Source organism: Sciurus vulgaris, assembly GCF_902686455.1.
Source record: "Sciurus vulgaris genome assembly, chromosome: 4".
NCBI classification, from domain to species: domain Eukaryota; kingdom Metazoa; phylum Chordata; class Mammalia; order Rodentia; family Sciuridae; genus Sciurus; species Sciurus vulgaris.
The window spans coordinates 57,827,837-57,899,925 of NC_136464.1; the positions used below are offsets into that span (position 1 = coordinate 57,827,837).

General features: G+C 38.0%; 2 protein-coding genes, 1 long non-coding RNA gene and 1 pseudogene across 7 annotated transcripts in view; all 4 read right to left on the reverse strand.

Moving 5' to 3' along the window:
• Positions 1-11,497: 11,497 nt before the first annotated feature.
• On the reverse strand, positions 11,498-43,112 carry SUPV3L1 (Suv3 like RNA helicase). The gene is made up of 15 exons (XM_079135776.1): positions 40,869-43,112; positions 33,300-33,377; positions 32,649-32,756; positions 30,420-30,534; positions 29,064-29,232; positions 27,096-27,207; positions 25,172-25,249; positions 23,501-23,592; positions 22,110-22,290; positions 21,460-21,553; positions 19,949-20,168; positions 18,532-18,612; positions 18,002-18,178; positions 13,242-13,390; positions 11,498-12,598 (listed from the first exon to the last, which is right to left on the reverse strand). Exons 1-15 carry the CDS (start codon positions 41,134-41,136, stop codon positions 12,163-12,165), a joined length of 2,358 nt encoding a protein of 785 aa, XP_078991902.1. The 5' UTR covers positions 41,137-43,112; the 3' UTR covers positions 11,498-12,162.
• LOC306658634 (ribose-phosphate pyrophosphokinase 1-like) lies at positions 33,385-36,429 on the reverse strand (annotated as a pseudogene). Its single transcript has one exon. The product of its transcript is annotated as a ribose-phosphate pyrophosphokinase 1-like (transcript).
• A 3,507-nt stretch (positions 43,113-46,619) lies between the features above and the next one.
• VPS26A (VPS26 retromer complex component A) overlaps positions 46,620-72,089 on the reverse strand; it is a 35,843-nt gene continuing 10,373 nt past the window's right edge. For 2 of the 4 annotated variants that reach the window (XM_079135808.1, XM_079135807.1), the window contains exons 3-9: positions 60,365-60,440; positions 59,014-59,170; positions 57,788-57,952; positions 55,779-55,885; positions 51,911-51,979; positions 50,083-50,225; positions 46,620-48,348 (exon numbers count right to left, since the gene is read on the reverse strand). In XM_079135808.1, the coding sequence (XP_078991934.1) occupies positions 48,235-48,348; positions 50,083-50,225; positions 51,911-51,979; positions 55,779-55,885; positions 57,788-57,952; positions 59,014-59,170; positions 60,365-60,440 (831 nt within the window). In that variant the 3' untranslated portion in view covers positions 46,620-48,234. Of the gene's footprint in view, positions 48,349-50,082; positions 50,226-51,910; positions 51,980-55,778; positions 55,886-57,787; positions 57,953-59,013; positions 59,171-60,364; positions 60,441-64,620; positions 64,648-72,089 lie in introns of those variants that run through there. The other 2 variants (XM_079135809.1, XM_079135810.1) reach the window with 2 other exon arrangements.
• LOC306658656 overlaps positions 69,794-72,089 on the reverse strand; it is a 4,432-nt gene continuing 2,136 nt past the window's right edge. The window contains exons 1-2 of the long non-coding RNA XR_013763114.1: positions 70,447-72,089; positions 69,794-70,222 (exon numbers count right to left, since the gene is read on the reverse strand). The exon at positions 70,447-72,089 is cut by the window's right edge and continues 2,136 nt beyond it. This is a non-coding gene — a long non-coding RNA (uncharacterized lncRNA). The remainder of the gene's footprint in view (positions 70,223-70,446) is intronic.

The following is a 72,089-nucleotide window of genomic DNA, read 5'->3' on the forward strand; positions in this document are numbered from 1 at the left end:
GTCCCAAATATTAATCAAGCGCTTTGTAAAATCAGTGGGTGACCAGATGTTAACACATCTGGATGCTCTAATGTTTCTTGCCCCTATGTGGCACCTGCTCTTCCATTCAAGGGCCTCTGGATAAAATGTGCTGCCCAGCCTGCTTACCAGCCTCGGCTTTGTCTGCTTTACTACTACACAATCTTATTAACCAAAGCAATGAGTGAATGATGACCCGATCAGGGGACCTTCAACAGCTGCCTCTCCTGAAGCCACCGCCGACTCTCCAATCAGCACTCTCTACCTGACATCACACAGATGAGCCGCAGGGAGTCTGGCCTAAGCTGGCAAAGCAGGGGCTGCTTCATTAAAACGACTCCAGATACTTTTTTCAGATTGGCATGACAGTTTCCGCTGTGTCTTTAAGTCTATTTACTCCTCAAACTATGACTTTTAAGCCCTCTATTTAGTATACAAGCAAACAAAGGTTAACTTTCAGTTCCCAAAGCCTCTCAGTTCCCCAAACTCAGTAGACATGGTATTCTGAAATAGGCTGGTAATGTAATGCCCTTCTCCATGCTGCCACAGATACCATCTGGGGCAGGTCACCTGCCCGTGAATGATGACATTCCTTGTCTTTTTTACCCCATTTAAAAAGTAACCTCTGCAGTGCCTGCGGCACCTGCTATCATTTATTTATTCAACTCAGGGATAAGAGGTCACAATGTCCAATAGGCAAAAGGAAACAGAACCGTAACCCAAGGTCTTTGGAATCTCCTGGTTGCCTGTGTGAGTCAGATAGGCAGACTTTGGAATTTTCACCAAGGAAATGACACCAGAGGATTTTTGTCTGTCACATCATTCCATTTTTAAGCATATTAGCATTTACATTCCGGGTCTGGGTTAGATGACTAAACCAGGAAGTTTCATGCTTATTAAAGATCATGTGCCTTTGGAGTCATCTAGCCAGACCTCCTCATTTTATAGAATCAACATTCCTTAATATTGTAAAGGCCATGTATGCTAAGCCCATGGCTAATATCATTCTAAATGGTGAAAAACTGAAAGCATTCCCCCTAAAAACTGGAACAAGGCAGGGATGCCCTCTTTCACCACTTCTATTCAACATCGTTCTTGAGACTCTGGCCAGAGCAATTAGACAAACCAAAGAAATTAAAGGGATACGAATTGGAAAAGAAGAACTCAAACTATCCCTGTTCGCTGATGACATGATTATATATTTAGAGGAACCTGGAAATTCCACCAGAAAACTCTTAGAACTCATAAGTGATTTCAGTAAAGTAGCAGGTTACAAGATCAATGCCCATAAATCCAACGCATTTTTATACATAAGTGATGAATCTTCAGAAAGAGAAATTAGGAAAACTACCCCATTCACAATAGCCTCGAAAAAAATAAAATACTTGGGAATCAATCTCACAAAAGAGGTGAAAGACCTCTACAATGAGAACTATACAACACTAAAGAAAGAAATTAAAGAACACCTTAGAAGATGGAAAGATCTTCCATGTTCTTGGATAGGAAGAATTAATATTGTCAAAATGGCCATACTACCTAAAGTGCTATACAAATTCAATGCAATTCCAATTAAAATCCCAATGACGTACCTTACAGAAATAGAGCAGGCAATTATGAAATTCATCTGGAAGAATAAGAAACCCAGAATAGCTAAAGCAATCCTTAGCAGGAAGAGTGAAACAGGGGGTATTGCAATACCAGATCTTCAACTCTACTACAAAGCAATAGTAACAAAAACGGCATGGTATTGGTACCAAAATAGAAAGGTAGATCAATGGTACAGAATAGAGGACACGGACACAAACCCAAATAAATACAATTTTCTCATACTAGACAAAGGGGCCAAAAATATGCAATGGAGAAAAGATAGCCTCTTCAACAAATGGTGCTGGGAGAATTGGAAATCCATATGCAACAGAATGAAACTAAACCCATATCTCTCACCATGCACGAAACTAAACTCAAAATGGATTAAGGACCTCGGAATCAGACCAGAGACCCTGCAGATTATAGAAGAAAAAGTAGGTCCAAATCTTCACCTTGTTGGTCTAGGACCAGACTTCCTTAACAGGACTCCCATAGCACAAGAAATAAAAGCTAGAATCAACCACTGGGATAGATTCAAACTAAAAAGCTTTCTCTCAGCAAAGGAAACTATCAACAATGCGAAGAAAGAGCCTACAGAGTGGGAGAATATCTTTGCCAATCATACTTCAGATAGAGCACTAATCTCCAGAATCTATAAAGAACTCAAAAAACTCTACTCCAAGAATTCAAACAGTCCAGTCAACAAATGGGCTAAGGAAATGAATAGACACTTCACAGAAGAAGATCTACAAGCAATCAACAAACATATGGAAAAATGTTCAACATCTCTAGTAATAAGAGAAATGCAAATCAAAACCACCCTAAGATTCCATCTCACCCCAATTAGAATGGCGATTATCAAGAATACGAGCAACAACAGGTGTTGGCGAGGATGTGGGGAGAAAGGTACACTCATACATTGCTGGTGGGGCTGCAAATTAGTGCAGCCACTATGGAAAGCAGTGTGGAGATTCCTTAGAAAACTTGGAATGGAACCACCATTTGACCCAGCTATCCCACTCCTTGGCCTATACCCAAAGGACTTAAAATCTGCATACTACAGAAATACAGCCACATCAATGTTCATAGCTGCTCAATTCACAATAGCCAGACTGTGGAACCAACCTAGATGCCCTTCAATTGATGAGTGGATAAAGAAACTGTGGTATATATATACTATGGAACATTACTCAGCCATAAAGAATGATAAAATTATGACATTTGCAGGCAAATGGATGAAATTGGAGAATATCATGCTAAGTGAGATAAGCCAATCTCAAAAAGCCAAAGGACGAATGATATCGCTAATAAGTGGAGGTTGACACATAATGGGGGGGAGGGAAGGGTTAGAGTTAGGGTTAGGGAGGGGGGCAAGTATGGAGGAAGGAACTACTGTATAGAGGGTAAAGAGGGGTGGGAGGGGTGGGGGGAAGGGAAAAAATAACAGAATGAATCAAACAACATTGCTCTATGTAAATTTATGATTACACAAATGGTATGCCTTTACGCCATGTACAAACAGAGAAACAACATGTATCCCATTTGTTTACAATAAAAAAAAAAAAAAAAAAGAAATTCTTGTTGGATTGAAAAAAAAAAAAAAGACAAAATGATTAGGTCACTTTACCATTCCTCATCTGATTATTCCAATCTAACCCTTGGAATGTTTCACCCTTTTAAAAACTATGTAGTTATTCAATAGTATCTAGGCATAAGTCTTATAAAATCTTAGATTTTGCTTAAGAATAGACATGTGTGCCAGGTGCAGTGGCACATTCCTGAATCCCAGAGACTTGGGAGGCTGAAGTAAGGAAGATTGCAAGTTCGAGGCCAGCCTCAACAACTTAGTAAGACTCTGAGCAACTTAGTGAGACCCTGTCTCAAAATACAAAATTAAAAAAGGGTGGGGGGTGGCTGGAGTTACAGCTCAGTGGTACAGCACTTGCCTAGCACATGTGAGGAACTGGGTTTGATCCTCAGCGCCACATAAAATTAAATAAAATAAAGGTGCCGTGTCAATCTACAACTAAAAAAATATTTTTAAAAAAGGGCTGGGGATGTAACTCAGTGATAAAGCACACCTGGGTTAGATCCCTAATACCAAATAATAATAATAATATATGAAGGTTGTCACTGACAAGTGACATTTTAGTTCAAACATGATACTCATCTGACCCAAATCTTCCCCATAAGGTGGGAAATTAATCTTGTACAGATCTCTATTTCCACAGAGCCCTACTTTAATCCACATGGATGTTTACTATTTTGATCAATAAAAGGTGGGGTGAGAAGTAGTATGATTTGGGCCAGGCACGGTGGTCCACGCCTATAATCCCAGCAGCTCTGGAGGCTGAGGCAGGAGATCAAGAGTTCAAAGCCAGCCTCAGCAACTGTGAGGCATTAAGCAACTCAGTGAGACCCTGTCTCTAAAAAAAATACAAAATAGGGCTGGGGATGTGGCTCAGTGGTCATGCCCCTGAGTCCCTGTTACCAAAAAAAAAGGTAGCATGATTCTCTTTCATACAAAGGCATGCACGTATACAGTGAATGTGAATAATAAGCATATATGGGTGTAACACTACCTTTCTCCTCATTTTACTGACCACAATATATTAATTGAAAAGAAAAAGCGGAACTTTAATTTCTAAGTTTTGTTACCTTTTGGAGAACCTAAAGATGGGCACAAACATACTCAAATGTTATTTATCCATTTGTTTCCATGATTAAAAGACAGTGATCTATTAATCTTACAACTTCATATGAATCAATAATAACTAATAAAATTTTCAATTAAAAGTACAGTGGTCAAACCAGGACATCATCACATGCCTGGAGAAACCTTAAGGCTAAGCACTTAAACTCATGTGCATTAATGATGTGGTTTATATATGCTGTGAACGACAGAAGAGGAGTGAAATGACTTACCAGGTTAACTCATAAAAGCTACAACACTAAATCAAGGTGCAATCTTAATTCAAGTTGGAGTTTTCTAATCTACGCCTGACATTAGCTTAATACAACAAGTATATATATTGTATACATATATATTTCTTTTGCACCAGAAAAATTTGACAAATGTTGTTGACCTGGTCAATCCAAGAAGCTTAAGACAGTCCCTGCTTTCAAGGGACTTACAATATTGTTAAAGAGAACAGGAAATTAATGGTGCAATGTACACCATGTAAGTAGGTTTCAAATAAATTCTACAGATCTGGGAACCATTGGTAAAAACATTTTATTTAAAACATAATAGAGTCTGTCTGTCTCTACACACACACACACACACACGTATACACACGTACATCTCATTGGTAAACATTTGTATATAAATATATGTGACATTTATTCATAAATACATTATATTAAAAGCATGTAACATATACACACACATAATAAACACTCAAATTCAGCCCAATTTTCTGGCCAGGCCCAAAGATAATAATCTGCTTTTCTTAACTAAGCTTGTAAGAGGACCAGAAGTTCAATAAAATTTACCTATCCAACCAGGCACGGTGGTGCACACCCGTAATCCCAATGGCTCAGGAGGCTGAGGCAGGAGGATCATGAGTTCAAAGCCAGCCTAAGCAACTTAGCGAGGCCCTAAGCAACTCAGTGAGAATGTATCTCTAAATTAAAAACAAAAAGGGCTGGGGATGTGGCTCAGTGGTTAAGTGCCCCTGAGTTCATTTCCCAGTACTTCCCCTACCAAAATTTACCTGTTCATTCAGCAGGCACCTCTAAGGTGTTAACCAGGTACTGTACGATATTAATTCCAGCAGCCACTATCATTCTCCTGATTTACGAATAGAGAAGCAAAGGCCCAGACACTGGCCCTGGCGCCTGGTGGACTAGAGATCTGAATGCAGGCATCTGGCTCTGGAGTCCACACTTAACTGCTGTGCTGCACTGGCTGTCACTAACCTGGAGGCAAAGCACCGGGGAGACAGGGGACTTAGGCTGGAAAACTGACCCAAAGCCCCAGTAGCACAGTGGAAAGTGCCTGGGCCCTGGGTCACCTCAACTCTGCTTTCCCTGAAGGTGAAGAGCAAGTTCATCTCCGTAAAGAGATCATGGCCACCTCATTGGTCACTGTGTGAATGAAGATAATTTACTGATATCATCCAAGGGAAGGCAGGTGGCCCACGCTAAACGCATCTCCTGAATCTAAGCCTTCACCAGGCTAGTGACCCTTCTTAAATTCCATATTTCATCTCATCCCATTTGGTCAGTTGGGTTAAGAAAAAGCGTGCAGTCCTTTCAGTCCATCCAGTAAAAGACAACTGTAAACCACTAGAAGGCACCGTAAGTTTTCCATAATTCCCACAAGTTTCATTTACAGGAATTATAGGAGCAGTTAGGAATTTTTTTCAAATTATACTCCTGTTACTTAAGCAAATAGATCTTGAGTTGTGCCCTGTGTTCTTAGTGGCAAGCCCGAATTTAAGTTGTTCAAAACATAAATCAGCCTGACCTGCTGGTATTCTACTTGCTACAAAAGAGTAAGAGTGAGTGAGAACAAATGTCCACAAAAAGAAAATCAATGTAAAAACTTCCAAACTCTGCCAGTGGTTACAGTTACTATGGTGTCTCCATGGGAGCAACCACAAATGAAACAGAAATGTTAACCTCAGCAAGTTTCAAAAGAATGCTAACTGATCTTTTTCTTAGGTTTGTGGCTAACCTAGGGAAGACAGGGAATGTTCATGAAGAAATGATGACAGACCTATTTTTTTAAACCACAACTGTACATTAATAGCCATATTTTCAAAACACATATTTAGAAAGATAAGCCAGACAAGGAAATGTAATTCACATGGCTTTTAATATTTCTCAGAATAATTTCAATCTCAACTGCATAAAATAACCAGCTTCCGAAATTGTACAAAACTTTTGGCTAAACATAGTATCAACTCAAGAGGACACAAAAATGAAAGGAAATAACTGGGTGCAGTAGTGCATGCCTGTAATTTCAGCAGCTCAGGAGGCTGAGGCAGGAGGATTGCAAGTTCAAGACCAGCCTCCAACGTAGCAAGCAAGGACCTGTCTCAAAAGGGCTTGGTGATGTGGCTCAGTGGTTGAGCACTCCTGGGTTCAATCCACAGTACCATTAAAAAAAAAAAAAAGGAGGGAACTAGTGGTCAATAAGAGGTCATTAACATAATTTTGGACATAGAAAAGTAATAGCTTCACAGAGGAGACATTGAAACCTAAGTGCTTGCACAGGGTGATTCTGCTAAGTGAGCTAATGACATTTGTAAAATTCTAGAAATACTCAGATTGGAGATCCAGCTGCTTCAGAAAAACAGGAGGCAAGACACAGGAGCTGAAAACAATGTTTAGAAATCTACATTAAAAAAAAAAACAGGCCCCGGTGTGCCCCTCCATCCCACCCCACGCCTTCAGGAATCAGGGCTTTCACTCTCGGCAGAGATGGAACCTAACATCCCTTGCACTTGAGACCACCAGGCACCATGCAAAGTGGGGGTGAGGCACAAGACCGAAAAACGGGGCAACTAGTGAAACCCTCCAGCTGCACACGAGGACCCCAACCCAACCTTTCCTGTCCAGCCTGGACCAGCAGACATCTACCCAAGGAGGCTCCTTTCCTCCCTCCCAGGAGGAAACGAGGAGCCTCACATTTCCTCTGGTAAAACTAAATGACCTCAGAGGAAACATTTAAAAGCCACGCATGTTGAAAAGGCCAAACCTGAGACAACAAACAGAGCAGTACTTGTCGGGGATTTGGAGAGAATCATCGAATAAGTGAAACACAGAGGAGTGCTTAGGACACTGTTGTTTTACCATAAGGTGAATACATGACACAACACTCTTGTCAAGACCCATAGAATTTCACAGCGGGGATGAACTTGGGGCTGGGGTTGTGGCTCAGTGGTGAGGCACTGGGTGCTGTGGTGCATGCCTGTAATTCCAGCGGCTTGGAGGATGAGGCAGGAGGATTGCAAGTCCAAGGCCGGCCTTAGCAAATTAACCAGGCCCTAAGCAACTCAGGGATACCCTGTCTCTAAATAAAATATTAAAAAGGGCTGGGGATGTGGCTCAGTGGTTTAGTGCCCCTGGTTTCAATCCCAGTACCTCCCCCCCCCAAAAAAAAAAAAAATTTCTCAGGGCTAGGGATGTAGTTTAGTTGCCAGAGCATCTGCCTAGCATACACCAGGCCTTTGATTCAATTCCCAGCATCTTAAAAAAAAATGAGGTCAGGGATGCAACAATGTGACAAAAGACTCTAACTGTATTATAAATGTATAAAATAGTCTCACTGAAGGGGAAGACACCTAAGTAACTTTGGAAATAGGGGAAGTTGCCAAGATGAATGCCCTAGAGGTAGGGTGGCACTCTGGCTGATACAGATATTTCCACAAGAGTGTGGCTTAGCAGTTCTGAAACTACTACCCATGCGTACTGGAATTGAACAATTAAGTAAATGGATGGTAGATGGTAGGAGGAAGGTTTCTCACTATTGAAGTGAGAGGTTTCAGTCAAGCAAGGGAGAAGGCTAGACCCATTCATATACTGCAAGTCAGCAAAACTCATGTTTAGCTTACTGCAGCTATAGGTGTATTTATGTTATATAAACACTTACACACCCACGTCTATACATAGGTTAGCAGGCACACATGCATTGCCTAGCTTTGTCATCTGGGAGGCTTTAGAAGCAATGATATCATTAGCAAAGAACACACTTAGTGACCAGATTTTTTTTTTTTTGGCAGTCCTTGAGATTGAACCCAGGGGAACTTACCAATGAGCCACATCTCCAACCACTTTTTATTTTTTGTTTTAAGACAGAGTCTTGCCAAGTTGCCCAGGCTGACCTCGAACTTGACATCCTCCTGCCTCAGCCTCCTAAGCCACTGGGATGATTGGCATGCATCACCATGCCCAGTCAAAAATACCTTCTTAAATTCAGTCTTCAAAGAAAGTCCCATTCTATTTCAATTTCTTTTTTTTTTTTTTTTTGTTTTAATCCTGGAACATTTTTCTTTTTTACCCAAAAAGATAATTACTGTTTTTTGTCTATGAAACTGCCCCATTAACTTAAATGACAAACATTTATAGATAGCAGTGGTCATGCAGAAACATGTTTATATTGTCTCTTAGAACACTACAACTTTTCATTATAGCCTAATAGGCTTGTTTGAAGTTGGACACACAGAGAATGAATCACTGCATTATAATTACAGACTCCTGGTTCCAAGTGTAAGAGACTTTGATGGTTTGTGATGATGGTATTGTACATCTACGATTCACAGGAAGCCATTTTTCAAAGATCCAGTGTCACTGTGTAAACTTTCACTCTTTCACAGACATAATGGACAAAGTACAGCCACTGGTTATTAATCCTAGCCAGTGATGTATAACCACATTTTCACTAAATTCCTTGGGTCCGTAGGGACAGAACAGGGGAACGTCTAAGCCTCAGTCCACACCTCCCATTGACTGATGTTCAGCCAAACCCACAATAATCCAAGAAGGGCTTTCAAAACCTACTAGAAAACTGCATAGGATTTATAAAAAAAAAAAAAAAAAAAAAAAAAAAAAAAAAAAGCTGTTTTGGAAAAGGCAGGAATGACTACAGTGAAATGTACACCTTGAACTTATCCAAAAAGCCCACCATAAAGATAAGGGACAAGTCAAATTTTTGCACAAACGAAATAGAAGATCAGGATTTTTTTTATGGTGTCAATTTTAGGCATACTTCATAAATTTACCCAGGGCTACTCTAATTATCTACTCTTACATTCTTCATTTTCTTCCTGTGATGTCATGTTTTTTGTTTGGTCTCCTCTGCTTATCCACAGTGCCCTTCTGCCCCAGAAAAGAAGGGCGAGGTAAAAGGGCAGATCATCACTGTTCATAAACATTCTTTAGCTAGACGTTCAAGCAGCCCTTCCCTGACAGCATTTTTTAAATGCAAACATTTAACTTGCCCAAGTCTGTAAGAGCCTTGCCTAAGCGTCTTCTCCCATTTGCCAACTCTGGCTGTCATCTGGAGAAAAGTGGAGAATTAACAACACTCCAAGTGATTGACGTACCTCATCACCTAAATTTCTTGAGACCACCTGCGTGATCACCAGCCATGGTGTAAGTCACAGGGGAAAGCAAACTTCCAGAAGCAAGAGTTGTGCAAATGCAAAATATCGAAAGGAATGTGTCTTTCCAAGCATTTCATTACTCTACCCACAGGCGAGGGAGAAATGGTCAGCACCACCTGTTCAGCCTTTATTCTCATGAAGGTGAAGGTCAGAATGAAGACTGTCATCTCATTTAAATGAAATATTGTCGATTCTTAACTACTGAGGTCAAAGCCAAGAGCAGTGACTACCCTGGCAAATCTGCCTCTGCTCCCTGGCCCAATTTGAGCCAAATCAGGTTTAATCCCTTCTCTGAAGTCAGCCTCAATCCAGCAGTTGCTCAAATTAGTTCAGTTCTCAAAATGACCTCAGGTTCACTTCACTTCACAGCCCGAATCTTCAGCTTTATAAAACACTTCCTGTGCGCCAGGCCCTGTACTAAACAGCACATCAGCACATTTTCAGGCACCAAGGATGAACCCAGGGATGCTTAACCACTGAACCACATCCCCAGTTCTTTGTTTTTTTACAGACAGTCTCCATAAACTGGTTAGGGCTTCACTAAGTTGTTGAGGCTGGCTTTGAACTTGACATCATCACATTTAACCACCCAACTCTAAGAAGCTCTAGGGTCCACTTTCTTCAGATGTAGAGACGAAGTTCCATGAGGCAAGGTCACAAAGCTGGAAGCAGTGGGAAGTGCAGAATCACATCTGTCCTACTCAAAGCTGATGACCTTCAACTTCTTTCAGCTGTGTGTTAAACCAGGGTTAAAAACTTTGATGGACATCCTTATGTTTTTGTTTTATAAATCCCATTTTAATAGCTACTGTGTACTGTTGTGTGTTCAGGTGTCTTTACAGTGTAAGCATTAAATAATTCCTCCTTTCATCCTTAAAACTCCCAAACTGTAAACACCTACACAGAATTATGACGTAACTGAACCTACATCAACATGTCTACAACCAAATCACTGCATGTTACTGCCATATAAAGTGTACCATGTTTTATCACATACCATGTATAGTGACTGTGCAGTATTCAGAACTCCGTGATCTTTGATCATAGTTTTTTTCTTCATGATGACATAGTAGCGTTTATTTACAACATTTAGTAAATGAATGAGTCATTTTGTATATGAAGGAAGGGAATCCTTCATAAACTGCAGATTTTCATTTTGAATTTTAAAACTCAGATATGGGCCAGGGTTGTGGCTCAGTGGTAGAGTACTTGCCTAGCATGTGTGAGGCACTGGGTTGGATCTTTAGCACCCCATAAAAATGAATAACTAAAATAAAGGTATTGTGTCCATCTACAAATATATATATATATATATAAAATATATATGAATATATTATAATATATATGAATATAAATGTATGTATATGTGTGTGTATATAAAAACTCACCTACTAGTGTCAACTCATGGTCTCAAATATGTAATTCTTAAAAATGATGTTAAATTATACTTTTAATTATAATTGAATAGCAGTTAAATTGATTTTCTAGCTTGGTGTCAGCTTCTAAGGATAATACTTGGACACCATGATTAAATGTGTGTTTAGAGCTGATGGTAAGTTTGTTACTCTGGGAGTACTGCCCTAGAGATATTCTTTTTGTGCTTATATTTCCAGGTACCCAAACTGCCAAGGATATTTTAACGTAAGAATGAGGGTGGTAAGGGGAAACACATGCGACCAAGAGATTAACCTCTGATGCAGTGGTTCTCAGCTTTTTCCCAAAAGAAATCTATTTTTTCCTAATAGCATTGCTAATAAATTTTAATAGAAAAAAAAAAAAAAAAGGAAATAAAACCCTTGATGGACAAATTGAGGCCACTAGGCATCAGCCTGGCCTTTGACAGGGGTCACCACCCTGTCTAAAACACCACCACCAGTACTTATCACTCTTCCTTGTTATACTGCTTCATAACATTTTCTCTCTACCATTGTATCCATTCGTTTCACAAAGGCTGCTTCCACTATAGTCCACACTATGATTCCACAGTCAACCAGACAGACAGAAGTCCCTGCCCTCAGGGGGCTGACAGTATTTGTTAACTTTTTTCTGTCTTCCTTCCACATTCCCAGCTCCTACAGCACCCTCCGTACATATGACAGACAATAATGTCTACCAAAGAATCCCATCCATGACATCCCCAGCAACAGCTCACAAAGGGGTCAAACAATTCACTTGATTTGGTCCCACACAAAGTTCTTTATGGTGCAGTGACTCAGTGCTATCCTGCAAATGGCCATTATATAAGAGTTAAATAAAATCTCTAAGACATTTCCAAATTTTTGAAACACTGAAAGGAAAAGCAGTCATCTTTAAGAGTTCATTTTTCTATGCCAAAGAAAACAGAACAAGATAGCCATAATGCTACAGCAAGCAGTAAATGCTCATTCAAGCAAACTGAACTTAAAATAGATTTTTATTTGGAAAAAAAAAAAAAAAAAAAAAACTAATCAGAATTGTGTTCCTTCTTCTTTCTTCTTGTCCCTTTTGAGTAAGTCCCAGACTCTGTTCTCTCTCTGTGGTGTTCAGTCTGTTGTGTCAACCACTCTTTTTCAAGCTGCTTCAACATGTCTGGAGTGAGGAGTCCTTGCTGCACCAATCTGGAAGCAAGGGAAATCTCCCCATTGCTGGTGCCAGGCGGCTCAGCAGCTTTACTCCCTGTAGTTTTGGTGCCACGCACCCTTCTAGCTTGGCTCTTTAAGGTTCCTGACAAACGTGACTGGCTCCCTGCTAATGAGCTCTCCAAATTCAACAGCTTATGTGTCTCGGAAATTTTGATCAGTTTGGTGATGTTGTGAACACCATCTTGTATAATGCCATCCAGTTCTTTCTGTAGGTCTCGAATAAGGCTGGCATCTGGAAACATATCCATGAATCGGTAGCTAGGAAAAGGACATGATATATTATAGCAACAGCTCTGGACTAATCTCTCAATGGCATACCTATGTTAATTCCAAATGTTTTCTTTTTGCAAACTGTCCAGTGTCTTTGTTCAACTTTCACTTCTTCCCCAACACATCTGAGGAACATGTCATGCCGAGGGAGGGTTGGCAAGCTATCTCAACTGATCCTGACATGCTCTCCTATAGAGCCATGCCCCTCCTTTGAGAAGCCCTGTCCTCTCGAGCAGGGATTATCAGTTCTCAAAAGTCAGTGTACAAGCAAACCACCTGGCGATCTTGTTAAAATGCAGAATCTGATTAAGTCTGGGATGGCGCTGAAAGTTTTTATTTCTAACAGCTCCCACGTGACACCTTCACTTGTGATCCAAGGACCACTCTTTGAGTAGCATGGGTCTAGTGAGAAGTCACTTGGCTGTCTTCATGATAACCATGAAAACTTTTTTTGGAAGAAGTATAAGCCAGGGTCAAATGCTTTTATTGAAAGTAAACATAATAGAGAGCTCCTTGCAAGTATGTGCCTAGTTTGAAAGAGCAAAACAAACAAACAACCCATCACTCATAAAACCTTTGATTTGCCCTATTACTTAGAAAACAAGAGCACAAAAAGGAAAAAGTCTGGTACCTTAGCCACAGGTAAAGATCCAAGACATCATGGACAGCCTCAAGATCCATAAGGTCTTTAATATTCTTAGGTGGATGTAGAGGCCATTTGATGTATCGGCGTAACCATGCAAAAGTTAGAGGCTCATTCCTGCTATACTGCCTGGCAAACTGAGAGAAAAAGAGAAGAGTTTGGTAAAACAATTAGAATTCCCTGAAGTCTATGATTAGGAAAAAAAAAAAAAAAAAAAGGTAAAAAGCACACCAAAATTGACCTATGGTTGTGTTTCAATAGACAGGCTGGTTTCTTTCCTCCTTGATACTTTTTAAAATTTTTAAAAAACACCTAATACATACATACACACACGCACATGCACACACACACACACACACACACACACACACGTACACAAAAGAAAACTGAAGTTCTTTTGGAAAAAATCACTTACTCTTTTATAAAGATATTTTTGTTAAAAAAAAAAAAGGATGACTTTCTTATTTTTCCAAAGCTAGGGCAATAATATTTGCATCACAAGTTATACAAAGGGGCCAGGTGCAGTGGTGCACACCATAATCCCAGAGGCCTGGGAGGTCAAGGGAAGAGGATCACAGGTTCAAAGCCAGCCTCAGAAACTTAGAGTTGCAAGTAAGATTCTGTCTCAAAATAAAAAATAAGCGGGCACAGTGGTGCACACTTGTAATCCCAGCAGTTTAGGAGACTGGGCAGGAGGATCTCAAGTTCACAACCAGACTCAGCAACTTAGTGAGGCCCTAAGAAACTTAGTGAGACCTTGTCTCAAAATCAAATACAAAAAATAGGCTGGAGATGTGGCTCAGTGGTTAGTATCTTTGGGTTTAATCCTCAGTACCAAAAAGAGAAAAAAAGCTTATTCAAATGGGCTGGGAATGTAGTGGTAAAGCACTTGCCTAGCATGCATGAGACTGGATTCAGTCCCCAGCACCACCACCAAAAAAAAAAAAAAAAAAAAAAAAAAGAGTTGTACAAGACTAACTTCCCAGGACTTAAGTCTCTTAATTCTTATTTATGAATATTTGATGTTCTGAGCTACTGGTAAGTAGTTCATGAAGACTCCTATTTCAACCTCATCATGTAATAGTCCCATAAACTCAAATAGGAGCTTAATTTTCTCTACCTTATCAGTGTCCTCCCTTAACATAAAGAAACTGTTTGAGATGGTTTGATGCAAAGCTGCTCACAACTCCACCTTGACACTGCCTCAAAGTACCTGTGTGGCCTTGGCCAGGTCACTAGTCGACGCTTCAGCAACTTCATTAGTAACATGAGACCACCATACCCCTAGCCTGGGACCACAATATAGTTGAGGAATGAGTTTGGAAAAATCAGCTGTGCTCCAGAAAACACCAGGAATTATTCACGTCACCTTTACCACACAAGAGAGGAGCACAACTGCATAATAAGATCCCACATGCAAGAGTTTAAACCCGCTGGCATGATGGAGCATGCCTGTTAACCCAGCAGCTGGGGAGGCTGAGGCAGGAAAGATCACAAATTCAAGGCCAGTCTCAGCAACTTAGTGAAGCCCTAAGCAACTTAGCAGAAACCCTGTCTCAAAATAAAAAATAAAAAAGGCTGGGGGTGTGGATCAGTGGTTAAGCACCTCTGGGTCCAATCCCTGGTACCAAAAAACAAAAAAGAAGATTTTAAACTCTATGGCTTCAAGTCAAAACTGATTTCAAATACTTCATTTCCTAATTAAGTCAAATTATCTCTCAATGTTTAACCTAAGCAAGGTCAATACTTTAGAGAGGCAGACCCTTTTGGCTAAAGAATACTTTTAATTTTGTTAAATTTAATCTAGTGCATTCTGCCAATTTTAATAAATGCCAAGTCAGACAGCCATGAAGATGGAAATGTGACCATGCTAACCTGTCGGGACACAACAAGCAGGGCTTCTCAAGTTCTCTTATAAAGGCAGTGACTTTAATATAAAGGCAATGACCTTAGTAACTGGCCACAAACAACTAGTCGAAGTCCAAGTTAAGGGGCTCCTGGAGAGGGCAGGAGAGCAATCTATCCATTCAGATACTCCCACCTGCAGCTGGCCCTGAAGAGCTGAGGGAGAACAGTTTCAAAACACATCCTGAGGGCCTGAGAGGCCATCCTTGGGATTGAGCCCGGTACAGTTCAGTGACGGTGGAGATCAAGAACAAAGGGAAAACCTCTAGATTCACAGTATATCTTTAAACAGAAAACATAAACAACTGTTGACCTGCACTGCTCCAGAGATTCCTTACTCCTTAGCAAAGAGCTCCTGTTCTGTTAGAGTAGCAGCTTAAGGGCAGTGCAAACAAGCCTGAGGCCACGGAACCCAGCTCCGTTCAGGTCAGCTTCCACGGTTTCAGACTGTTCTCTAACCCCTGACCTTGTGCTAACTATCCCCCAAATGCCAGCTCCAAGAAAAACATTTTCTAGGTAAACTCCCAGACATGGAAGATCTCTAAGACATATTGTTAAGGAAAAAAGAAAACATGCAATTTGCAGAATAACTCACTATGTCAACATTTATGGGAAAACACACCCACAGGACAAAACCAGAATTCCTATGTGTACATGCATGCAGGCAAATGCCACGAAAAAGGTCTGCAGAGACACACAAATTCATCATGGCAGGTACTTCAGAGGACCGAGAGTGGGGAGGCAGCCAAATTCACCCATCTGCAATGTTTTCATGTACCAAGAGAAAATTAATTATGCATTATATATATAATTTAAAATATAAATTTACACCTGGGCATAGTGGCACACACCTGTAATCCCAGTGGCCTGGAAGACTAAGGCAGGAGGACCTTGAGTTTAAAGCCAGCCTCAGCGACTTAGTGAGGATCTAAGCAACTCAGTGAGACCCTGCTCTAAATAAAATACAAAAATGGGCTATGGAGTTCTGTCAAGGCCGGTCATTCATTCCATCGCTGCTCTGCTGTGTGCTGCAGCTGACAATGCAGATCTTTGTGAAAACCTCAACTGGCAAGACCATCACCCTGGAGGTGGAGCCCAGTGACACCACTGAGAATGTCAAGGCAAAGATCCAAGAAAGGAAGGCACTCCCCGCAACTTTACCAGCAGAGGTTGATCTTTGTCAGCAAACAGCTGGAAGACAGGCGCACCCTGTCGGACTACAACATTCAGAAGAAGTCCACTCTGCACTTGCTGCGCTTGAGGGGAGATGTCTAAGTCCCCCTTTCTTTTAAGCTTTTGAGAAGTTTTACTGTACTTTTCTTTTAATAAAGTTCTTGCATCCCCCCACAAAAAAGGGCTGGGGATGTGGCTCAGTGGTTAAGTTCCCTGGGTTTAATTCCTGGTACCAAAAAGAAAAAGAATGAAATAACATATATATATACACACACATACATATATATATATGTTTGTGTAAATATATGTATAGATATATACATATATTATTAAATGTATTAAATATATTTAATATATACATATATTAAATATATTATATATTCATACATAAAATATACAATTATATAAATATATAATTATAAATTATATATTATAATTTATATATTATATATTATAATGTTCATATATTATAATTTATGTAATTATATATTATATAATTTAATATAATATGATCTATATATTTAATATAAATCATATAATTTATATAATTATATATTATAGTTATATATTATATAATTTTATATATAATTTATAAATATATATGAATTATATTTATATATGTATATATATTTATATATAAAAATTACAATATATAAATTATATATATTATGATTATATATGTAATTATAAATTATATAAATGTATAATTATATATATTAATTATACATATATTAAATATATATTTGTGTAAATATATGTAATATATACATATATGTGTGTGTGTGTATATATATATATATATAAACTTAGATATAGATTTGGTTAAAATAAGAGCTAGTGTGCATAAACTAAGAGCTAGAATATGAGGCCTAGAGATGGATGGCAACGATGGGTCTTCAGAGGAGGAGGCCTCTGTAGGGCTGGGGTGGGAGAGCTCACCACACAGAGGCAACAGGGCATGCCAGAGCACAGAGGGGAGAGAACAGCTCAGTTTATCCCATTCTCCTGCCTGCCCCTGCCCTCCAGAGTCCTGTGCTCCTCAGAAGCCAGAGATTCACGTCCCTATGCAAATGGGTTAGAAGAAAGGGGGCTGGCCTAGGCCCCATACTCACACAAGACAGCAGCCCCGGCAGTGCCTCACAGTTGCAAAAACTGAACACTATTACCACTGCTGCAATCCTTCTCCCTTTCAAACAGTATAAGCCGACAACAACAAGGAAAAGGTTCACCATCAGGCACAGGGCAATCCCTCAAAATATGTTTAAATTATTTGTTTTAGCTTCTTCACAGTGGCTACCGTATAAACCCAAATATAAGACAAGGGCTCCTTCCTCCCTTAAAAATTATCTGTAAAAGCCAGGCATAGTGGTGCCCACCTGTAATCCTGGCATTTTGGGAGGCTAAGGCAGGAGGATGACAAGTTTGAGACCACCCTGGGCAACTTAGTGAGAATGGTCTTAAAATAAAAAGCAAATAAATAACAAGGGCTGAGAATATAGCTCAGTGGTAGAACACCCCTGGGTTCAAAAAGTCAAGGATATTTAAGTTTTTAGGAAGTTTCTTATATTACATGGTACTCTCCCAAGTTTTTAATTTTGAATAACAAACAACTATTTGGAGAAAAAGGTGTCCAATTGAAACAAGTCAAAGTAGCAGAGATAAAGGCTCACCTGTAACAGTGAGGAGCACACAAAGGGTTGCTTCTTGCTGATAGGGGCTGTGCAGAACACATATCTCACTCGGAGACTTAATGGGATGTGCTGGATCAACTCTGCAGAAAACTTAAAATCATCCATATTGCAGACAAAATACTGCCCATCAACTTGTGAGAAGTCTACAAAAATATCCTGGGGGAGAAAAGATATATGAAGTTACTGGACTGCATCAGTGGGCAGGAATAAAGTTTACAAAAGACAATATCTTTAATCCATAAAAGACTTCCAGAAAGGCCTGCTTTATTCACTGCTTCCTGAATCTAAGAGATTTCCCCCACAGCCTTCCCAACCTGAAACACTCAGACAGAAAATTCCTCAAGACAAACTCCCATAGGATTTTGAAAGAAAGTTTTCATCTACAAGATAAGTTACAAGGAGAGCAACTTTACAAAGGCAGACTATCCATCCAGGTCCATGAGGTGGACCAGGAATTGTCTGGCATACCACCATTTTCAGATAAAACTTAAAAGTGAGCTTCTACTTACGATGAGATTAGAAAGTGTTGTATCAGGGAGGTGGTACGCAAACATTTCAATCTGCTCAGCAGTGGGATGAAGACCTGCTGCCTTTAGGAAAAGTAAAAAAAAAAAAAAAAAAAAAAAAATGACTGTAAGCTGATTCTTTCTTTTTTTTTTTTTTTTTGAAAGGATAAGTTTGCTTATTTCAAAATAAAGTCCTATATTCAGGAGTTGCCAAAGGAGTTAAATGCCAAGAATTTAAAATAGAAAAACAAAACAAAAAACCATCATCATCTTACCACTTATTAACAATTAGAAAAACTAATGAGATGATCTAGTAAAAATAACAGATAATGCTCATTAAGCAAACAGTCTTGTGCTCATATTTTAGTCATATTTCTAAAACCTGTTATGAGTTGATGAAGTACCCAAAATGCTTTCCAGGATGAAAATTTTCTAGGTCTCAATTCTCTCCACTGAATAAAAGCAAACAAGAAAAACTCAGCTGACTTAACCAGGGCAATAAAAGTGATATACACACATACAAGAGAAAACTTCTAAACAGGAGGCCAGTTATCTCTTTAATTATATATATTACAGTATCAAGAAATGCCCAAAATAAGCATAAGGAATGAAGAAAGCGAGACAGAAAGAAAATGGAAAGGAGAAGAAAGGAAGCAAGACAGACAGGTCCTAAGGGAGAGAGGAAGAGTTGGAATATAAGAAATAAGGTAGCCCAGAGGGAAATCAGGGTGTGTCAAACTTTAACTGCACTGGAAGCCCCCATAAACACAACCACACTCCTTGCAAAAACTACAGAAGTGGTTTCAACCACAACTTTCCTCCAGGAGTTTTGTCTTGCATTAATTCCCCTTTATCTAGTGTTACTAACAAATGAAATTAGCCACGTGTAAGTGAATTTTCCAGGCAACTTTAATTTTTAAGTTAATTTGTTTAAAATGAGTACACTTCTTATTTAATACCTACATTCACCAAAATTTAACACTGTCCTTACTGGTTTGAAATTGTGTTGCTCAGGGCTGTTACTGATCTGCACTTAAAGAGTTTCTTCTGTAACCAAACTTCTGGTGCTTTTCAGTCCACTGACAGAGACAGCTGACAGCTCTATGTGGCCACCTGAAGCAACTTTGCCCCTTCTTCCCCACCTGCTGCTATCTTGCTAGGAAGAACTAAAGGAAAATCAGGCCAACTAAACTTGCTCAATCTGGATTTTCCACTTGCACAGCATTCTCTGACCAAGGGGTCTCTACGCCTCTTCATAACAATAAAGAAGGACTTTCTTTATTGGTTTTTCTTTATGTGGTTTTCAAGACACAAAATTGTCTTTGGCTTATTTCTGCTTCCAGGCAAGAGTATGGATGTGGGTGAGGGAAGGTACGACTGAACTCCCCAAGGAAGGACTAATTCATGTATTATACCTTACCTTTATGGGATCCACCGGCCTATTCAAAATCTCCTTTAATAAACCAAGGTCTTCCCGATTCATCGTTGTAACCTCTCCTTCTTTGTACTGTGAGCTGAATCTACCTGCTCTGCCTGCAATCTGCAAGGCTTGAGAGGTGGTGATTGGTTCTATTTCTTTCTCTCCCTTCTCATTGATACTGGGCTTTAAAAGGGAGTAAAAAATGATTCTCCTTATGCTCCTGAAACAGAAATAAAAGTGATCCCACAGAATGCATAAACATGTCCCTGTTATTTGGGTCATCCCAGAAATGCTTGCTCTGAATCTAATTTAGGCATATTTGTTATTTTGCTGCCATTTAAAAAAACAAAGAAGATAGGTGTGGTGGTGCTCACCAGAAATCCCAGTTACTCAGTAGGCTGAGGCAGGAGGGTCACAAGTTTGAGGCCAGTGGGGGCAACTTAGTGAGACTCCGTTTCCAAATGAAAAATAAAAAACACTGGGTTTGGAGCTTAGTGATAGAGCAGCCCTGGGCTCAATCCCCAGTACCACACACACACAAATGAAGTAGAATTTTTATTAATAAAAATAAATAAACAAAGAAAAAAAAAGTGTGTTGGTAGGGCTGGGGTTGCAGCTCAGTGGTAGAGCACTTGCTTAGCATGTGAGGCGCTGGGTTGGATCCTCAGCACCACATAAAAATAAATAAACAAAATAAAGGTATCGTGTCCATCTATAACTACAAATTATTTTTTTAAGTTTATTGGTAATTCTTTTTCTTCCTTTAATTTCTTCAATAGTAACTGACAAAAAGAATGGTAATTCTTTTCTTTAAATAGTATGTTCTAACTCAAAATCATCAAACTGTACATTTACAACGGGTGAATTTTATGGTCTGTAAATTATACCTTAATAAAACATAGAAAATGACTTTCTTACAAATAACCCATACAAAGCGTTCTCATATTGCTTTAAAAAGTAAGCTATACCAGGTGTAGTGGTATGTGCCTGTAGTTCCAGCTACTCAGGAGGCTGAGGCAGGAGGATCCCTAAGGCCCAAGAAGAGTTTAAGGCCAGTCTGGGCAACACAGCAAGATTTCATCTCAAAAAAAGAAAAAGAAGAGCCACTAGTAAGAGCTATTAATACTTCTTTGATTCTTAAAGGTATATAGGTGCCTTCATTATCTATGGCTGAATATTGTGGCTTAACATTGTTATCACGAGAGAGAATGGCCAGCCCCATAGGCATAACAGGCACTTGGATGTCTGCTGGCCAAGAAACTGAAAATAAAGTGAGGTAATGACAGGTTAGCAGAGTAGGGGGCAGCACTCCAAAGTCCTAGTGCTATATGATATTTTCTTCTTATTCCTTCAATAGATAAAAGCAAGATAAAGCTCAAATCCACACTGTAATGCCCATTCTCCTAAAGCAAAGTATTTGATCATTCACATCAACTAAAACATTGAAACAAACCCCAAAACTATCATCTAACCCACTGAATATCCATGCTTATTAAAAACAAATTACTTACAAATTAAGTCCCATGCCAATTGCATCTGTAGCAACCAGGATTTTGCATGGATCATTGGGATCATTAAACTTTTTTGCTTGAGCAAGTTTGGTCCCTACAACAGGAATAGTTTATGTTAAATCAGCACTCTCAATCTTTACTACCTCATGCTAAGCATATCTTAGAAACCCTTGTCCCTGCTCTTTCCATTTTAATGGATAAAACTTATTGTTTCAAAATTTCCTTCTTTATATTCTCAAAGAGTCACTTATCCTTTACCTCCACTCCTTTAAGAGGCCCCTCAGCAGCAACGCAGTTCCCCAGCTCACTAATCTTATCATTCTGAGGACGCTTAATAGATTTCAGGACAATTCAAAGGGAATTACCACGTCCATATTTTAAGATATTTTGTAAGGAAACCATAAACCCAAAGTTTAAAATATAGGCTATGATAACAGCAGCAAATTACTACAAGAGTTACAAATAATTCAAGTATTCCTATTCCCCACCAGGTTAACTAGAAAAAATATTTATTCTATATGATCTATAATAAATTACCAATAAACCAAATGGCTTACTTTCAATATTTTTACTGTTTTCTATACATAGTTTAACATATTTGGCAAAAATAGGAGATTTTATATTCTAGCATAATGAAAGTCAATAATTACCAGGTGGAAGACTGCCATATATAACAGCCGATTCCAAGCCCCGAATTTCAATCTGTCGACTCACAGAATAAATATCATTCTTGCTAAAACAGACAACACAGTCCCCAGGCCGAAGGTTATCTAAAGATTCCAGTGCATGATCCAGCACAGAAATGGGGGTAAGCCTCTTATAGTTTCGAACCTACAACAAAAACATGTAGTGGTAAAGTAACACACCCAACACAACTTCCTCTAATAACTGAAAAGCTTGCAAAGCAATCACAGTAGCTAAAAACTGATAAGTACCAACATTTTTCAAGGGAAACACAGGAAAAGATTCACTCTGACATTTAAGTGTTACCCTCAGTTCTCACTGGCCTTTCTTTTCTTTTTTTTTTTTTTTTTAATGTTTTAGTTGTAGGTGGACACAATCCCTTTATTTATTTATTTTTATGTGATGCTGAGGATGGAACCCAGTGCCTCACACGTGCTAGGCAAGAGCTCTACCACTGAACCACAACCCCAGCCCCCTCTCATTGGCATTTCTAAATTAATAAAATATCATACAGTATTCCCTACACTTTCAAAGCACTTTCACATATATTGATTTTCATGGTAATGCAGCAACTTCAGAAGGGTTAACTGTTATTTCCATTTCATGAATGAGTAAAATAGAGCCCAATAAATGACTGGGTCAGAGCTTTTTCCAATTCTAACCTATGATTTGCCTCCAAATGCAAAGCTAAAAACAGCAAAGCTCAGATAGAATCCAGAATTTCTTCCACCACATTCCAGAACCTCTCCCTGAAAACTGAGTATAAAAGTAAAACAATGGTCAACTAAAAATATTTCCTCGTCTTATTATCTTATTATAGAACCCTGGTAAGGAAAAAGGACAGTAGGACTTAGAGGAAACCAGTTACCTCCTACTCTAGGAATCTGCAAAAGAGACACAACTGGTGTCTGACAGTCAGATGAATACTGAAGACCCTAATATGTGACATACATGATTTTGTATGAGTTTTAGGGGGTCTCACACTCAAAACCCTGATTTACTTAATTCTAAGCTGACCTGCTCAAATCCCAAAGAATTTTGTGAAGATAAAGAATCAGCCAGGCCGGGGATGTAGCTCAGTGATAAGAGTGTGTGCCTAGCATATACAAGGCCTTGAGTTTTATCTCCAGCACTGGAAAAAAAAAAAAAAAAAAGAATGCCCCTTAGACTTAGGATGCTGTAACGGCTACTCTGTCAGGACTTCATACTTCACACCATGAGGTTCAACCCGATATATATGAGCTGGTCAACTACAAAAAAATGAAGCTTTCTCTTTGATTACATTGCCTAGGGTCTAAAGCTACAGCATAGCTACTCTGAGCTACCTGCTGTGCCACTTGAGAATGAAGCATAGTACCTCCACTTCCTCCCCAGTTGTGTACATAAGCTCAGTGACGAGATCGATAGCAGCAGATTCTCCACATAAATGGATTTCTTCAGCACACAGTCCTGTAAATGCACAATGGGATTTTTTTTTTTTTAAAGATATAATTAAATATGTAACATTTGCAAAACAAAGATCATCTCTGTTTTTCTAAATCTCGAAGTTCTTAAACTGCTCTGGCCAAGATTTCAAGTCTATCAGGGTGAAGTCAGTCAGGACTAGAACATGGTATCCTGATGCTTAGGGCTCAGTATTAGTCCTGTGCTTGTATTTTTCAAATTAGGCTCCAAGGTATCACTGAGGTACTTCAGAGGTTAGGAACTGGAGGGCAAAAGAAAGTCCAAGCTCCTTACCCCTGGCCAGATCCACTTCCATCTGTTTTATTATAGGCTTAACACATCAGTATTATTTGAAGAAAGAGTTCAATTATTTGTTTTTAAATCTGAATATACAACTTACTGATCAAAAATTTACTTGGGGGGAAGGGGCTAGGGAAAAACAGAGGTATTTTGGATTAGGTAGAGGTGAATGAAGAGAAAGTATGGAGGTAGGAAGGATAGAATGAATTGACATTATTACCCTATGTGCATGATTGATCACACAACCAGTGTGATTCTACGTCATTTACAACCAGAAGAATGATAAGTTATGCTCCATTTACGTATGATGTATCAAAATGCATTCTACTATCATGTATAACTATTATAGAATTTAAAAAAGCAAAAAAAAAAAAAAATTTACTGCAATATCAAGCAATAGAATATCATTCATGTCCATGGACCTTAAGAACTCCATACTTAAAGGACCATATCCTAAACAAATAAATAAATAAAAAGTCACAGCCGCAAGATTTTTACTGCAGAATTATTACTAATAGGGGGAAATGTTTAACTTTGCCAGGCATGGTGGTGAACACCTATAATCCCAGCAACTTGGGAAGTTGAGGCAGGAGGATCACAAGTTCAAAGCTAGCCTCAGCAACTTATCAAGGCCACAAACAACTTAGAGAAACCTTGTCTCAAAAAAAATAATAATAATACAATAAAATGGTCTGGGGATGTGGCTCAGTTGTTAAAGTACCTCTGGATTCAATATCTGGTAGCCGCCCCACCCCTGCAGAAGTTCAACTTTAAATTATAAATTCTGGTACTGCTCTTCAATGGAGGAGAGGCAGTTACATTAACAATATGAAAAAATGTCTATGAAATAACAACTGAAAAAAAGCAAAATACAAAATTAAATGTTCTTAAAACACCACATACAGAAGAAAAAAGATTGGCACGACACACACCAAAACCAAAATGTTTGGTCGTCATTGTGTAAATGTGGGGCGCTACAGATTGAACCCAGGACGCTGTGCATGCTAGGCAAATACTCCTCCACTGAGCTACATCCGCAATCAAAAGACTTAAACATTTTGACTTTAATTACATGGTTATACCTATTTTGTAACAGTAAAAGTAGATTTCCCATTATTGAAATAGTATTTCAAAAATCAAAAACCCACACTGCACTGACTTTTATAGCTGACTTTTGTCAAAAAAAAAAAAAAAAAGGGAATCTAGCCGACTACTGGGCAATGTCAAGCTACACAAATAGTGCAGAGGTCCTAAGTCCCTGTTTGATAGCACCAAGACCACCAACCTAGAAGTGCTCTGGTCCAGGCCCATCCTCTGGCTGGATCTCGAATCATCTGAATTTCATCAATTACGGCCACTTCATCTTAAAACAAAAAAGTTATATGAGCAATGCAATCTACTTAAATAGTATTATAAACAAATTCCAACACCAAAATTCAATCTTTCATCACTATCACCACCACCATTATCCTTCACTATGGTTCTCTTGGGCAGGCTTGTTCTAAGGGTTTTGTAATTGTATCTCATTTAATTCTCACAACAACTCTAGGAGGTTAAGTATTACCATTATCTCCACTTGACAGGAGAGTTAACTGAGGACCAAAGAAGTTACTTGCCCAAGGTGAGACAGTAAGTGAAATTCAAACTCAGATTATCTAACTCTGAAGAGGATACTCTTAACCACTTGAATGCACACCCCTATATTAAGCAGTTCCATTTATCCTATCTTCAGCAACCTCAGAGACTGCCTGGAGAATTTGCCTAAAAAGAATCACCATGGGCTGGGGTCGTGTCTCAGTGGTAGAGCACTTGCCTAGCACATGTGGGTTTGATCCTCAGCACCACATAAAAAATTAAATAAAAAAAATAGATTTACGTGTCCATCTACAACTAAAAAAAAGCCCCAGCACATTGCTGGGCATAGCAGTGCACGCCTATAATCCCAGAGGTTCAGGAGGCTAAGGCAGGAAGATCTCATGTTCAGCCAGCCTCAGCAATTTAGCAAGGCCCTAAGCAATTCAGCAAGACCCTATCTCAAAATAAAATATAAAAAATGGCCATGGATGCCACTTAGTAGTTAAACACCCGAGTTAAAAAAAAAAAATACAATTGCTCATACAAGAAAAATTTTAATTTTCAATTAAAATGTTAAAATGTTTTCCAACCCATTTAAAAAATTCACTGTAGCACTGCAATAGGTAAAAATCTTAAATAACCTAAATATCCTTTAATAGAGTAATGCACAGTTTGTGTCATAAGAATACTATGTAATAGTTTAAACTGAAAAACTTCAGCTATACAAATATAGATATCTTCATCAGGCTAGGTCTACAAACATGTGAAGTTAAAAATAAAAAAATCACACAACAGTAATAAAATACAATAATTTAATATTTTAAATACTATCATCTCTAGTCTTGACAGATAATATATATCAGTGATATGAGACAGAAAAGATAATACAACAAATACTTAATAGCAGTTAAATTAAAAGAGGGAGTGGAAAATTGGGAAGTGATGAAAAGGAACTTTCAACCATAATTATTAACATTTCAGGTCTTTTAAGAAAAACAGAAGCCAGGCGCAGTGGCGCACGCCTGTAATCCTAGTGACTCAGGAGGCTGAGGCAAGAGGATTGAGAGTTCAAAGCTAGCGTCAGCAATTTAGCAAGACCCTAAGCAACTCAGTGAGATCCTAACGCTAAATGAAAAATAAAAAGGGCTGGGGATGTGGCTCCGCAGTTAAGAGCCCCTGGGTTCCCCAGTAACAAAAAAAAAAAAAAAAAAGAGGGACTAGGTGTGCTGGCACACACCTATAATCCCAGCTATCAGGAGGCTGAGGCAGGAGGATTCTAAATTCAAGGCCAGCTTTAGCAGCTTAGTGAGATCCTGTCTCAAAAAGGGCTGGAGATGTAGCTCAGTAGTAAAGTGTCCCTGAGTTCAATATCTAGTACCAAAAAAACAGAATGTAAAAAAAAAAAACCAAACAAACAGAAAAGAAAAAGGGAATTTACATATAGAAGTAAGCATGACAATGCTTGGTATTTATTATAGGTGCAGGGAGCATTTGTCATACTATTCTTTTTCTAGGTATATAATGTTTTTTCACAATAAGAATCATGTTTCACAAGTTCAACCAGATTTTAAAATAAAAACCAGTTTTTAAATGGTATATACATACAAGTCAGTTTTTAAATGGTGTATACATACAAGGTGTCATTACACTGCACATTTCAACAGTACAAGCAACGTGGGCAGCCTGTTTCCCATCTGTCTCAACTGTCACACGCTCTTCACCTGTCACCAAGTCACATGGCACACCCTGGAATGACAAAAAGAAAGCTAGACGTATTTCTACCTTGAAAACAACAGCAAAAAGTAGTTTTGGATGTCTATTTTCTTCATTACCATCGAATTTACTTAACAGCTGAAATCAAAATATTCCCAATGCTTTTTCTTTTCTTTTTTTATAAAAAATGAAATAAGAGCTACTTTCTTATATGATGTAGGTAAAACTGGAAATATCTCTAATCAACTAAAATTCTCAATAAGAATATAAGAAACTGAAGCAGTTTCACTTCCTTACTATTGGAGTTATTAAACACGATTGTTTCCATACTCAAGAATACTAAAAATAAAAAAAGTATAAAGAATACTAAAAATGAAATTTAAGAATATAAAGAGCTCCTAATCTAATTCCCTGAGAAGGATAATGCCAATGCCATGGTGTAAGAGGGTGATCAAACATCTGGCTTGCCCAGGACTGAGGCGTTACCCAGAACAAAGGACTTTTGGTGAAATCCAAACTTGGAGGGCTCTGGTCACCACCTAAGTGATCTGAGTCGAATATAAGGGAATATCAGACAGATCCAAACTGAGCAATAGTTTGCAACAGAACTGACCTGTAGTCTTTCTAAAAGTACAAATGTTATAAAGACAAAGGAATTATCCCAGATTAATGGAAACCAGAGAAATGACAATGAAGTAGTACAGTGGGAAACCTTGAATGGGGTCCTAGAGGAGAGCGAGAGACAACTGACAGATTCTGAATACGGACTACATTAAATAATAGTACTCTATCATATTAAATGATTTATCCTGCTTCAGATAAATAGCCTGTGGTTATGTTTAAAAAAAAAAGTTTTTGTTCTGAGTAAATATGTTCTCAAATATTTATGGATAGAAGCATTATATACCCAAATTCTTTTTTTAAAAAAAAGAATACAAATTACCTAACCAAAACTGGTTAATTTCACATCATAAAGTTCTAATGAAATAATGAGCCAAAATGGGGCCCATTTAGTGAAATGATGCTTCAGATTACAGAGCTTTAGTCCTTTACGTTTTGAACAAGTAGTTTCAGCCAGGTGTGGTGGCACACACATGTAATCCCAATGACTGGGGAGGCCGAGGCAGGAGAATTACAAGTTTGAGGCCAACCTCAGCAACTTAGTGAGGCCCCAAGCTCTTTAGTGATACCCTGTCTCAAAATAAAAAAAAAAAAAAAAGGCCTGAGGATGTGGCTCGACAGTCAAATGTCCCTGGGTTCAATCCCCAGTACCAAAAAAATAAAAATAAATGAAGCGAGCTAGGATTTGTACAGGTGGGTAGTGATTTCAAAGTTATTTACATGTCACTCTGCATTTCTATGTATAAAATATTCATTCATTCTGTATTTCAATATTTCACTCATTCTATTTTGTTCATTTTCACATTTTTAGTATCTCTAATATCACAATGCATGTACTGACACCAGGTCATAGCTAAATTAGCAGCATCTTCTTCTTTTTTTTTTTTTTTTGGTACAGGGATTGAACTCAGGAGCACTTAACCACTGAGCCACATCCCCGGCCCTGTTTTATTCTGAGACAGGGGTCTCATTAAATTGCTTAGGGCCTCACTAAGTTGCTAAGGCTGGCCTATAATGTGAGATGCTCCTGCCTCAGCCTCCCGAGCTGCTAGGATTACAGGTGTCTGCCACCAGGCCCAGCACCTTTTTCTTTCTTAATTACACATATAATAATGACACCTCTTACAATCAATAGTTTCCCAGGTGCAAAGAAACAAAGTAACATTTGTTAACAGTAAATTACTACATCTTTCTTTTACCCATGTCCAACTTTATCCCCCCAAAAGAAAATGGAACAAGAGAAAAGGAGCAAATATTTAGTGACTGACAGCAGCATTACTCTTTTCGAAGATCTCATGTGCCAATAATTTCAAAGGGCCACAATATACTCCAGATTTTGCTGACAAGTATTTCTGGATTGCATGGTAAGTTTTTCCGCTGTTTGTGGGACCCGAATGAAATATTATCTTTCGCTGTATGGCTCTGGCTTCTGGGTACCTAAAACATGAGTAGGTAAACAGTTTAATTTCATTAACCTCAATACCACCCTGGCAAAGATACCAACTGAAAAAAAAAAAAAAAAAAAAAACACACCCCACAAAAACATCCTCTTAACATTCACGAGTTAGAGTCTTTGAAAAACTAAGTAATGGTTTCATATGCACATTAAAGTAATTACTGTTTTCCAAGAATGGTATTAACTAAACAGAGGACAGAAAACCCCAAATACAAATTAATGTCTTGGGTATTTTCCCACTGCATAAATCTGTTTTCCTTCAGAGTTACTACTAAAAATAAGTTTAAACTGCTCTCTGCTCCACAGATATGTTCACATCATTCCCACAGCTGTAAACACATGAACCTAAAAGCACATATTCCCAGGTCTCTGAATTCAATACAAACTATTATAATCACTGAGTCTTCTGCTTCTGGTCATGATGGACGGCCTAACAGTGAGTGCACCTGCACTGCCCTCATAAGCAAATTCAAAACTGGGCCAAATACATGCAGCAGCTGTTCGCAGACATGTGGAACTGGCAGTGCAAGACCACAACCCCTGAAAGGAGGGGACACTGAAGATGAGCCTTACTGCATCCCAGTAGGGCACAGGGAATGGACCCCGAGCAGAACACAGAGGTCAAGTTCAGAGCTGCTGAGGCAGCTAGAATTTAAAGGGCAGAGTGTGGAAGAGCAGAAAAGGTGCAGAGAGTAGGGATCCCTGAAGTCTCTGGAGTGGTCTCCTGTGGGTCCTTGGCCATAGCCTGACTGACGTGGGCAAGATGAGAAATGGCAGGGCATTCAAGAGAGCAGCCTAGCGAGGGTTTGAGCAGAAAGTTTCCAAGAGGTCTTGAAGAGCTAGAAGATGCAGGTGTTCTAGCCACAGGGGAGAGAACTGAGTATTTACGAACACCCAGAAGTTCAGCTGACTGCAGGAAGGCCACAGCTCAGACACAGGCCAGCACCCTACTCAGGCTGCTTCAGATCTGTCGTAGGTTCAGATCTGTCATAGGAAAAAATAAGCCCATGCTTGATCAGGATCAAGAGAAAATATCATCCTAACAGAATAGACAATACTGTGCAGACTCCTTATAATTTGCCTTCTAGCACAAGATACAAAAATACATAGTAATAGTCTCCCCAAATTAGAAACGGAAAATTTAAATTCCACAAATGAATGGACTAACCAGTTTGGTGGTAATCTTAAGTCACTGATTTTACGTAGATCATCCTTACATTCCAACATGGGAAATATTTGTTTGGCATGTCTCAAGAAAAATGGAAATAAATCATCCACATGAGCTAGAAAATAAAACAGGGCATTAACATGCGCAATCCACAATCAAAATGAGCAAAACTTTTTTCCTTAAGAAAAAGGAAAACTAGCTATCAACCACTACATTCTACGATTCCAGTACAACTGGCAAGATTAGCACTGTGAAAGTTAAATTAAGAACAATTTGGGACTGGGGATATAGCTCAGTTTGTAGAGTGCTTGCCTTGCAAGCTCAAGGCCCTGGGTTCAATTCCCAACACCGCAAAAAAAAAAAAAAAAAAAAAAAAGAACAACTTGAACCCTTTGGTTCTTTTCTTTTTTTAATTTAACAAGAATAAAGAATGGTTTAGCTGGGCACACTGGCACGTGCCTGATCCCAGCAGCTTAGGGGACTGAGACAGGAGGATTTCCAGTTCAAAGCCAGCCTCAGCAAAAGTGAGGTGCTGAGCAACTCAGTGAGATCCTGTCTCTAATAAAATACAAAACAGGGTTGGGGATGTGGTTCAGCGGTTAAGTGCTACTGGGTACCAAAAAAAAAAAGGTATTATTATATATAGATCAACGGTAGAACACTTTCCTAGCATGCATAAGCCCTGAGTTTGATTCCCCAACAGCACAAAAAATAAAGTGAATAAAGAACCTACACATACACATTAGACAGAAGGCTTGCAGATATATGAAGAGAGATAAAATGCAAACTTTTTTGACAGTAGGTGGAAGACTGGGGAATTGCATATACTAAGCACACACTCTTCTACTGAGCTATATCTCCAGATCAGTGTAAACTTTTTTTTTTTTTTTTTTAATCTTCAAAATCCACACAGAGGAGCTGGGGATGTAACTCAGTGGCACAGTGCTTTCCTAAAATGCATGAGGCCCTGAGTTGGATCCCACAAAACCAACAACAACAACAAAAGACCACACAGAAGGGGCTGAGGATACAGCTCAGTTTGTAGAGTGCTTGCCTCACAAGTTCAAGGCCCTGGATTCAATTCCCAGCACCACAAAAAAAAAAAAAAAAAAAAAAAAAAAAATCAATAAATAAAAATAAAAAAGACCACACAGACAAAAGATGAAAGTAAATTGAGTACTCAGCAAGAATTCTCCACAACTTAGCAGCTCTGAGAGGACAGTAGGACGTGTTCAGGTTCTACTTTGTATACAGATTTCCCTCAGTGTCTAGCACAAGGTAAATGTCTAAGAGTAAAACATATTCAAAAATTATCTGGGCATGGTGGCACACGCCTGTAATACTAGCAACTCAGGAGGCTGAGGCAGAAGGATTACAAGTCCAAACCTCAGCAACTTAGTGAGGTCCTGCCTCAAAATAGAAAAGGGTTGGGGAATGTAGCCCAGTGGTTGAGCACCCCTGGGTAGTTCAATTCCTGGTACAAAAAAATATATATATAAATTAGATAGATAGATAGATAGATAGATAGATAGATAGATAGATAGATAGATAGATGAGCCCCAATGGAATATTATCCATTTTTATTTTATATATACATATATGTATATTTATATAAAAAGCCAGCCAGATATAGTGGCACATGCTAGACAATTGGAAGGTTGAGGCAAGAGGACTGCAAATTCAAGGTTAGCCAGGGCAACTTGATAAGACTCTGTCTCACAATAACATTAAAAGGGCTGGGGATGTATCTCAGGGGTAGAGTCTTTGCTTAGCATGCAGAAAGCACTGAGTTTAATCCCCAATACCACCAAATAATAATAATATGTGAATATTTACATAATTACATATATGGAACAAAATGATGTTCTTATTTTTTGTTTTTTCTTTTATAGCAAGAACTTTATCCTGACATGAGGGAGAAATAAGCCAGTGGCAGAAACTTCTATGCACTAATTCTATCTAGTGAGAACTCATTCCATTGTGGCCTATGCTAAGACATAGTAGAAAGCAGATGACAGATCAAAGTTCCAATCTAAGACATCTTCATGACTTAATAACTAGTTGAGGGACCCAATATAAAAGAAAAGTGACTAAAAGGCTTCCTATCTGAACACTGAATTATTTACAGAGGATGTTACCAAGACATATTATAAAACAAATAAGCCCTGCTAGAGAATAAACATGAAGTATGGGAAGAAACAGGATTTTCAAAATTCTGTAAAGACTTGCCTGCACTGAAGCAAATGTCATTCAAAACAATGTGAATGTCCACATCCAAGGAATGAGATTGCATAATATAATTTCTAAAGCTTATGAAAGCTTGGTGGAAGAGACGAGCTACAGAAAACAAAATCAAAATATGTAAGGCTTAGTTTTCATTTCAGTTCTCATTTTAAAAGCACACATATGTGTCACACCAAATTCATCAAAGCATTTCTATATTGTTAACTATTTTTATAATTCAGCTGGTTTAATTATGATCTGGGCTAAAGCTGAAAAACTAGCACAACAGGAAGAAAAGTTGACCAGGCAGCTCCGAGGCCATGTAGTCTGGCTCACCAGGTGGGTCTTGCCAGTTCCTGCCCTAGAAGAAGCAATGGTCAAAGGCTTGTCTCCAGACTACAACTGTATCCTTACTTCCAGGCCATATAGGGTCCTGCATAACACTGAAAAAGCTATACGAAGCTACACAAAGTAATACAACATCTCTATAAAGATATGGGGGGGTTGGAGTGTTGCTCAGTGGTAATGCACCCACCTAGCATGTGTGAGCCACTGGGTTTAATCATCAGCACCACATAAAAATAAATAAATAAAAAAGAGGCAGTGGGTTTATCTATAAATAAATAAATAAATAAATAAAGAGATTATTGGTCTTACCATCAAGTCCATAATCAGCACCCAGTTTCTGAATTTCTTTCCTCTTATAAAACTTATCTAAAATCTTCTTTACTTCATCTGGAAGACATAAAAATTCAACATTAATTTCCTATTTTAGAGAAATGACCGAATGGCAAAAGAAACTTGAAGTCATAATACATAAGAAGTTGAAGATTTTAGTTGATCCTCTTTAAGGGTTAATGTGCAACAGAATATCCAGAAAAATGACAGTCAAATAATGCAATACTCCTGTTATACTGCAGAGGAAATGGGCAAGGTGCAATGGATTCAGAGCTGGGCTCTGGCTTTCACCAAGTCACTTTTAGATAATCATGTTGTTTCATTTACTTACAACCACTCTGCACAGTAAATAGTAAACAGCTAAAACGCATCCAGAAAGACAACCAGTCTGGCAAAGATCAGATCATCATGCCTTCATGCAAATGACTAAAGGAGCTGGGATGATCTTTCATTTGAAGATGATTTTTTTTTTTTTTTTTTTTTTTTTTTTGGAGAAGATGATTTTAAGAACATGTTCCTCTCATTTCTGTTCTACATGGCGTAAGTCAAGTCAGTGGGAGGTAAGGGAAGCTGATTCCAGTGAAATTTACATAAGAACTTCCTAATAATTAGAGTAATTTTTTAGACCCCCAAATCACACACACTGATACTTTATTAGTTTCCTCTACAAAAGACAATAACATTAATCTTTTAACTGAAATGTCAGGTCACTGGAGAAGCCAAACAGATTCCAGGAATGAAAATGAAAATTAAATACTTAAAAGGTACTATGCCGCCACCTAAAACCTATGACCACAGTGGAAGTAGGCTAAGGAAGATTAAACAAATTATCTAATGTGAATGTTAACAATTACATAGCAGGAAGCAGGTTTGTGTTCCAGAAGACTATGGTACAGTAATTGTTTGGATATTTGGCCAGGAAAAAATGGATGAAGTAAAGTCATGGAAAGGAACAGATAAAATGGAGAATCCAAGCTATGTGGTTTAGCAGATAATGATGGAACAGGCTTCTTCCTCCCAAGAAACATTGGCTGCACTGTGCTACCCTCTCCCACCCTCATGATCCCACCCACCAGTTTTTCAGGCTGAGCTGCCTGCTCCTGCCTTACAGGTAGCTTGCTCAGCTACAAAGAACAGGCTTGGGGTTGCCAGGGTCCTTGCTGTTAATTTAGCATAGACCTTAGATAACTTGTCACACATGAGCCACTTCATTTCTAGCTATTCTGACAAAGAAAATCCCCATGATTCACATACAGACGAGCATCCCCAAGCATTCAAACTGCCTCACTCAACACCCTCAGAAGTCTGAACTCTTACAGCAGCTGAACTCCAGTTAAAGCTGCAAGGTTCACAAAATCATTAAGGAAGCTAAAATGAGACAATACAGGTGAGACATCCCAGCAGTTGATCTCAATCTGTCTTTCTCCAATTTATAATAAACACTCATTTACATACTGGAGCAAGCTGGGTCTTCTGCTGAATTGTCATCAAATGCCAAGGAAAAAGGAGGAGTGGGGTTGATTTTACTTTTTAAAATGTCTCTTTATGTTTATAAAGGAACATAGCTGAACAAGTAGAAAAGAGATTCCCCATGTTGAGTTCTCCTGATGGCTTCTGCAATGATCACAGAGATGTCAATCACCTGTATTTTGGAGTAATGCTTCACGTTGGCCTCCTGGGGTATGGTATTCATAACCATTACTGCTTTAAAACGTGCATTGTTGATGCAAGAAATGGCTGGGTCAGAAAAGATTCATGAGTCAAGACAACATTAACTCTGGTGGTTTCAGCGGAAAGAAGTTTGTCAGCCACATGGCAAACTGTGCCACAAGCATCAGCCGTGTCATCCACAGGGATAGCCACCAGATTCTTCACGCCCCCCCCCCCCCCCATGCATTTCACTTTACTGGCCTTCCGTTGCTTGTGAATCTAGACAAAGTCCACATTCAACCAGTCTGCAAAGAAGAGCACACTCTTGGCTCCATCAGCATCAGGTGACACAACAGGGCAGTTCCTCCACCCAGAGATATTCTCCCTAATCCACTTCAGGGCAGCTGGCTCTGCACACAAACTGTCCACTAGGATATCAAAAAAGCCCTGAATTTGAGAAGCACGTAAATTTTGGTCATAGCATGACCTGCACCAGCTACAGACAGCATATTTGTGACAAGCTTGGCTGAGACTGGTACCCAGCTCTTGTACTCCTTATTCAGCTGGGCACCAGGGAAACATGGCATGACTGCAGTAACCTGGCTGGCTGAAGCAATATTGCAGGCATTCACTAACCAGGATCAGAAGCTTCATCAGATTGTTGTTGATTTCACCACAACCACTCTGAACACAGGCTCTTCTCTACTTACACTTTCACCAATTTCCACACAGGTCTCCTGGTTGCTGAATTTCTTAGTCACCACCCTGGCCAGCTCCAGGCCCAAGGGGTCAGCAATTTTCTGGGAATAAGTCCCAATGGGGAGGTGCTACTGAAGATTTCAATATTCAGCATCTTGGGTAACTACCCTAGGTGCTCTTTGCTCAGCAATCACCGTTGCTGCAAAGACCAGAACTGAAGTGGATGCCAGAGACTTAATACTAACCACTTTGTGTTGCTTCTCTGCCATCTGACATTTCACTTGGCTCTAAATTACCCAGGTCTGGGGAAGTAGATCAGTGGGGAAGCCCACATCCCATTCACCTGGATTAGCTGAGCCCAGGGCCCAGAACAATTTTGAAAAGGGGTTACCTCACAAAAGTGAAAGTTACTTGAAGCTCTGGGTTCCATCCCCAGTACTGCAAAAAAAATAAAGAGTAACAGAAATTTCTAGGCTACAGGGGAGGCTGAATTAGACAAATCTGTCAAGGTGACATGCCACTATGAATAAACAATTTACCCTGAACCCAAAGGCACTCTATGACTGAGACACATTCACAGCCCTTTCAAAATTAATTTACAGTACCGGGGATTTAACCCAGGGACAATTTACTACTCAGCCATATCCCTAGCTCTTTTTATTTTGAGACAGGGTCGCACTAAGTTGCTAAGGTCCTCACTAAATTGCAGAGGCCGGTGTTAATTCTCCTGTCTCAGCCTCCTAAGTCACTGGGATTACAAGTGTGCATGACACACTCAGCACTCACTGAAATTAAGCCTGAAAAAAACATCCTACTAACAAAACTGTTTTACATAATAGAATCACAAAATTGCTGGTCTAGCCACTAGATTTGCCCACATCTGAATATAAGACCCACAGACGGGCTGGGGAGATAGCTCAATTGGTAGAGTGCTTGCCTTGCAAGCGCAAGGCCCTGGGTTCAATCCCCAGCATCAAAAAAAAAAAAAAAAAAAAAAAAGACCCACAGACATATGCACACACATTCACACACTCACTCCTTGGGTTGGACCACAGGCAACTATCAGGATATTTCTGGGCTTCTGTTACTTTGCATCTAGTGAGAGAAACAGTTTCTTTTTTTTTCTTTTCTTTTTTTAGAAACAGTTTCTTTGTATCAAAGATGGAAAAATAATCAGTGACCAAAAAACCACAAAGATTAGGAAAAAGCATATTTAATTGCTGACCTATAAACTCCATACAAACTGCAGATGGAGCAAAACTATTTTCTGTGACTAATATGCAGTGTTATGTTATGATTCAGATATACAGTCAAAGGAATTTAAATCAGTATGCAAAGACATATTTGTGCTTCTATGCTCACTGCAGTATTATTTGCAACAGTTTAGCTATGGAAGCAATCTAGGTGTCCATATCTATTTTATATATGGAACATAGTTATATATACAAGCATATCCAAACATCACATTGTACATAACTATATACAACTATTTATATATATATGTATATATGTGTACATTTATATCTGTGTATATAGTTTGTATGTATATTTATGTGTATAAAGTTTGTATATAGTATGTATATATATAGATATATAGTACATATATATGTGTGCGTGTGTGTGTATATATACATATATATATATATGGACATTATACTAAATATAATCACTTATACATAAGGACATTATACTAGATGTAATCACTTATATGTGAAATCCAAAAAAGCCAAGCCAGAGAAGTAGAGAGTGGAGTGGCAGTTACCAGGACTGGCAGGAGTAGGTTGAAGGTGGAAGTGAAGATATTCACCAAAGGGTACAAAGTTTGAGACAGAAGAAATTAGTTTTCATGATCTATTACACAAAAAGGAAACTATAATAAATCATGTTATTATATGTTTCAAAATTGCTAAGAGAAGATTTTAAATGTTATCACCATACACACAAAATAAGCGTGAGCCATTTCCTCTCCTGGAAGAGGTATGCTCCATGCACCTTGGAGTATAACTTCCATTTCACTAAATAAACCTCTTATGCTTTTCTTTTTTAAAAACAAAAAGTGTGTAGGGAGAAGAATTTGTTAATTAACTTAATTATTCCACAATATAAACAAATATCAAAGTATCACATCGTACACTACAACTATAAACAACTATTTGTCAAGTTAAATTCTAAAATGAAGGCACTACAGGGGGACTCAGACAGAGGCAGCAGTATATTTCAAAGGCCTGGAGCAGACGCACATGTACGTCATACATATGGCTTAAGCATGGAGAGTGGCCAGCAATGAAGCTGGGAGAGGAGCCACATCAGGTCAGGCAGGGTCTTACCAGCCATATTAAGACTTGGGAATGATTTTAAACTAGAGCTAATGAAAAAATATAATACAATTTTTTAGCAGAAGAGCAACAGGAGTCAATCTTTTTTAAAAGAACATTCTGGGGGGCTGGGAATATAGCTTAATTCACAGAGTGCTTGCCTGTCAAGTACAAGGCCCTGGGTTCAATCCCCAGCATCCCCCCCCACCCCCCAAAAAATGCAGAACACTGACTGCAAGTAGAAAATAGACTAGAAGTCAGGCATGGTGGCACACACCTAAAATCTCAGCAGCTTGGGAGGCTGAGGCAGGAGGATCTCGAGTTCAAAGCTAGCCTTAGCTACTTAGTGAGGTCCTAGGCAATTCAGTGAGACCCTGTCTCTAAATAAAATACAAAAAAAGGTTGGGGATGTGGCTCAGAGGTTAAGCACCCCTGGGCTTCAATCTCCGGTACCAAAAAGAAAATAGACTAGAGAGATGAAAGGTATTTGAGGAGACATGTAAGGGGTTATTTCCAATGGTCCAGCCCAAGACAGAAGCTGCAACTTTAAGCAAAATTGGCTGCAGTGGAAAAGAAGTGAATGGATTCAATATTTATGAGACAGAGACAGAATCAACAACAATTGTCAACGGGACTTTCCGTTAAATGTGGGAGGTGAGGCATGGGAAGAATCAAAACTACCAGGTTTTAACCACAGCACCTGGACAAGGAGCAGGTTAAAGGGAAGATACATTGCCTTGAACATGCTACTATAAGGTGTAAGAAATCCAATTGGAGCCACCTGGTAGGAAGTTACATAGGTCAAGGTTAAATGAGAGGTCCAGGGTAGAGACAAGGGTCTGAGAGAAGTATTGATTTTAGGGGAGAGTTAGAAAATGAGACACTTTATAGCAAAAGTATAGAGTAAGGCAAAATGATGGAGGACAGAACCTTGAAACAGCACATCAACTTATCAGGCAAGAAGCAGGCAAAAGAGACAGAAAAGTGACAGCTATGACAGCTGGTGGTACAAATCACTATGTGGAAATGTTATCTTAACCATGTAACCTTACAACAGCATAGTATCTCATCATCCTCCATAGTACCTCTTGCAATGCCAAAAACAACTCATCTGGACAAATCCCAGCTAAAGAAGACAAAACCCAGCTGACCCCATGAGATATCTAAGGATTCTCCACCAGAAGAAAATCTGGTGCTGACAAGCTACGTCTTCATTCTATCTTCTCACCAGGGGCATCAAAGATGTTCATATTTTCAGGTAAATTGGAAGAGCTATACGAAAGAAGAACGTATCAATATTTGAGTATAAAAAAGTTAGACAAATTAATTCCACAAATTACATATACTTCCAAATAAAATAAATGGGAAATTGTTGTTTAATGGGTTAACTGTTGTCTGAGTTTCAATTTTGCAAGACGAAAAGGTCCTAGGAGTCAGAATCACATGTGAATGCACTTAACATGACTAAACTATACACGTAAATATTAAGATGTTATATGTTATGTTTTTACAATTTAAAAATAAGCAGAAACAATACAATTATGTTATTAAAATTGTTGTTAAAATAATAAAGGACCCAACTGCAAGTAAAGTGAAAGGTCCTGCTGAGAACTGGTGTGTGGTGTAAGCTCGAAGTCCCAGTTACAGAGGTGAGGCAGGAGGATAACTTGAACCCAGAAGTTTGAGGTTTCCTGGGCAACATAATGAGATTCTGTCTCCAAAAAAAGAAGAAAATAAAGAATAATATATACATGAGTGGTATCACATTTTTAGAAAAAAATACTATACTGCTCTGAAAAACAAGATTTGAACCAAAGCATGCTGTAATCCATATTTTACTTTTAGTTCTCTTTCTTTCTTTCTTTTGGTACCGAGGATTGAACCCAGTGTGCTTTACCACTGATCTACATCCCCACCCTTTTTATTTTTTATTTTGAGATGGTCTCACTAAGTTGCTAAAGCTGGTCTCAAACTTGAGATTCTCCTGCCTCAGCTTCCCAAGTCCCTGGGATTATAGGTGTGCATGTCAGCCAGCTGTAAAGTGTATTTTAAATTACAGTGGGGGACATAATGTTGCTTGTCCTAGTGAACCCCCTGAAGACAGTCTGAAAAGCTAGTGCCCAGTAAAGCTGTGGTATCCCCTAGATGTCCTTGAGTTTCATTTGTTCAGAGGAAACCTCTGACCTTCCTCATCAGTCAGAAGCCAAAGTGCTGTATAACCCAAAACTCCCCTTGAAAACATGTACAGGCCTCGCTGTCAAATTCATCCAAAATTAGTTTTGGTGACAAAACCCACTGCCGGTCACTGATGCTAGACTTTTCCTTTCTCTCTGGAACCTGGGGTGATTATGGTCCCCATCTTTGGCGAGGACCCCTTTATCAGGTTCTGTCTGGTATTGCAGTCGTTTATCAGGATCTACCTCGTTCCCCGCCCCACCCCCACCATGCACCCCAACACTTAAATTTGCGACCACGCCCAACGATAAAGAATCCTGAAAGAAGTCCTCTGGCTTTTCACTGCTCGCCCCTTTGCCCCAACTCCAAGGCAACAGTTCTGGGGCAGGCGGGGATCAGAGGAGGAGGCGGGGCGGGGTGGGGGGGTGAATAAAGTTGAGTCGTCCCCAATACAAGAGGCTTTAAACCAGTTGGGGAGAAGGGAGGTCAAAGGGGAAAGGTCGCTCTGGGGCGGGACGTAAGGATGAATTAGACACAGTCGCAATCGTCAAGGGACTTGCAAAGCTGCGAGGGAGGCAGAAACTGCCAGGCACGATGACAACGCTCGAGGGGACCTCGGGTCACCAGGGGGAAGGGGGACCGCTGCCCCCGGGCCCGTGCCCGGGCCCGGCAGACGCCTCCCGCCGCCCTCGCTGGCTGCCGCACTCACTCTTGTCTAGAGGCCGCGTGAGCTCGGCGCCGACGTCGCCATCGGCGCTGGGGCCCTGAGGTTTCACAGTCAGCGGCACGAACAAAGATGTGTTCGGGGTTTTGGAGCCACCCGAGGCAGAGGAGGCGGCAAGGGCAGGAACGCGCCCCAGAGCCCCGGGCAGGGGCCCGCAGTGGGCGCGAAGGGCAGAGAGGACGGCCGCGCGGTGGCCTGCCTGGCGCCCCGCCGGGAGCCGAGCCCACAGCAGGGCACACCGCGAGAAGGACATCGAGGCCGCGGGCTCTGAGGAGCCTGAAGCAGCCCTGGGACTCGGCGGCGGGCAGTGACGTGAGCGGCCACCGCCTGCGGTTCGGAAAGACCCAGCCCGAGCGAGGAGCTGCCCGAGGTGACGCCCGACCCATAAAGAAAAGGGGTTCAGTCAGCTCGCTCTCCGAGGAGGCAGCAGCACCGCGGGGAAACCATCGGGATGCTTGTACTTTCTCTCTTTCCTTGGCGGTGGGGAGCAGCTTTCCCCAAGAAGGAGAAATAATCAGGCATCTTTGCGGATGTCCCAGATGGGAGGAAGGGGCCTGCCAGCTGGTCACGTGACGCAAACAGGTCGCGTCGGTCCGCTAGCATCCAGAAGCACGTGGGCTGGAGGATCCCGAGTGCACGTACGTGTCATGCGGACTCGTAAGCTAAGGAGCGTTGCCCCAAAGTTCTGCATTGTTAACCTTCGTTTCCTAATAGGGTAACTGACGTTGACGAACGTAACTTGATCCACTGTTCAGAAGAACTGCGGAGAAATTTGGTTGTACTGGACTGGGTAAAGCCCTTGTATGACACGTGTTTAAGAACAGCCCCTGGGGCCTTCATGTGAGCAGTTGATGTACGTCATTATAGCATCTCATATGTCCCAACCACATGCCAAAGGTATATGCTGTGTACGGGGCCGAAGTTTAGTTCTCATTTGTCTTAGTTGGATACTGTATCCTCATGAGACTGCCACAGAAGCTCAAAACAAGTTGTTAAAGGTTTCACATCCTCTTTATACCTACAACATTGAGATATTGCAACTTAAAGAACCAGTGTGTGTCAACTAGGACCAGCAAAAATTTACTATGAGCCTTTGATTTACAAAATACTATTTAGACAGCAGGGATGCAAAGAGAACCAATTTCTGGTCTGGTTTTGGCTATTATTTAATGTGTTCTGATAGATTAAATAATGCAAATACTTGTCACTTGAAAAGGCGGATGACCGTTCAAAGAAAGTTTCCAAGCTGTAAGGAGCTTTCTGCCAGATAAAAGCAAATTATAAAGTAGTGATACAGTAAATTCCAATTAAAGGAAACAATGTAAGCAGAGGCATACATTGAACCGTGGAATTGGCATATTGAAGAATTTTAAATACCAGTATGGCAGGCCTCATTCTATGGTTTACAAATAATTAAGATTTTGAAGAAATTATCAATTTAGAAAGCATCCAGGATAAACTGGACCAAACAAAAACATAAAATGAAAGGAAATCCGCTGTAACTTCAGCAATACTAACAGCTGAAGGTGGTGGGTTAATGTAATTATGCTAGAGATTGTATGTGTGATATGGAAAGAATTTACAAGGGAATTCTTACACAATTTAGTTAGTGACCAAATACGAAAGGAAATGGCATTAAACAGGAAAAAGGCACAGGGTGCAGAGGGCACATGTAATCCTAGCAGCTCCGGAAGCAGGGGATCACAAGTTCAAAGTCAGCCTCAGCAATTTATCAAGGCCCTAACCCACTTGGTGAGACCCTGTCTCAAAATTTAAAAAGAAAAAAAAAAAAAGCCAGAGATGTGGCTCAGTGGTTAAACACCCCTGGGTTCAATCCCCAGTAGGAAAGTGAAAGGGGAAAAGGCAATTAAAAGTTGCATGATCAGATATGGAAACCAAAACTGAGGTTTACCTAACATTTAAACCTAAACGCTAACATTTCAAACAACTAAAGCCAGAGTGATGTTGTTCCTTTTAGTCTTCATATTCCTGACAAGCATTTAGAAATATTATTGTCACCAGTTTTCCAGATAGAGTTCAGTTGGGTAAGTAACCTGCCCCAGTTTACTAACTGGTTGAGTCAGATGCTAATCTAAATTTTTCTGACTTGGGAGTAAATATCCTTCCTACCACAGCATGTTAACATTGGTGGAAATACTCCAGAGGGAGAGTAGTATACAGTTATACTTACGGATGATTACTGCATAGCTTTTGGCATGGTTTTGGGGGTTTTGGGGGGTGTTTTGGTGGGGGGGTTGTTCCAATATCATTCCAAACCATTGTTCTTTTTGGACAGGAATAGGATACTAATTATTGGACCAGAATTTGTTCAAATTCTCAAAATTATTTTAACTGTAACTTTGTACCTCTTTGCAGGTATAAAGTGTAGCCAGAGTTTTATGATAATATATACATGTTTTTCTCGTCATTCATGCATGGAATTCTGCTGTAAACATTAAATGAAGAGCATAAAATTTTGCCTTTACAAAATAGAAAGGTGTCATTCTCCTTGGGGAGATATTGCTAGCACTAAGTATGCATAACCAACACTTAGCACATATTAACTGAAGCCAGAGTGATGTTGTTCCTTTTAGTCTTCATATTCCAGACAAGCAGATGTTAAACCTCCAGATGTTTTGCTTGTTGAATGAATGACCATTATGACTGATGTCTTTATCAAGCTTCCTTCCATATTTGGCAGAGCCTTCATACACTCTTTTGAAAATACTAATCTGGTTTTTAAAATCCTTCAGTGATTCTCAATTTAAGTGTTCATATAAAGCCCACACTGTGTTCATTTGTATAGCACCCAAGCTGACCTGAATTGGTTCTCTCTATATGCCTCTTCTAGCCTCATCTCTTTTAGCACACAGCTACCATTCTATTCATGCCAGAAGTACACATCTGTTATGCCACTGTCTGTCACCTCTGCAGGTCTAAACACGTTGGATACTTCTCTAATACATCATAGGGATCTAGTATGACCTCTACCATAGCACTAAAATTTTGAATGTATCTCTAGACTAGTGGTTTTCAAACATTAGGGTGCATCAGTCTAGGAAAGCTTGTTTTAAAGATTGTTGAGCCCACCTCTGAAGTTTCTGATCCAGCAGGTCTAGATTGGGGTTCAAGAGTTTGCATTTCTAACATTTCCAGGTGATGCAACTCTGCTGGTCTAGGGGCCTCTGCTTTGAGACGCACTACTCTGTGAATTTTAATTCCTTCAGGGTAAGGCAAATGAGAATGCACTAACATCCTTTGTAAACGTGCTGAATACATGCATGAACACAAATAAATGGGAGAGGAAGAAGATAACCCAGCTAGTAGGAAATAAGTTTTTCTTTTTGCCTTTCCTATTAACAAAACCTGGTATTGAAGACCTCAAAAAGCACATCCTGTAGATTCCTGCTCTTCACATATTGCTTATAAAATTCTGGAATTTGAAGTTTCTTGTATTTTCTTAGCATAAAGACTATACATAACTGTTTATCCTAAGTGAATTTTTAAGATTTATTGATTGAATCCTGGTGTAGAGCAGGAAGGGAGTCTTACAGGCTATTTGGTTCACTTCCCCACACCTGGGGGGCTACCCACCAGATGTTTGTAGAAATTTCTACAAAGTACCCACAAGGTCCTGCTCTGCTGTCTTTCTCTTTAGGACCTGGTAACACTGCTAGAGAACCCAGTTCATTCCTTTATTCTAACAGAGAAAAATAGCTCTTATTCATAATTTTATTATATACTGGACCCATATTTTTCCTGAAGGTGAGCACTTTTAATTTTATAATCTGTAATAAGGCTCATCCTTTATTCAAACATTTTTATTAACAGAGTACACCAAGACAAAACAGCATGAGCCCTCAAGAGTTAAAATCCACAGAATTAAACCATTAAAATGTTTTAAGTGTTGTCTCAGAGGGATGCAGAGTATGTCTTGGCAGAACAAAGGGACAACTCTTTGACTTGGAGATGGAGATGGGGTCAGGCAAGATTTGCCAGGACAGCCTTACTAAAACTTAGCTGGCATTCAGGGAGGAGGGTGGGCAGTCTCCAAGAAGTCTGGCATATCTGCAGCTGAAGGTGTGTTCTGCAATGTGGAATTTGAACTTTATCCTGGATGTAACTCAGGCTCTAAAAGATTATGGGTAAGGGAGTGACATAGAATCAGGCTTACAGGACCCCAAGCCTTAAAAATAGGGTTGTATTTAAGGATGCACATTTTCAATATGCTCTTATATGTGGTTTGAAACTTAAAATGTCAAGTTCTTGTACTGACTGGTATAAATCACTGGAGGGTGTCATTATGCATACTCAAGAGATTGAATTGAATATAAATGGAATAGCAAAGAACTTCTCAAACTGTAATTAGAATTGAGTATTCCAACTACTAGATCCATATTGAAGGGGTCCAAAATATGCATCTGAGGCATAAAAATTATTTTGATAAGGCATTCCTACCCCCTTCTTTGAATCACATTTTGGTGAACTCTCATTAAATGGGTTCTTTCTTTTGTACATTTTGTCAATTTAATGCACGTCTCCAAGCATTTAGAGTAAGAATGCAGAGGAAAAGTGTCCCCAATTATATCAAAAGAAAATTTTTCAGTACTTACTAAGAGAAATAACCACTTGAACACTTGAAGGGTTTAGATCAGTGTTTCTCAACACTCGGTATCTTTTTTTTTTTTTTTTTTTAATGTCCTAGACCCTGAGGTTCTGATTTTAAAAGTCTGAGTGAGTTCTGGCCATGGTTTATTTTTTAAAATATATTTATTTATTTAAGTACCAGAGATTGAACCCAGGGGTGCCTAACCGCTGAGCCACACCCCCAGCTCTTTTTTATATTTTAGTTAGAGACAGGGTCTCACTAAGTTGCTTAGGACTTAGATTTGGTGAGGCTGGCTTTGAATTCACGATCCTCCTGCCTCAGCCTCCAGAGCTGCTTGCTGCACCATTGTGCCTAGCAACCATGGTTATTTTTAAAAGCTACTAAGATGATTCTAACGTACAGCCATAATTGAGAATCACTGAACTAGTAATTAGGCATTATATTCCTTATTAAAAACATTTCTTTTTCAGTTTATTATTTCTAGCTGATGACTTTTTTTGGGGGGGAGGGTTAACTGGGGATTGAACCCAGGAATACTCTACCAGAGTTACATTGCCAGCCCTTTTTTTATTCTGAGACACGGTCTAAGTTGCTTAGGGCCTCACTAAGTTCCTGAGGCTGGCCTTGAACTTGTGATCCCCCTACCTCAGCCTCCTGAACTATTAGGATTATAGGTGTGCTCTACCAAGCCCAGGTACTGGCCACTTTTGACTACAATCATCAAATATTGAATTTAGATTATTTTTCAAGTTGGTTATTACAACAAAAAGTCTCCAGCAAAGTGAATAAGCATCTTGTATATGACAGTATTTTAAGTCAATTTAATTTAAAGCCTTTTATAACTATGTAAAACCAAAACTGATATTACTTATGAAAACTTGTCACTCTGTAGCTTCCTAAACTACTGAGCAATCCTATCTTCAGCATTAAATGTAACAATGAGAAGACTGAGAATAGAGGTTTATTTAATTAAAATTTTTTCTTAGTTGTAGATGGACACAATACCTTTATTTTACTTATTTTTATGTGGTGCTGAGGAACCCAGTGCCTCATACATGGTAGGCAAGAGCTCTACCACTGACTACAACCCCAGCCCCTAGAGCTGTTTTAATAAATTGCAATCTCAGTTTCTGTTTCAAATTCTTTATTATACATCATGGTTGCACAATTTGAGGTTGGTTAAATACAATTGGTTTTCAAAATCTCTTTGAATATTTTCTAGATTACTACATGCAAGTGACCATGAAAATATTTGGCATTTTTAAATTTTGAAACTCTGAACAGGCACTTACATGAAGGAAAATATTACCATTCATAGATATCCACATTTAAAATAGATGCTCCAGCACATGGTACATGGAACCTTTGGTCAGTAAATAAGTTGGTTACTGACCATTTTATCAAAGTGCCATAGTAGTAAAACAGGTTTAAAGAAATGTAATTTGGGTTATTTAGCTTACTCATAAAGTAAGGTTAACTGACAAAACTTGCACTGAAGTAGTTTTAAATATTGGTACAAAAACCAATGAAAATAGTTTTCAGGTAGCAGGCTTTGTTTTGGTTCCCACACTCCACGTTTAGTGTATTTGAGATCAGACCCCATGCAAATGATCAGATGACTGCAACCTTTCATTAAGAGATGTTGAACAAATGACTTTAGTGTTTAAAAAATATTAAAACAGACTGGAGAAATTTAATGGAGTCTGAACTAGCCAAAGCTCCAGTTTAACAAACATGAAGTTATGCATATCTGGGTTAGCTACATGCTTCACAAGTTCCTCCTGAGTCCCCCAAATTTTCCACTGAAAAGTGAAAAGAATAAATTTGTAAAGTCAAGAAAATGATTTGCATAAATGTGGCAAAAAGACTCCTTAAATTTAAAAAAAATACATACACATATGTTTCAAAGTATTTATGGAAAAATCATATAGTTTTAGCAAGTTCTAAAATGCCAACATATGTCAGCTCCACACTGCAGAACACATATGGTAGTACTGCTAGAAAGTTGTAGCAAAATGGTTACTTAATATGAGGCGGTGGGGCAAAAGGACCAAAATGAAAAGCCACATCATCCCCGCTTAGGAAAAAATTTTACATTCATACCATGAAGACTTCAAAGAGGATAAAACACAGGAAGCCATGAAATTGTAGACCCAGAAACACCTAAAATGAAACACTCTATACATTTCTCAAATACATATGTAAAAACAAATGGAATTCTCAAAAATACCAAGATGCTCTATTTTAAGATTTTAAGTCTCTGTAGGGTGTAAGGGCTACTCAGGTTTTCTAGTTTTATGTGAACACAAAATATTTCATTTTTTGCATGGAGAGAATAAGAGGTAATCATTAGCATGAAAGAAAAATGAAGGAGAAAATGATTTATAATCAACATTATGCAGAAAGAAAGCAAAATTACAAATCCCAGCCTACCTGCATGAAAATCTTTAATGTTTATGCTGATGCATGTCTGAGTGCTTATCATCAAAGTGTGCAGTTTAAAAAAAAAAGGGCAGCGTAAGAAATCTCCAGTGTTTCAAAGAAGCACTTTTTAAAATGTAGGTACATTTAGTTATACTGTAAAATAAATGCAGCACTGTAAGATAAAGGAAGACTATTATGTATGGAGTTTTGGCTCCCCTCCCCCCGCCCCTACCCCTACACGCCACAACCATCTTTAACCTGCTGAACTTAATCTCAACAGTTACAGTTTTTTGTTTTTCTTTTTTTCTCCTATTCAGTTCACATTTCAGGCTGTTCAGCAGATGCTTGCGATTCTGGAGACTCAAATCGCTGGTGAAAGTTCGTTCTTTGTTTCCTCAGTTTTTCAGGGGCTTTTCTCCACAAGATGATTTCCTAGAAAAATAAGTGCAAGATAACAACAAATTAATTATGCCTTAAATTTTCACTGTGGAAATACTGACTACAACTTCAATTTTAACACAATTAAATTCTCCCCTACAAAAGCCATCATCTTTCCTGACTGAGCCACTTTCTTCTGATTCTAATCTTGGACTGCCCCTTATGCCTCCCTGCTCCCAGCACCAGCACCCAGACCCAACACCTCCAATCCAATCTGGAACAAAGTTCTGGCTATTACTGCTTTAAACAAAGTCCAAAAATTGAGCTGGGGTTATCATTCAGTGGTAGAGCACTTGCCTAGCACGCGTGAGGCAACTGGGTTTAATTCCCAGCATCACATTAAAATAAATAAATAAACAAACAAAATAAAGGTATTGTGTCCATCTACAAAAAATATTTTTAAAAAATAAAGTAAGTCCTAAAATCTAGCCCTTCTTCTTGTTCTACTGCCTTCATCCAAGTTCAAACTCTTGTCATTTCCACCTTAGACACTAAACCAAATTCCTTATAGATGGCTCTAGCCTAAGAACCCTTTCTAATTCATCCTTCATATATCACTACCAGATTAATCCTGTAAAACATTGCTTGAATTGCTCTTCAACTGTTTTCAGTACCTCCAGGATAAATCTCCAAACACATATATTCAGGACCCTCCATAACCTGAATCTAACTTACTAACACTACCAGCTTCCCTCCATACATACTTCTTCTCTACCAGTAAAATTAATCATTCTCTACCTATAATGCACTCCAAATACTCTAGAGTTTCCCCTACATAATCAAATCCCTGTTACTCTGCCTACCTATATCCTAACTCTAACCAATTCCTAACATAATTTGCTTCATCAAGTGATGACCAGCCTGTGTGTGTGTGTATGAGAACAACCTTCCTAAGTGACCAAGCTGGTCATGGTGGTGCATGGCTGTAATCCCAACAACTCTGGAGGCTGAGGGAGGAGGATCACCAATTCAAAGCCAGTCTCAGCAACTTAGCAAGCCCTAAGCAACTCAGGGAGTCCCTCCCTCAAAATAAAAAATAAAATGGTGGCGGCTCAGTGGTTAAGGGCCTCTGGGTTCAATTCCCAATACAAAAAGAAAATTTAAAAAAATGACCTAGGCGCAGGAGGCTGAGATAGGAGGATCATAAATTCAAGATTAGCCTGGAAAACTTAGCAAAACCCTATCTTAAAATAAAGGGATAGGGATGTAGCTGAGTAGTAGAGCACTTGCCTAGTACGGGTAAAGCCCTGGGTTCAGTCCCCAGTACCACCACCAAAAAAAAAAAAAAAAGACCATGGAGATTTATAATTATTGATAAAAGAAAGATATTCAAGAATCTATTGATTTTTAAAAAGTGTGTAATATGATCTAAAAACACAAAAATTTAACTAGAAAATTAATCACAATGGTGGTGGAAGTTTTGTTGGCCTCTACTTCATTCTTTGTTCTTAATTGCCTGTTTTTTGTTTTTTTTTTTTTAAACAAGTACTGCTGTATTGCTTCTATTTTTAAAGAAGCTTTTAAGAGAAAAAAGAGAAGTTTCGAAAAATTACAGCTCATTTCAGAGTCCTGCAGAATGACTGAGAGATCTATCACAATACCTACTATTTATTAAACCCTTAGTGTTTTCACTTATTTAGAAACACCATCCCCCACTTGCTTTTTCAAAAAGAGAGTGCTTTCTAGGTGATTTTACATCTAAAATGACTAGTCTGGGTGGCACCATACCTGCTGTTTGAAGTACCTTCTGTCTTCCTCATCAACAAGCACTAGATTCAAGAAGTACCTTACTGAAAATTTTTTGTTCACATCTCTCATTGTTGGTGTTGGATCATAGCCTGCTAAAAATAGTCTTATTGGAATGGATTCACCTGAAATAAAAGCAATTTCCATTTAATTCTAAAAGATGATTAGTCACATAAAACCTAGGACTAAGCATTACAGGGTAGACACTAATGCTTCAGTTCCTCATGAGATGCAGCATTAGGCACTACTGACAGTGGAGGCTGGATAAGTCTTTGTTGTGGGGAGATCCTATGTACTTGACAGGATCCCTGGCCTCTACCCTCCAAAAGCCAGGAGCACTCCCCAACTGTGACAGCTAAAAATGTCTCCAGACAATACCAAATGTCACTTAGAGGACAAAGTTGCCCCTTGATCAGAATCAGTGCTCTAGAGTCAAAATGCCTATGTCAAATCTCAATTCCACCACTTACTGGCTGTATGACCTTGGCTTCTGGGATTTAATTCTCCTGTTTCACATTCCTCATTGTGAAATGGAGAATAACAATACTCCTCTAATAGGGAATTTATACAAGCTAAGTGGGTTAAAATATACAAAGAGTTTAGAACAGTGCCAACCAGTAGTGTAGTTATTTTTCTGCTTTCACAAAGTTTACCCTAATTTCTAACCATGTGTAAAATGTTAAAAGCTTTCTACTAATCCGTCCAAAACAAACATGTACAGAGGGGCTGGGGAGATGGCTCAGTTGGTAGAGTGCTTGCCTTGCAAGCACAAGGCCCTGGGTTCAATCCCCAGCACCAAAAAAAAAAAAAAAAAAAAAGTATAGAATCACAACATGCCTTCATTACCAAAAAGCTTACATGGTTTCTATTTTCCTAAGGACAGTAATTATTTGCCTGTTCTCTTTTTAATATTTTATGTAATGTTTTCTCATGCACATTTATTTGTTAAAAGATACAAAATCCATCACTTCATAAAAATGTATGGCTGCAAGTAATGCTACATAACATGAATACAAACACATGGGCTTTAGAGTCAAGGTCTGGGTTAAAAAACCTCTCCTGCAATGATTAGCTCTATCACCTTTAGTAAGCTTTTGAACCTCTGCACCTTAGTTTCATCTGTAAAATACAATATACAAGTACCTAACTTGAACAGTGGTAGGGAGCTTTAAAGCACCTCACTCACAATGCCTCATCTACAACCTGCATTCCATAAATGGTAGCTATCTTTTGAGTAATTCCAAGGTGAGAAAAATTCAGACATAAATTTAAAATAATAAATACTGGCTTCATTGTCTCAGACACTGGAGGTTATCTAGTAAGGGAAATGCTTTTCTTCTTAGAGGATATAATGACTCCAAAATCTGACAGGAATTATTGCTCAGTTATACTGCGTCTACTATGGTCAATGTGAGAATAAAATAGTTCAAAGATGAACTACTACAACAGAAAACAAAAAAAAATTACAAGTTCAAAACCAGAAAAGAGATACACAAAACTGTCTCTCCTGAATTCTAAATTTGAACTGAGTGAAATATTTAACCAAATTTATTTCAGACTAGGAAGTACTATTAGTCTTCTCAGCAGCTACACAGAGAGATCCTTAAAAAAAAAAAAATCATAAGAACCATTTTAAGAATTCATACTATAACAAGAAATCCCATCAGTATGTACAATTATAATGCACCAATAAAAATGTGGGAAAAAGAATTCATAAAATACTTTTATAATGAACGAATACTCACAAACTAAACTGACAAGAGCATGCTTGCTTGCCCTACACAGAAGTAAATGTAAAGAGTGTTGTTACCTTTTACTGGTGCACCATCCATTATTTCATATTTGGCGATTGTTTCTGTTTCTGTTGTAGTACTGGGTCCTGGTGCAATAATGTAAATAGCGTTAATTTAAATACTTTAAAATGTAATTTCCAGTCTTATACCTTCTTCCTATTTCCAACCATGTTATTTTACTATTATTTTTCCTTCCCATTTTGTGAAAATGTTCATCATTCTTTTCTAGTTCTTAATCTACTCTTAACATAATCACTCAACTGTTTCACTCCTCCTTTCCCAAAAATAACATGCAGTTCAGAAAGACTTTTCTCATGGTTCCTCCTATCATTTCTAATATGTGCTAAAGCAGGAATTAGCAATATGCACCAGAATAAACCATTACAGGTTAGTTTTCTCTGCAACTCCTAAATTGTCTTCTCAGGGAGACAGAATACCTGACTAACACATATGCTATGTGCAATGCCCACACCTGTAATCCCAGCAACTCCCAGAGGCTGAGGCAGGAGGATCACAAGTTTGAGGTCAGCCTTGGCAACTTAGCAAGACACTGTCTCAAAATAATAAATAAGCACCCAGATGGTGCACGCCTGTAATCCCTGCAGCTCATGAAGTTGAGATAGGAGGATCGTGAGTTCAAAGTCAGCCTCAGCAATTTAGTAAGGCCCTAAGCAATTCAGCAAGAACCTGTCTCTAAATAAAATATAAATAAGAAAATAAAAAATAAATAAAAAGGCCTAGGGATATAACTCAGGATAGAGTGCCTCTGGAATCAATCACCAATACTTGGGGAGAGGGAGGAAAGAATATTTGACTGACCTACACACATAAATTTTGAGAGTCTTGTTCTAAGAAATTATGTGAACTCAGAATTTTTTTTTTTTTAAGTCAATGGTATGTTAAGCAAGAAAATTATGCCAAGGACTGTGAGGGTATAGCTCAGTAGTAGAGCACTTGTCCAGCATGTGTGAGGTACTGGGTTCATTCCCTAGTACTACAAAAAAACCTACATCAAACATACAATGATTCTTTTTTTAAAATTCTGATTTATTGTTGGACGACACTGTTTCACACACACATCAGACAGGCCAAAAAATAAACAGCAACTTCAAAAACGAAAAAAGAGGGAAAAAAAGAAACCTTTTTTATCTTTGGCCTTTTTAACTATCTCATACAAACCAACTACTTATAGTACAGTCAAAGTACATACACAAAAAAGTTACTGGAATGCTCGGGGTGGCACAAGCCTGCAATCCCAGTGGCTTGGAAGGCTGAGGCAGGAGGATCACAAGTTTAAAGTCAGCCTCAGCAACTTAGCAAAGCACAAAGCAACTTAGCAAGACCCTATCTCTAGATAAAATATAAAAAAAGGGACAGGGATGTGGCTCAGTGGTTAAGCGCCCCTTGGTCAACCCTGGTACAAAAAAATAAGTTTTTTCTATTGTTGTTTTCTCCTTTGAGATTATAATGGTCACACCACGAGAAGTAAAATCAGAAGTAGGACAGAAAACACTCCAAATGCTCGTTTATCCAAGATCATTAAAAATGGCTGACCCCTAACAATATGCACAAAAATTAAAATGTAAATAAAAAATACAAATTTCCCTTTTTAAAGTACTTTTAAGAAAAAAATACAGGGCCTTGATGTTTTTCCCTCCTCCCCTCTTGTAAAGTCACTTTGTGGTTTTGGTTGGGTGGTAGAGAGTGTGTCATCTGCAGGTGGTGCCCAAGGTGGGCAGGCAGGAGCACCTCTCTACTCAAAGGTGACCATGTTTAGATTCTGAGATGGAAAGTGGAGGGTGAATAAGTCATGGTGATTTTTTTTAGTTTAACTTTTCATTTTTTGCTGTCTAGTCATTCTCATCAGGCTTCTGCTTCTTGGTATCAACATCATTATCCTTGTCATCTTCAGCTATCCGTTTGCTGGTAGCTGCCATGGTCTCCTCATCTTCATCTCTCCATCCTCTTCCTCTACCTCATTGTCAGCCTCCTGCTCCCTCTTTTCCTCATTAGCTTTCCCATTAGCAGGGCATCTCTTCCGTTAGTTGCCTTTTCCATGACTTCCTCCTTTTAAGTCCTTGGTGGTGGTCTCAGAGCTAGTTCCTTGGCAACCTCTGACTTGGTGGGGCACATTAGTGATCTGATGCAGTGGGTTAAAAGGAAACTAGAATTCAGAGACTCCGGCAAAAAACTTGCCATAGTCCACAGCAGAAGAGGTGGCTGCAGAGAGTGAAGAGCTGGACCAGGGAACAATGCCTCATTTAAGATTTTTCTGTAATTGCTGGGAGTGGTGGCTCACACGTAATCCCAATGACTCAGTAGGCTGAGGCAGGAGGATTCGAAGTTCAAGGTCAGTCTCAGCAATTTAGCAAGGCCCTGACTCAAAGGACTAGGAATGCTACTCAGTGGTAAAGCTCTCCCTGGGTTCAATCCCTCAGTATAAAAAAATACAATTTTTTATATTAGAACATAATTTAAAAAAAAAGTTTAAACAACTTTTTAATCAATAAATGAGAACCTCAAGTTGTGCTTTTTGTTGTTGTTGGGTTTTTGTTTGGTTCTTTTTTTTTCCATATTCCTAGCCTATTTTGTTTTTTATATTCAGACAGGGTCTCGCTAATGTGCCTAGGGCCTTATTAAGTTGCTGAGGCTGGCTCTGAACTTGCAGTCCTCCTGAGGCACTGGGATTACAGGTGAGCACCACCACTCCTGGCTCAAGTTGTGTTTTAATATCTTAAAATCACTTTACCTTTTTACTAGCATGTGGAAAAAAGGAGATTAAGAAATCACAGATATGGGCTGCGGTTATGGCTGAGTGGTACAGCGTTTGCCTAGCATGTGTGAGGTACTGGGTTCAATCCTTGGCACCACATAAAAATTTTAAAAAAATTTTTTAAAAAGGTATTGTGCCCATCTACAGTCCAAAAAAAAAAAAAAAAAAAAATCACAGGTATTTATAATTTTGACCATCAGACTTTTTTTTTTTTTTTTTTTTAAAGAGACAGGGTCTCACACTCTGCTTTCTCTTTAGGTTGTATAAATCTTCCACCTCTTACCAAAAAAGACACGGTCGTTTCCCAGGTTGGCCCTGAACTCCTGGGCTCACGTAATCCTCCTTCCTCAGCTTTCCAAGTAGCTGGCACTACAGGAGCGTGCTGTTATGCCCAGCTCCTAGAATTTTAAAACTTATAAATGCATTACCTATTAATAACATAGGTACTGAAATAAGATAGTTTTTACCTTTTTTTTTTTTTTTTTTTTTTTTGGTACCAAGGACTGAATCCAGGACCTCATACAAGACAGGCAACCACTGAGGTACATCTCCAGCCCTCTTTCTTTTTTTGGTACTGGGGATTGAACCCAGGAGGTGCTTTACCACTGAACCACACCCCCAGTCCTTTTTTATTTTTTGAAACAGGTTCTTGCTAAATTGCTGATGCTGGTCTTGAACTTCTGATCTTTCTGCAACAAATGCCCCAGTCATTAGGATTATAGTCATGTGCCACTATGCCTGGCTATCTATAGTCTTTTATGCTTTTTAAGCAATGTGAAATTGTCACCTATTCAATTTTTTATTTATTTATTTTTAAGAGATGTGGTCTTGCTACATGATTCTGGCTGGCCTTGAACTCCTAGGCTCAAAGATTCTCCTGCTTCAGTCTTCAGAATAGGTGGGCCTACTAAAGATGCACATCACTGCACCCAGCTCAAAAATCAGTTTTTAAAAAAAGCATTAAATGGGTTACTTTTGGGCATCAATATTAAGCAGCAAAGTCAGTTTCCAATGTGGATATCAAGTTGATTTTATGTGGAAATAAAATTTCAAGATTTCTAAATTTTCAATTAAAAGAAGGAATTTTAATTCAAATACTTTCTTCGACTTACCAATTCCTGTGATCTCTTTTTTAATCAGCTGTAACTCCATGTGTTGTATTTTTATTCTTACCAATAAGAAGTAAATTTTCCCAACAATCACATCCTTTAAATGATACCTATTGGGAAAGAAGACATATCACTTACTAAGTATGTTTTAAAAATAAGAGTGAAGTAAGTCATAGAAGGCTTTAATAGGTATCTTTAGGAATAATAACTTTAAGAATATCATTTTGACTATTCATACTGTTTCATGTTCCTTTTCATTTCACTATGTAAATATGTTATCAAACTTCTACTTGACCTTCCATACCTCGGAGGGAACAATTAGCCTGATGAACTATTGGTTCTATTTAGGACTTCTTGCTTAGAGAACCTAAGCAGTTAACTAAATGGAAAATTAAACTCTTTATGCTTGAAATACCTATTTCAAATGAATGAAGATATTTTCATTTTATTGACTGAGCCATTCTACCACTGACCCAAACCTTTCTATTTTTTAATTTTGAGACAGGGTCTTGCTTAAGTTGCACAGACTGGCCTCAAGCTTGCGATCCTCCTGCCTCAGCTTCCCCAGTCAGTGGGATTACAGATGTGTGCCACTGCACCCAGCTGAAGACATTTTCAACATTAAAAGCTCTATATAACAGTGTCATTATAAATGCTAGAATAATGCAGCTAACAAATCTGGCCTCAAAGAGGGATTAACTGGGGCTAGGTCCACAGATTAAGTTTGTTACATATTACTTAATAACCAAAGACCCTTGCCAATTTCTTTGAAATGATGTGCTAACAAATCTGGGAATCCCTACAACAGCCAGAGGACTTTTTAGCCTCCTCCCAGGTTTGGATCTCAAAATAATGTCCTAGGAATCGATTAATGCAACTATAAGTCTGAAATAAACTCAAGTGACAAGTGTTTAGGTTTCCAACTATCTGATAATTTTATCAACAGTTTAAGATTCTGTAGACACATATGTAAAGTAATATAAACCTGGAAGTGACAACTAATAAGAAATTATGTAAGAGAATAGTATCTAGGAGAGAGGTAAAACAAGTCATCCATTTCTTCAACAAATTAAAACTTTAATGAAGAAACAGGAAAAATATAAAATTATGAGATTTAAGAATCAAAAATCAAATAAAATGTGTAGATCTTGTTTGGACACTGATTTGAATAAACTGTGAAAAGAGATACTTATAAGTCAACTAGGGTTATGTGAATGCTGACTAGATTCATTAAAATATTAAGGAGTTGATATTTTTAAATAGTATTATAGTTATACTAAAATAATACATAATTTTTGTAGACTAAATTATATGTCTAGAATTTGTTTCAATATAATCTATGGGAAGTGTGGGAGCTAAATACAGACAAAACAAAGCAGCTGGTAACTGCTGGAGTTGGGCAATGGGTATGTGAAGATTCTTTATATTATTCAGTATAATGCTCATGCACTTTAGCATTGTTCGAAATCTTCCATAACAGAATTTAAAAAGGTATTAAACAACAAATATGAACCCATTTTGGAAATATATAGATATATACACCAACCCACAAAAAGACACACAAAAAGAATATTAGTGGTTAAATAGTAAAATTGAAAATATATGACATTTTTATTTCCTTTCCCTTTTTATATTCTCCAAATTTTCATTAATGAAAATGTACTATGTATGTAGTCAGAAAAAAGGGATTTTTGTTTCATTTTAAACAGATGGCCAGGATGAAGTGATATCAAGTCAGTAAGTTTTACAGACAAATGAGACTGACTACCCTCTGAGATAGTGAGATCCTCTACATAAAATGATCAAGCAATCTTATCAGGAATAGAATATGAAAGATATTTTCCCTGGGGTGCAAACCATACCAAACTCCTCAAGTTTCTTGTAGCTCAGAGATTATTAGTCTACTAACATCAGATTAATGTCAATTCTATCCTAACGGTGATCAATTTACAAAGACCAGAAAAACTTATTTTTAAATTTTCCCTGAATATTTAACTGCGAAAGGTACTTACTTTGACTTATTGTATTCAAACTCTATATGCAGACAATCTTCAATGCCCACTTCCATCTTAATAGAGTTGTTAACATCAGGATAGGTGGCAAGCTGGTGAACAATGAGATCATACTCTTTCACCAAGTCTGTCAGTCTTCTCACTATTGTCACCTTAAGAAAATACCTATAAAGTTAATGAAAGAAATAGGTAAACTACCTATGATAAATTCAAATATTCTAAATATGCAAACATTAACTCAATTTTTTCTTTGTTGGAACTCCTTTGGGGTCAACTTACCACATTTTGTAAATGCCTTATGAATGCATCCCAATTTTTTTCTTTTTTCTTTCTTTCTTTTTTTTTTTTTTTTTTTTTTGCAGTGCTAGGGATCAAACCCAGGACCCTGTGTTTGCAAGGCAAGCACTCTACCAACTGAGCTATCTCCCCAGCCCGCCCAAATATTTTTTTTTCTACACCCCTATCCCTCAATTAAAAACAAAAACAAAAAACTGTCCCAAGTATGAAAAAAAAATACCCACTTCAATTTTAAGAATAAATACTTTTCAGATGAGTTTGGAGGGCTATCATCAAACCTATATAAAGAAATCTCTCCATATCACTGTTTTTTAAATTTTAATCTCTTTCTAGTTAAGGTACTGCTGTTTGACATTTGGGCTGTCAAACCCAGTACTGGATGGACAATGCCAAGTTAAACTAAAAAAGCAGGTTCTTAGAACTGCTTTCAGATTAGTATCTTTAATTGCCCTGGTCTCTGAGGCACTCAACCTGCTTGCAAGACCTACTGAAGGGAAAGGATACGGGATTGGGAATTTAGAAAACTCGGTTCCTACTTCAGTTCTGCCATTTGCTTCTTTTGTACTTTAAGATAAGTCAGTCTCTTTAGGGTTCCAGATCACTTCTTAACCATATACTGAATAAAGTTCATTAGAAAATGAATGTATTTGAAGAGTAACTCGGTTTACACAAAAATGAAGTACCTAAAAGATAATTCACACAAAGGAAGTATATAACTAAAACTTTTCATATGGTTTCTCTGAATCTATGTTTAAAAGCTCTTCAGATCAGGACTAGCCAGACAAACTAAAATGTGCAGAATGTTTGAAAATCTTAAATCTTCAGTACAGAATTATAACTAGGGGTTCAAGTAAGACATTAACAAAAGCCATTACTTTCTGATTTTTGACTCTGCTTATAGTTTTATAGTCTCTAATGCACATTCATACCTTAAGCGGACATTGGCACCGATGTAAGATTCATATGGCTTTTCAACTTGCATAAATTCAAAATCATAACTTCTGCTCTGAGTCAGTTCTCCAGGTAAGGCTAGTTCTTTCACTAGGTTTACAAATTCATGAGTATTACTCTTGTCATTGAAGAGTTCTAAGAAATTTAGAAAAGCAAAATATTATGTTTAATATCCATTTCAATAAAACCCAAACTTCTACCTCCAAAGCAAATAATTTTTACCAAAAGAATTTGTCAGATTTGTCTCTAATAAATCAGAATTATGATCTGAATTTTATCATCCCCATTATTATGGCTCCACCTAGGCATAACTAAATTCAAGAAGCATAGTACAATGAAAATTCCTATCAGAAATGAGTTCATTCCTTTGATGCAGATAGGGCTTTCCCCCAATATAAAGCTGTTTGACACATTACCAGCAATTATTTGAACTTCTTCCCTTTAAGGCAAAAATTCTGTTTTGTTGTTTTGTTTTGGACAAATATATTACCTTGATAAAACTGTAATACACAAAAGAATAAAACCAACTATCAGTTAATTATTATGACTTGCCCCTCAAGTACAATCTCATTCAGTATATGTAAATAACTATCTACCCATTCCAATTTTGATACTTTAAAAATGCACAGTAAAACTTAGAAAACTAGATTTAAAACCTAGCTTTGTACACAGTATTGAAAAGACATACTGTCCTTTCTTCCTGTGGTACTGGGGATTTAACCCAGGGTCTCGCACATGCTTAGGCCAGCACTGTACCACTGAGCCATACCCCTACCCCTCTTTTTTCTGAATCTACAGTATCAAAGATTTATGTACAGTTGAACTCCTGACTAAATCAAGAATGTCTCTAAAATACATATGGAAATGTACATAACTTGATCTATGTCAAGAAGAAATCACTCCTTTCCTTTTCACATGAGATTTTCTGTTAACAGGTAAGTCTGGCTACAGATACACACTCGGTCAGGAAGACAAATGGCATAGGTAGTTAGAAAATGAAAAAGATGAAGGCGAAGCTGGTAGTTGTAAGGTTGGTGAAAATGTAGACAGATGGAAATTTTGATGAGTCAACCAATTGATTTTTCAAGGCTAGTAGTTTATATAATTCTATTAATTTTTAGTAATGAAAGCCAATAATACAGGCAGAATGAGTCAAATATAATTTAATACAATAAAAAGAAACATACTGATTTAATATATTAAGTCCTCTTTTATTATGCAAAATCAATTCCTTCCTTCCACAAAGTTCAACTCTATTTAAGTGCCAAATCCAACCCTCTTCAAACTCAGTTATCAAAAGAAAAAAAGTAATACTATTTTAAAACTCACCAATTTGACCTACAAATTCAATTCTAATTCCTTGGTGCTCTAGCCTCTTTCCAGGTTGCTTAAAGGCTAGGTTTACCTGCCAAAACATGAAATTATAAGAGATGTTAACAGTCCTTTGAGTGGGCCTAGATTCCTTCCAGATGAATGCAATATATATTTCAGGTATTCATTTATACCACCACATACCTAGATTAGGATGACCTTAAGCACCAAAGGAGGAGTAATTTATTCATACACAATCCCTAATAAGCCTATTACTTACACATACACTTAAAAGTGTCTGCTTTATTAGGAAGGAATCCCTCATTATTGCTGAAGAAATGCAAAAAGACTCAAAGAAAGGGAAAATTCAACTATTCACATATATTTTCTGGTCAAATAACCGAACAATTCTAAAACTAATAATAGCATTTTAATGTGAAATAATGACTATTCCAAGAATTAACCGAAAAGATTCCTTTCAGTGTCTTATAACCAAGAATATACTATGCTTCCTGACATTAAAGGTAGAGCTTACTGCCCTCAGTCTGCAATTCATCCTAAAATCAGAACATATTAAAATCTAAATTATGAATGATTTCTTACATTTATTCTGAGGTAAATATATAGTCTCAAAGTTCTTTATTTCATATATATGCCAAGTAGAAACCTTAAAATTATAATTTAATTTGAAAAACATCTGTACAATACATACATTAGAAATAAATTTTCAAATGTTCAACAATTAACTAACAGCTGGGCACAGTGACACACACCTGTAATCCCAGCAGCTTGGGATGCTGAGGCAGGAAGATCACAAGTTCAAAGTCAGTCTCAGCAAAAGCAACTCAGTGAGACCCTGACTCTAAATAGAATACAAAATAGGGTTGGGGATGTGGCTCAGTGGTTGAGTGCCCCTGAATTCAATCCCCAGTACCCACTCCCCGAAAAAAGGATTAACTAACAAAAGATCCCTTTTTATTAAAAAAAAAAAAAAATTCCTCCAGGTTCCTTTGCAAGGTGGGGGGGTGATGTTGGGGACTGAACCCAGGGTCTTGAACATGCTAAGCATGTTTTTTCCCACTGAGCTATATCTTTAGCACCAGATTTCTTTACCCCAGGTTTCAAATATTGGCAATATGACTCTTAAAAGCTTTTCTTCAATGCTTCTCAAGATAAAATAATCATGGACAAAGAAAAATAGAGGTCTCATTATTTCTGCTTATAAACTATGTGAATTAAAGTATTCATTCTTTAATATGCATCTCATAATCAAATTATTTGCTTTCAAAATTAATATCTCAGAACAAAGAAATTGTGGTGCATCATATAATGGATTATTAAAAATTTAAAAATAATAGTGTCAAAGAATTTTTAATGATGTGGGACAATGTGCATGATATGTTACATGAAGGAAGCATGGTCAAATTGTACACAAGTATAATGTCAATTATATTTTTTGAAACTACAAAAAGAAAATATTCTTAATGGCAGTTACTTCTAGAAAGACTAATTATGGGTCATTTTCTTTCTTCTCTGTAATTTTCAAGTTTTGTTTTTACAATGGTCAACAATACTGTCAAAGTCACAAATATAAGAGAGAATAAAAAGTCACTTAAACAAGCTTCTCACACACCTAAAAATATTAGGTTCAAACCACAAATAATAAAAACATGTGCAACTCCTAGTTGTTTCATAAGCCAGGCAGTAATTGAACTATTCACTAATTTGTACCAAAAAGCACAGAGACAATGTATATACAGGGCAGACACAGGGGTACACACCTGGAATCCCAGCTATTCAGGAGCTAAGGTAAGAGGATTTCAACTTTAAGACCAGTCTCGGGTTGGGGATGTAGCTCAGTTGGTAGAGTGCTTGCCTTGCAAACACTAAAGCTCTGGGTTCAATCCCCAGCACCACAAAAAAAAAAAAAAAAAAAAAAGACCAGTCTGGGCAACTGAGAAAGACCATGTCTCAAAATAAAAAGCTGAAAGGGATGGGGATGTAGCTCAGTGGTAGAGTACCCCTGGATTAAATTCCCAGCATAGCTATCTAGATAGGTAGGCAGGTAGACAAACAGACAAGATAACCCTAATCTGAAAATCCAAAATACTCCAAAATCTGAAACTTCTGAGTGTACATTCAAATGGTGAAATGTACATCAATATTCCAAAACCCAAAAAATTCCAATATCTGAAACACTTTCAGATCTCAAGCTAAGAAATAACTTGTACTTTAAAAAATGGCAGTTTTAGATAATGTCTTTGCTTGAATATGGCTATGTCTGATATTTTAAAAATTTATAATTTTTTCAAAGAATATTATGAAACCATACTATTAAAGTAGAAATGTATATCTATTCAGTTTTCCCACCAACTGCCTGAACTCTGAAATTTTCCTTGATCTCCCACTGATGTTCATATACAGTTGCTTTAAGCATAATGCATGCTATTCTGCAATGTGAAGAATCCCAGAATTGAAAGGCATAATTAAGCATTTCCATTTTTTTTCTGTTGTTTTGCAGTACCAGAGACTGAAAAGTGCTTTACTACTGAGCTATATCTCCAGCCAAAGCATTTTCACTTAAAGGCTATTCTGCAAAGGAGCACAGAAAAAGAATTGAAACCACAATGATGAACTGGATCAAAGAATTTTAACACCACTCAGTTACAGTTTTGTAACTTTTTATTATAATTTCAAACTTGGAAAAAAGTTGCAAGAATAGCACTAGGAAACTCCATATAACCTTCACCCAGATTCATCCTATGTTTACATTTTTCCTCATCATTCATTGCCTTCTCTCAACATATACATGTACAGGCATGCATCCATCACTTTTTTTTCATAACCAAAAATTAGTTGGGAGACATCATGCTCCATTACACCCCTAAATACTTCATGTGTATTTCTTAAGAGAAAGGACATTCTTTTACATAAACATAGTGTAATTATCAAAATCAAGAAAGTTAAAATTCTATGATTTATATTCTATCTCTGTCAACTGTCCCCGTGATGTACTTTACAGGCTTTCCTGTTCAGGAACCAATCCAGGTCCACATATAGTTGTGAGGTGTCTTCAGTCTCCTTTAACCTAGAACATTCCTCAATCATTGCCCTTCTTGACCTTTTTTTTTTTTTTTTTTTTTTTTTAAAACAGTACCCAGGGGTGCCCTATCACTGAGCTACATCCCTAGGCCTTTTTAAAATGTTATTTTGGGATAGGTTCTCACTAAATTACCCAGGCTGGTCTCAAACCTGTCATCCTCTGCCTCAGTCTCTAGAGTCACTGGGATTACAGACAACTACAGCCAGCTTGACCTTGGGTTTTTTAAAGAATATGAGTCAGTTAATTTGTAGAATGTCTCTTAATTTGGGTTTGTCTGTTGTTTTATCACAAGTAGATTCAACTCATGCATTTTTGACAAGAAAACCTGTGTTCTCAGAATATCATATTAGGAAGTGCATGTCCCAATATTAGTGATTCAACTCTGATCACTTGATTAAAGGAATCTCCCAGGTTTTTCCAATTAAAAATTACTATTTTTGTTACTATTAAGTAATTTCTGTGGCTATACTTGAGAACACGTATACATGTTTACAAGGCCATGTAGGAAATCCTAATCTATATGTAAAACATACTGCTCAAATAAACCAGGCTGAAAGCTCAGATATCATTATTTGAGGTATTCTGTAGATGCCTCAAATAATACCACTTTTGGAATATATTTAAGGACTGAAATTCTACGGTGTACTTAAGACAAACATCATATCGATGTTTTTCGCCCATTTATAAGGTTATTTACAGTGAAATATCAAAGTATCTGTACATTATTGTTAGACATGATGGTTATCCAAGATTAGTTTCCAACTGCTGCCAGAAGAACATGGTCCATATATATGTTGATGAAAAGATACTATGAAACTCTTCTTTGCTTTAAAAATTAAACTATAAATGCCTATTATCTCAGACTAAACATATACTTTTGATCACTTTTGCAACAGGGAACCTATACAGTTCAGTGCAGGTGGCCTGACACTTGTACCACCACTTTTAGACATATTTATAGAATGAGTAACTTCTTAGCAATACCCAAACAGTTTGTCAAGGATTGTTTTCATATGCAAAAACAATGGAGGAGAAAAAACAATTCTTTGTTTTTCTTTCTTCTCTAGTGTCCAGTACCCAGGGATTTAACCAAGGGGCATGTGAATGCTAGGCAAGGGCTCTTCCACTGAGCTACAGCCCCAACCCTTTTTATTTTGAGACAAGTTCTTACCAAGTTGCCCATGCAGGACTCAAACTTGCCATTCTCCTGCCTTGGTCTCCTGAGCAGCTGGGATTACAAGTCTGTGCCACAAAACTCAGCAAAACAATTCTCTCTTAAAGCTGCCATCTAGAAACTGCAAAAACTGAAAGAGAGGGGTCGTCGTCTTCTCGGTTCAAAGTGAATTTTTGCTTTCTGCACGTCAAAAATTCACAGCAAAGATCTGAATACAAAAGGAATTAAACTGTAAACAAGTCAAGAATTTGAATATTAAAATCTTGTAGTTTTTTTTTTTTGCCTTTTCAAAGAACATCCTGGTTGAGGAACTGTAGTTTATGAACATCATCTCCCCCTCCAAATAAAACCCCAGATAAATCATTAATCAAAATTTTTACAAATTTAAAAAATAATAATTGGGGCTGGGGATATAGCTCAGTTGGTAAAGTGCTTGCCTCACAAGCACAGGCCCTGGGTTCAAATCCCCAGCACCGCAAAAAAAAAAAAAAAAAAAAAAGAATAAAAAATAATAATTGTACATCAATAATCAATTAAACACAGTAAATCTCTCAAAATTAGAGGAATACAAACTGTATTATTAAAAGGTGAAACCTCAGTCAAATATATTTCTTTTTTCTTTTTTTTTTTTTTAAATAACTTCTGACTGGGTGTGGTGGCACACACCTATAATCCCAGCAACTGGGGAGGTAGAGACAGGAGGAGCTCAAGTTCAAGGCCAGTCTCAGCAACTTAGGGGAGGCCCTAAGCAACTTAGCAAGACCCTATCTCAAGAGATAAAATAAAAAGGGCTGGGGATGTGGCTCAGTGGTTAAGTTTCCCTGGGTTCAATTCCTGGCACCAAAAATAAATAAATAAGTAAATAACTTATTCAAAATATTTTTTTTCTTTATTCACAGTTTCAAATTTAAAATGAGAAAAGGGAAAGAAGAAAATACCTGTTCTTGGTCAGTTGTCATATAAAGTCAAGGAAAAGTAAATCCCTTCAGAGTATGCATTCAATATAGAAAACAGTACAACAGCTATAGACTTAAAAAAATCCTGCAAAGAAACTTAGAACAGGGACACTTTTGTGTACTTTAGAGGGAAATATTGTAGATTTACAGGAAGTTTCTTTAACCCATTTGAACCGCAAAATCATTTGGATAAAAGTTCTCCTGGTCAAAGTAACATTTTATCCAAAATAATCACATCTTAATTCCATGTAGCTAAACCTATTTCAAAAATAATTAAGAGCGTAACTGAATCTCAGGAAGCATGTTAACACTGAGGTACCATGTACGTCTCAAATAAAAATTGGAACTTTCAGTTCAATTCTAGCTTTAGCACTTCAAAATAAAGAAGCCTAAGAACTCTACCATTATTTGCCTGTTCAACAGTATTTCTTTTTGGAGTTTTTGTTTTGTTTTGTTTTTTGGGTGGTGCTAGGAATTGAACCCAGGGACTTTTGCATGCTAGGTAAGCACTCTACCAACTGCGCTATATTCCCAGTCCTCGAATGTATTTCTTAAAGCATAAAAAAAATTAGGGTACAGTCCAATTGTCATTTGACATGAACCAAAGCAGTAACTATTCAAGGTAAGGATAAAAAGAATCTGATTAAGTAGTTTTGTTTTTGTTTTTTGTGGTGCTGGGGATTGAACCCCGGGCCTTGTGCATGTGAGGCAAGCACTCTACCAACTGAGCTATTTCCCTAGCCCCTGAATAAGCAGTTTTTAAGAATTTTCCAAGCTGGGATTGCAGCTCAGTGGTAGAGTTCTTGCCTTGCACATGTGAGGCACTGGGTTTGATCCCTAGCATCACATAAAAATAAATAAATAAAATAAAGGTATTATAAAAAATATTTTTTAAAAAAGAATGTTCCTATTTTATAATAATCTAAATAATTCCTAGTTATCGTAAGGAATGCTTCAAAAACACTCCAAAAGACTTTTGACAAAAAACATTATCAGTTTTTAACTTTTAAAAGTATTTGCCACAAGAGTGTCAAAACAATTCAATGGAATACGAATATTCTTTCCAGTAAATGCTGCCACACAAATGGATATCAACATTCAAAAGAATGAAGATGAAACCTCACACAAACATTAACTCAAAATGGATAAAAGAGTCAGGTGTAGAGACTCAGGAGGCTAAGGCAGGAGGATCTCAAGTTCCATGCCAGACTGAGCAACTTAGCAAGATAATCTGTCACAAAATAAAAAATAAAAAGGGTCAGGGATGTAGTTCAGTGGTAGCAGGTTGAATCCTCACTACTGCCAAAAGAAAAAAATAAAGGTCAAAGAACACACTTTTCTTCAAAGACGATACTCGATATTATTAGTTAACTGAGAAATACAAGTCAAAACCACAAGATAGGGGCTGAAGATATAGCTCAGCTGAGTATATAGCTCAGTTGGTAGAGTGCTTGCCTCTCATGCACAAGGCTCTGGGTTCAATCCCCAGCACCACAAAAAAAAAAAAAAAAAAAAAAAAAAAAAACACTCACGAGATACCACTTTACACCACTTTACAACCACTTTAGATGACCCTAATTTAAAAAAAAGTATTGCCAAGAATGTGGAGAAACAGAACCTTCATACATTGCTGAAGGGAATGTAAAATGGTGCAGCTACTTAGGAAAGTTTAGCAGCTCCTCGAGGCTACAGTGAAACGCAGAGTTAACATACAACCTTGCAAAACCATTCTTAAGTTAAACCCAAGAAAAGTGAATATATATGTTTACACAAAACTTGTACATGAATGTCCATAGCAGCTTATTCCTAATATCCAAAAACTAAAAGCCCAAATATCCTCAACTGGTAAATGAATACACAAAATGTGGTATATTCTTTTACCACATGGATACAGTATACTGGAATATTATTTAGTCAAAAAAATGGCATTCTCACATCAATGTTCACAGCAGCTCAATTCACAACAGCTAGATTGTGGAACCAACCTAGATGCCCTTCAACTGATGATTGGATAAAGAAACTGAGGTATACATACACCATGAAATATTACTCAGCCATAAAGAAGAATGAAATTATGGCATTTGCTGGTAAATGGATGAAGTTGGAAAATATCATGCTAAGTAAAATAGGCCAAGCCCAAAAAAACCAAAGGCCGAATGTTTTCTCTGATAAGTGCAGAGGGAGGGTGGTGGGGGGTTGGGGGGAGAGAAGAATGAAGGAACTTTGGATGGTGTAGAGGAAAATGGGGTGGAAGGGGATGGAGGACAGAAAGATAGTAGAATGAAACAGACAGCATTACCCCATGTATGATTACATGAATGGTGTGAATCCACATTGTGTACAACCATTGAAATGAAAAGTCGTACCCCATTTGTGTACAATGAACCAAACTGCAGTCTATAAAAATAAAAGATTTTAATAAAAAAATGGCATTCTGATACATGCTGTAATATGGATGATCTCTGGAAATATGCTACATGAAATAATCCAGACACAAAAGGACAAATATAATATGACCACTTTCACAAAATATCTAGAATAGGCAAAGTGACAAAATGGATTAAAGGTTACCAAAAGTTGGCAGAAGGAGGAAATGGGGGACTATTGCTTAAATGGATACAAAGTTTCTGTCTGGGAGAATGAAAAGCCTTTGGAAATATAGCAACTATGGATGCCAAACAGTAAATGTAATTAATGCTACTAAATTTGTATACTTTAAGATGGTTAAAATGGTACATTTTATGTATTTTTCACTAAGTTAGAAAAAAAGAATGAAGTACTGTATTTACTACAACCTGATGAACCTTGAAAAGATTATGCTAAGTGAAAGGAACCAGACACTGAAGGCCATGGAGTACATGATTCCATTCATATCAAAAATCCAGAATAGGCAAAAACTGAGAAAGCAGATTTGTAGAGTTCTCAGAAAGTGGCTGCTAATAGTATAAAGTTTCTTTTTGAAATCAGATAGTAGTAATGTCACACAACTCTGCCAAAACAGTAAATACCACTAAACTTCACAGAATGAATTTTATGGTATATATGATTTATCACTCAATAAGGCTACATTTTTGTTTTCAAAGAAAAGCAAACTGGACATGGTGGTACATAACTGTAATTCCATACCTCAGAAGGCTAAGGCAAGAGGATCTCAAGTTCAAGACCAATTTCAGCAACTGAGCAACATTCCATCTCAAAAAGAAAAAAGATGGGGGAACTCCTTACACAGCTCAGGAGTAGTGCAACTTTGTGTTCAATCCCTAGTGTCCCACCAACACAAAGTTACAAAACAAAAGTGAAAAGTATGTGCCACAAATGGGCCTATGGAACAGAGGCCAGAACAGACCCCACATAACCCCTGATCTATGTATGACAAAAATGGCACTATAGTGCAGTATAAATATAGTTTTTTTCAATAAATACCTAGGTCACTTGGATATGCAACTGAAAAACAACTAGTCTGAACTTCTATGACAAAATTAAGTACTTATTTTTTTAAATGACTTTTTTTTTCCTCTCTGAAGGTCATATTGATTGTTTCTAAGTTTTGGCAATTAAAAATAAAGCTGCTGTTATCACACATGTGCAGAAGTGTTTTCAATCTGCGTGAATACCAAACAGCATGATCCCCAACCCTTTTTAGCTTTTTATTTGAGACAGGGTACAGACTGGCCTCCTGAGTAGTAGGGATTATAGTTGAACGCCAACACACCCAACTGGCTATGCCATTCTGCATTCATTCACTGGCTGTGAATGAGTTCCTGTTGCTTCACATCATCACCAGAATTTGGTCTTCTCAATACATTGGATTTCTGCCATATCAATGGGTATCTCATTATTGTTTGAATTTGCAATTCCCCAATGATATAATGTTAAACACCATTCCACATATATTTGTAATCTGTATTATCTTTTTGGTGAGATGTCTGTTCAGATCTTTTGCCCATTTTTCAACTGGGTTGTTTCCTATTGTTGCGCTTTAAGGGTTATTTGTGTATTTTGGATAAAAGTTCTTTCTTTTTTCTTTTCTTTCTCCTTTCTCCCCCCCACCTCACTCCCCACTCTTCTTTCTCTTTTTGAGGTACTGAGGACTGAACTCAGGGTCTTGCATATGCTAGGCAGGTACTTTATCACTAAGTTACACCCCCAGTTGTTTTTCTGCTGAGACAGGGTATTCCTAAATTTCTGAGAATGGCCTTGAATTTGCCATCCTCCTGTCACCGCTTTCCAAATAGCTGGGATTAACAGTGTGCACCACAGTGCCTAGTTGGATACAAGTTCTTTATTGGATAACGTGTTCTGTAAAGATTTTCTTCCAGTCTGTGGTTTATCTTTTCATTCCCCTAATGCTGTGTTTCTCAAAGCAGTATTTAAATTTTCACAAAATCCAATTGGTGTTATATCTAAAAACTCACTGAAAACTAAATATCATCTAGATCTATTCCTGTTACCATCTATAAATTTTATAGTTTTGCACTTTACTTTTGGGCATATGATTCATTGGGTCAGTGTTTAGATTCATATTTATGCATGTGGATAGTCAACTGTTCCGACACCATTTGTCAAAAAGAATATTTGTTTTCCATTGACTTGTCTTTGCTGCTTTGTCTCTGCAGTTAGGGTTAGGGTTAGGGTGGGTCTTTCTGGACTCTTATTTCTTTTTTTTTTTTTTAATCATAAATTTACATAGGGCAAAGTTGCTTGATTCATTCTGTTTTTTTTCCCCTTCCCCCCACCCCTCCCACCCCTCTTTTCCCTCTATACAGTCCTTCCTTCCTCCATTCTTACCACCCTCCTTATCCCTAACCCTAAACCTAACCCTAACCCTAACGCTAACCCCTCCTACCCCCCCATTATATGTCTGGACTCTATTTCATCCCACTGATTTATTTCTCTCTTCTCTCACCAATACCATACTGTCTTGATATTGTGGTAAGTCTTGAAATTGGGTAATGTCAGTTCTCCAACTTTGTTCTTCTTCATATTATGTACTATTTATATAGACTTTTGTCTTTATATACAAATCTTAAAATCTGTTGATACTCATGAAGTAATGTGTCTGATTTTTTATTGGGATAAAGTTGAATCTATAGATCAGGTTGGGAAACACAATCATTTTAGTATTTATTGTGTCTTCCTATCTACTAACATGCACTATCTTTCCCTTTATTTATCCTTGATCTCTTTCATAAAGTGTTGTAGTTTTCCTCACACAAACACTGTACATATTTTGTTAGATTGATACCTAAGTATTTCATTTTGGGGATACTAATGCAAATGGTAGCCCAGTCATTTTATGAGTGGAACTATGGAATGCTTCCAGGACTCTAGAACTGACTTAAGAGTTTTAAAAAGTCAACCGTTCCATTCTCTCTGTTTTGTTGTTTTCTTGCGGTGCTGGGGCTTGAACTCAGGGCCCTGTGCTTGTAAGGCAAGACTTTACCAACTGCACTATCTCCCCAGCCCTTCCATTCTCTCTGAATTAAATATGGTTCTAGGTTCTGGAAACATGGGAATGCCAGAACTCAATCCTATAAAAGAAAGCAATCAGGATGATTAAGACTCAAAATCCATGTTTCTTCAGGAATAAAGGAAATGGGAAATAGCATATTTAATTTAGAGAAGACTTATGATAAGCAAGACAGTGGACTGGAAAATGTTCTAAAAGAACTCTTCCATAGAAAAGGGATTAGATTTATTATGTATATATTTCTAAAGAGCAGGGTAGATAGTGTTGTCAGGATAACTGAATTCCCACCCTGAAAAGTATGCATACAGAAATTAATATCAGGAATACTGTAAAAGGAAATTATTATTTCTTTGGGTGGATATCAAACCTCTAAGATCCAAGATAATAATGAATATATGAAGAATTTTCAGGCAGAGATACTAAAATGCAAAGTCAAGTTTGGAAACCAATGATCCAATTTAACTTCCTCAATTTATAGGTAAATCCAGGAAGATAAATGACTGACTAGAGTTCCCTAACAAAAGAGTGGACAAGTAGAGTCTAAATATTATAACTGCAGCCCAGTCATCTTTTTATTACACTACCACACTTATGAGGCAAGATCTGTTCTTACACATACTGGATCACACATAACCAATGCTTGTTTTCTTCTCAAGTTTTCATTTCAAAGTGCTCATAAATCACCTATTCTGCAGTTACGACAGGAATCAATATTAAGTTTAATACAAATGGTTTGCCACATTTTAAATACATAAAGTAGTCTTTCCTATATTCTAAAACTTTTCTAATTTTCCACAATTATTAAGGGATTTGTAGCAGAGATTCTGCAGTCAGTCCTACAAAGTTCTCTCAGTACTATATGGCATAGCACTCATCAGATCTGGCCACCAAAATGGTTCAAAACTAGATTATTTTTAATTTTCCTAACTATAATTTAATTTCACTCTCATTTAATGATTCTACATTTTCCAATTAAAAAACAATTTGGATGTTTAAGAAAAAAGCAAAATATGAACTCTTCTTTCTTTTGCATTTGTTAT

What these genes read in the sequence shown, in the direction of transcription:
- SUPV3L1 (XM_079135776.1), bottom strand. Translation starts at nt 41,136, where the DNA reads ATGTCCTTCTCGCGGTGTGCCCTGCTGTGGGCTCGGCTCCCGGCGGGG. An exon ending in TCGAAAAGAGTAATGCTGCT is followed by an intron (nt 27,208 to 29,063) that starts GTCAGTCACTAA and finishes TTGTCATTCCAG; the next exon opens with GGTGTGCCATGTGACTTGGT. An exon ending in CAACACTTTCTAATCTCATC is followed by an intron (nt 18,179 to 18,531) that starts GTAAGTAGAAGC and finishes TTTCTCCCCCAG; the next exon opens with GATATTTTTGTAGACTTCTC.